Below are 65887 nucleotides of genomic sequence, written 5' to 3'. Positions count from 1 at the left end.
GCACAAAAGAGGTTTTACAGTGAAGGTCATGGGGAATGGTGGTGGCAGACAATGCTTGAATTTTACTCTCATTGAAATTGGCTCAAAGAGGGAATAACAGTTAGATATAAAAATCTCTTACTCTACAGGGAAGTAGGAGTGGAAGGAAACAAAAGAACAGAGTAGGGCTGATAGAAGGGAGGACTGATTTAAGGTAAGTGGTGGTCAGAAGTACAACACTTTTGAGGAGGGACTGGGTGAAAGGAGAGAGAGAAGGATAAACACGGAAAAAATAGGATGGAGGGAAATACACAATTAGCAATCATAACTGTGAAAAAAATTTTTTTTTGCTGCAAGTTTCTCTGATAAAAGCCTTATTTCTCAAATATATAGGGAACTGGGTCAAATTTATAAAAATATAAGTCATTCTTTAATTGACAAATAGTCGAAGGATATGAACAGGCAGTTTTCAGATGAAAAAAATCAAAATATACATAATTATATGAAAAAATGCTCTAAATCACTATTAATTACACAAATGTAAGTTAAAACAACTCTGAGGTACCACCTCACATTTATCAGGTTGGCTAATGTGACAGAAAAGAAAAATGACAAATGCCTGAGGGGATGTGAGAAATTGAGACACTGATGCACTGTTGGTGGAGTTGTGAACTGATCCAACCATTCTGGAGAGCAATTTGGAAGTATGCCCAAAGGGCTGTAAAACTGTGCATACCCTTTGACCTGGAAATACCACTACTATGTCTGTATCCCAAAGACATTTAAAAAAATAAAAGGAAAGGACCTATATGTACAAAAATATTTCTAGCAGCTATTTTTGTGATGGCAAAGAATTAGAAATTGAAGGGATGCTCATTAAAGACTGGATTGTGATGGAATACTATTGTGCTGTAAGAAATGACAAGTAAAATGTTCTCACAAAAACTTGGAAAGACTTACATGAAATCTTGCAAAGTGAAGTGAGCAGAACCAGAAGATTGTACACAGTAACAGCAACATTGTGTACAATGATCAGCTGTGCCATGACTTAGCTATTCTTAGCAATACAATGTTCCAAGGTAATTCCAAGGGACCCGTGATAAAAAATGTTATCTACCTCCAGTGAAAGAACTGATAGAGTTTGAATACAGATCAAAGCACACTTTTTAAAAAACTTAATTTTCCTGTTTGCTTGGCTGGTTTTTCTGTCTGTTTTCTTTCACAACATGACTAACATGGAGATATGTTTTATGTGACTGCACATGTATAACCTATGTCAAATTGCTTGCCTTCTCAATGATGAGGGAGGGAAGATAACTTAGAACTCAAAATTTTAAAAAAGTTTAACATTGTTTTTATGTGTAGGAAAATTAAAAAAAAAAACCTGGCCTTGTCCCGGCTTCCCAGTTTGTTTATACTACTCTCATGTGGTCTCCAATCCAGTTACAATGGCTTCCATGCTATTCCTCACACAAGACCCTCCATCTCCTGACTCCAGGCATTTCCCCTGGCTATCCTCCAGACCTAGGGAGGGGGGGAATCTCCCTCATCATCCCCATCTGCAGGTCATTGGCTTCCTGCAAGTCTCAGTTCCAATTCTACCTTCTACAGAAAAGCTTGCCTGAGAGGCCTTTCTCTTGTACCTCCTCTCTGGGAATATCTCCAATCTACTTTGTCCCTAGCTTGGTCATATGATTTTTTCCATGTTGTCTCCTCCATGAGACTGTGTGCTCCTTGAAAGCAGAGACTGGTTTTTTTTTGATTGTTTTTTGACATTTCTTTTTTTCTGGTGCCTGTAAACATTTAATAAATATGTTGACTGACTGATTGAACGAGACAGTAGGTCTAAATAGAATAATAGAATTTGATTAGTAAGAAATTCCTCATTGACCTAGCTCTCTTGACTGGAGACTGGTTAATACTGTTGGAATGATTCAGGATTGATGACTCTGTTTCCTTATTAAAGAACTCCCAGTTAAGCATTAAGACATGTACATTCCATGTTAGGAAAAGCTTCCTAACTAATTCTACAAGGTTTACGGTAGGCAAATGACTGCCTTCATTGGTTGCAGGTTCCCCTTTTCGGGGTCGTTGAGCAGAGGTGAAGGGTGTTAGGGAAGGGATTCTGCTCCAGCTTTGCCTCACAGGTCCCTTTCCAGTCTTGGATCCTGGTCTTCTAGTCTGCTCTTCCTTGTGGGACCTGCTTAGCCAGGCCAAGATCCAACAGTCCCCTCTGTCACCACTATCAGCAATAGTGACGGAACCAGAGGCACAGCTGATGGAAAGCAGAGCACCCCCATTTCTGTTTCATAAAGAAGCGTGCTCTGTACACCCAGCTCCCTCCTTCCATGACCAGTGGTGACTGGCACTATGGCTGGCAGCAGTTTCAGAGTAGCCAGTCAAACCCCAAAGCCGCAGCATGATCAAATGGTGACGACATCAGATCTGACCTCAGAAGGCCCGTGTTCAGACCTTGCCTCTCATGTGTTTTCCCAGTGGAACCTTGGGCAACATAGCACATTTCTCTTGGCCTCTATCTTCTTCATTGTAAAAGAAGGCTCTGGGCTAGAAGGAGGCATAGCATAGACACAAAGCCTTGTATTTGGGGTCAAACAACTGGGTGCAAATCTCAGCTCTACTACTTATTGTGTCTGTGACCTCTCAAGGTCTCAGTGCCTCATCTGGGAAAAGACGGGATTGAGCTAGTTATCCTCTGAGCTTCCTTCCAGCTCGAAGCTCATCATCTTTAGACCTTCAAGGTCTTTTCCAGCTCTAACTTTATGGCAACTGATCTGTGTGACCTTGGGCAAGTCATTTCACCTCCCTGGCCCTGTAAAAATAAGGGGTTTACACCAAATGGCCTGTAAAGTCTCTCCCAGTTCTCGATTTCTGATCCTGTGATAAAAAAAGAAGTGTGTCTTCATTCTTGGCCCTGCATCTAACTCCTACCTGCATGCACTCCGCCAATATCAGCATAGAAGAAACCAGAGACATGTAAACAGAAACAAGTTGAGAGACCATAAATAGCTCTGGGTGAGCAGCAGCTGAGTTTCCACACATCTCCAAACACCTGAGAGGCAGACCTGACTTGTAGAGTGCAGGATTAATTTTGTGTGGGGGCCGTGGGTTACCCCGAGATAGGAGCAGGAGAAAAGAGCTCCAAAACAGTGAGAGATGTAACCTACAACAGCAGCAACAATGTTAGCCAGCACTTCTGTGGCACTTCAAGGTTTGCAAAGCACTTTAAGTGTGTTATCCCATTTGATTCCTACAACAATCTTGTGAGGTGATGGATTATTGAATCATTTTCAGTCATGTCCAATTCTCTGTGACCCCGTTTGGGGTTTTCTTGGCAAAGATCCTGGAGTGGTTTGCCATTTCCTTCTCCAGATCATTTTACAGATAAGGAAACTGAGGCAAACAGGGTTATGTGACTTACCCAAGGTCACATATTTAGTATGTTCTTGAGGCTAGATTTGAGCCCAGGTTCTCCTGACTCCAGGCCTGATGCTCTATTTACTGTCCCACCTAACTGCCTTTGCAGTCTAAATTAGTAGACTATTATATTATGTACTTGAACAATTTCGCCCTCTTTCCTTGATATTTTCATCTTAAAACTGAGTGAAGGGTGCCTACATCCTCCTACAGGGACTGGAGATACCATGAAAGACCAACAGCCCTGTGCCTCAAGCCCAGGAGAGAAAGGAATAAAAAGGAACAGTCAAAGTAGGAGCGGGAGATGAGAGCAGGACAATGGGGTTAAGCAGCTCAGCTCTGCAGCAGAGGCAAAGCTCTAGATGCACCTTTATTTCCCCTTTAGTCTGCCGTGACAGCTAGGAATCCTCAGTTCTACTCTGCTCAATTAAAGAGTTGTTCCAAATCAGATTGGTTTTTTAATATAAAAAGAGAAATTTGGGCAGTAATTGTTTTTTATTCATTGTCTTCTCCAAATACGGCAGAAAGAAGATGGGATCCTAAGAATTTAGAGCTGCAAGGGCCATTAGAAATGATCTAATCCAGGGGGTTCTTTAACTTTTTTGGTTGTGGACCCCATTTGGCAATCTAGTGATGCTTACCATATTTTAATATTATAATTACATTATATTAGTAATACTTTAAATGCCTAAAACAGAACACAAATGACTACAAAAGAAACAAAAAGTTATTTTTTAAAAGATATAATTTTTTTTTTCCCTAGCAAGTTCACAGACCCCTGATATCTGTTCACACAGCCTTGGGGGTCTGTGGACCTCAAGTGAAGGATCTCTGCTCTAGTCTAGTTCTCTTATTTTATAGAGTTGTAAACTGAGGACTATAAAGTGGAAGTGACTTTTCCAGGGTCACACAGCTACTAAGCAGAAGAACAGGTATTCAAACTCAAGTGCTTTGATCCATTTAGAGCTCTTTACACACACACACACACACACACACACACACACACACACGCACACATATACACTCACGCCTGCACACATGTTGAGTGCAATATACTATAGTGCATTTTTAAAAGTTCTTCTATATGCAAGGAAGAAAAGGGAAATGTGGTATTTGAAATATTGACATCTATTATATTTCTGAAATTTTCTCTTCCATTAGGAAGACTCAATTTCCTCCCAAAACTCTTCCCTTTAAAGAATTAGTGTTTGGTGCAAGTATCTCTAACATCGAGCCCCTCTTCCCCCAACGCTCCTTCCTCCTGCCCCTTCTGCATTTCACATTTATATTTCTTTTGAACGGGTCTGTGAAATTCTAGAATCATGGAACAAAATGTTTCCTCAGAGGCCATTTGCTCCAACAGCATCATTTTCTAGAAATCCCAGGAATGGTAAGTGACTTCTCCAAGATCACACAGGTAAAAAGCATCAGCTTTGGAAACTGAACCCAGGTCCTCTGCCTCTAGATTGAGTTTCCATTCCACTGTACCATGCTGACCTGCAAGTGAGCACATACATGTGCTCCTGCATGCGCACACACACACACACACACACACACACACACACACACACACACACTCATACACACATACTCTCACACTCACACACACAATCTCATACACGTATAAACAAGTTAAAGATAACATCGCCAAGTCAGATTTGATGCATCTCAAGGCAAACCATGCCCTGGGGGAAAGGCTTTCTATTAACTGTTATTCTTTCTCAAATATCATTCTTCCCATATGGCCCCATTCTGTCACAGGTTTGCTTATGTCACACACCATTGTTTCTATCAAGATACAGAATTTCGAGTAGAAATAGAATATCTCTGTGCCTGCCCTCCTTCCTCTCCACCCTCTATCTTCCCATTGAATTGCAAAGAGCCAGAATAGAACAATAACACAGAGTGATCCCCAGAGAAGGTACCTCACTGCTTTCCCACTTCACAGTCCCCAGGGTATGGGCGGATGAGGCCTTGGGCTCAACACCGGACCCAGGACCTGTTTTTTAAGCCATTAAAACCCCTTTCTGAAAGTATTAAATTTTTAAAAACCATCCCCACAATCTCTGTTGCCAAATTTTCCCCAAATAACCTTATGGACTTCTAGGTAGAAAAATGTCTTCTTACAAGAACAGCTGAAGCCAGTTTTGCCCAGGGTAGGTGTCTGCCAGCCAATCTTGCTGAGGTTCAGATACCAAGATCCCCTCTGCTGGTGCAGTGGCAGCTTTCTGCTAGAGAAGAGGAGCTGGATGATACAGGGAATCAGGGCAAGCCCACACTCTATTTCTTCCCAAACATTGGGAGTGGCCAATTGAATGGTGCGTCTCACCCTGTTTTGCCCAGCTAGTTGGAATTCAGCCATGTTGTCTATTAGGCAATCACACATATGTGGGTCCTCCCTGGCTTGCTGGAAGCCTTTGAGGAATGGCTTAAAAAATGCCCTGTGGTGACAGCCACCAATTACTGAGTATTCCAAGAGGTTAATCAGCAGGCTCTGTGGATGGGGCCCTGTGGCATCTTGGAAGGAGTCAGCTGTGAGGTGAGCGACCTGGCAGGATCTTCTGCCCATCCCATAGAAGATGGTGCAGCCTCAGATGTTTCCCAAGCAGCCTTTACTGACTCATGGTTTCGACAGCCCTGAGGGCACTTCATTACCCACTTCACCCTTTTTGTACCCTAATAAGAAGAAAACCACAGACATGCCCAATCTCTCCCTGTACTCTTAGTGGTATCGCTGAAGAGACAGGGCAATTAGGGACCTCTTAGGATGCCAGGGAATCTTCTTGGTGAGGAGGAGAGCACGATCTACCAAATGGTCTATGGATCTCAGCATCTTGGGTTGCTTTGAAGAGGTCCTTCATTCCCCTCTTGGGGACCATCTCCAGTCATCCTGGTCTATCTCTTTCCACTGGACCCAGATGGACCTGGAGGAGAAAGTGAAGCTGGTGACTTTGCACCTCCCTCATTTGAATCCAATTCACTTGCAAGTCATGGCCTCACCTTCTGATGCCATTGCCCTCTTTGAGAACGAAGGACAAACAACATTCCTCTATTCTGTGATGAGTCCTCAGTTTTGCCAGATACAAGAAATAACCGTCGAGGAACAAGAGAGTAGCAATCCTTGGGGGCCACTTCCTAACCTCCCTTAGAATATTTGAAATAGAAGAAAAGGCTGAGTTTGGAGTCAGTAGACCGAAGTTTTAATCTCAGCTCTGAGACTTACTGCCTCGGTGAACATGGGCACATCAGGCCATCTCGCTTGATGCCTCAGTTTCCTCATTTGTGACGTGGGGATGGTGGCACAGTGAATAGAGGACTGGGCTTCAGATCAGGAAGACTCATCTTCCTGAGTTCAAATCTGGCCCCAGGCACTTACTAGCTATATGACCTAGGCAGGTCATTTAATCCAGTTTGCCTCAGTTTCTTCATCTGTAAAATAAGCCAGAGAGGAAATGGCAAACCAGTCCAGTATCTTTGCCAAGAAAGCCCCAAATGGGGTCATGGAAAGTTAGACACAACTGAAATGACTGAACAATGAAATGCTTGTACTACTTACTTCACAGGTTGGTTGCAGAGAAAGTGCTTTCCACAAGGCTGGTCTCAAACTATTGTTACTACAGAGCTTAATTTAATCTGGTGAGGCATGAGGGAGCAATGGGTAAAGGCAAACGGTGGGGTGAGCACAGAGTTGGGTCAGGGTGGGGAAGATCTGGATTTACAGCTGTTCTTTTACACATTCTGGCTGTGTGCCCCCGGTCAAGCCACTTGCCAAATCAGTTGCTCAGTCTTGTTGGTTCCAAGCCCACGACATCTCTAGTAAAAGTGCACTTCTCTCCCTATTTCTGAACCTTCTCCCTCACATCTTTCGCAAGTGGGTCAAGAGAGAGAAGAAATTACCTTCGCCATGCTCTTAAAACCTGGCCAGGTGGGAGCCATTTTCCAGTTACCTCCATCACTTGCCTCTTATCTCCTGCTAAGATGTCCCCTCTACATCTAATGCAGTCCAGTAGATACCTAATTCCTCCAGAATCAAGTTTAAAACCCTTCTTTTGGCATTTAGATTTTGTCTCAACCTCACCCCATCTGATTTTTTGAACCATATTTAACAACAATAATAATGACTAGCATTTATATAGAATGTTAAAGTATTCAAAGCACTTTACAAATACTATTTCATTTAATCCTCACAGAAACTCTGGACGTTAGGTGCTATTATTATTATTCCTATTTTACATATGAGGAATCTGAGGGCAGACAGAGTTCTCACTTCCTGAATTTCTAGACTCAGAGTCACAGATCTTGTGAGTGTCTGAGGCTGAGGCTGAATTTGAATTCAGGTCTTCCTGACTTCAGGTCAGCACCACCACTGAACTGCCTCCACATGCCCCTGATTTTCATCTCGCCTCCCAGGAGACTTCAGGGAGCTTTTCCTTGGGTAAAACTCAAGGCTTTCTCTTGGTGGAGCTGAGATCTCAACCTGCTAGCCTCTACAGTTCATTCACTCTGCCATATTTTGGAGTATTTTCCAGTATGTAGAGCATCTGTTTGCTTGGATAGAGGGAGGTACTTAGTATTTCCTATTTGTACTGGACTTTTGTGTAACCAGTGTGTGGTGGAAAGGAGCACAACTGGTCAGGGGGCCAGCCAGAGAAGTAGCTTTTGTTCTAAACCAATACAGTGTCCAAGCCCAACAACATTCGGGGGTGGGGGAGAGGGGAAAGATTGCTAGAATTCTAGCCTGGGATCTTTCTCAGAGACTGGAGGAAAGGGTACCCAGATGTAGGGACCTTCCCCTGCTTCTCTCAAGGCAGGGATTGCACTCTGTTGTGGAAAGCAGAGGGCAAGATTCCAGAGATCCTATCAATGCCTCTGAAAGTTGCATTTAGCTAAGCCCCTGGCATGGGGTTACCCCAAGTGAACAAGCTGCCGTGACCGATGCATGTTGGCACCTTCTCTGCAAATTATCATCTTAGTGAGTTGCCTAAAGCACTAAAACAGAGAAGTGACCTGCTCAGGGTCACAACGCTCTCTCTGAGAGTTGGAACCTGAACCCAGGTCTTTGTGACTCTGATGGTCATTCTCTAGCCATAAGCCATGCTGCTCCTTTGACATTTTTGCTGATCCATTGAATGATGTGCCCTTAATCAGGGAAGTGGGAGCAGCCCTGCAATGTGCGCTGCACACAGTGCATCAGTCAGTCAGTCAATAAACACTTCTTAAGCAATTACTACGTACCAATACTGCGCTAAGCACTGGGGACGTGGAGAAGGGAAGTAAATGGCAGTCCCTGCGCTCCCAGGCTTGTGAGGAGCAAAGGCGATGTTGCATGTAAAGTGTTAAATAAACGTTAGCTATAATAAGAGAGTCTCAAGCCACCTTCCCTCACTGGCCACCAAAATCCACATCGCATGATTTTGTATTGTACTAATCACAGCTGCATCGATATGCCTTTGAAAAGAAAGCAACATTTTTAATACGCGAGCCACGTGTATACTCCGTGTAAAGGAGTTTGATTACATATTACCAATTCAACATTCCATCTTACAGTCAGTCAGGAAACAAGCATTTATTAAGCACCTACTACATGCCAGGCATAGTTCTAAGCACTAGGGATATAAAAACAGTCAATAGGCCAGTCCCTGTGCTCAAGGATCTCCCAGTCTAACAGAGAACACAGCATGAAAACAACTGCACAAACAAGCCACATACAGGAGAACCTGGAAAATTCAACAAAGGGAAGGCACCAGAACTTGTGAGGGGAAGGGGAGGAAAGGAGAAAATATGGAACTCACACATTCTTTAAATGCCTGTTTTTACGTGTAATTAGGAAAACTAGAATAATTTTTAAAAGGGACTGGGAAAGGCTTTTTGCAAAGGTGGGATTTTACTGGGCTTCGAGGAAAGCCAGGGAAGTCAAGGGGCAGAGCTGAGCAGGGAGGGCACTCCAGGAATGGGTGATATGGCCAGTGACGATGCCCAGAGACAGGAAGACAGAAAGGAAGCCCTTGGTGGGTGACCTGGTATATGGTGATGGTGGGGGGAAGGGGAGAGGTTATGGTGTAGGAAGGCTGGAGAAGTGAGGGGGCCAAGCTATGCAGCACTCTGAAGGTGCTGGAGGTGGCAGGGAGCAGCAAGAGTTTATTGAGCCAGGGATGCGGGTGACATGATCAGATCTGTGCTTCAGGTGAGTCCCTTCGATAGAATCCTAATAAAGCTGTCCCTAGCCTCAACATTCTAACTTCCCTACGGGCCCACTGAACAGCAGGCATGTCCTGATTTAGCCACAAAATCTGGCTTTGACCACATCACAGGCCTTCAGACTCAACACAGCCAATTCCCCTAGCTAGCCACTGCCCCCAGATCCAATTCGCACAGGAGCGTTCTTGTACTCTACCACAGTCACACCACCCATTTAGTCCAAGACGGGACCACAATACCTAACTATCCATCTTGTCCAGACAGGACCACGACAGCTGCCAGTCAGAAAGCAGCACAGCCAGGATGTCTGACCACCGAACCATAGGAGGGATCCCTCCTCATCACCTAATCTCTCACAAATCTCTCCTGCCTTTTTAATATTCATAACTTCTGTCATGTAATTGCTTACCTTATAAAATTGCCCTATAAAAATCCATCTTGCTTTCTCTGACATTGCTGCTTCCTCTTGGAATCTAGCCCACCTCTGAGGGGCGTCAAGCCTAAATGCCTGGATTAGAGGTGGTCTGACTCTGAATTCTTTGAGATGGTGCCACCGTGACACACCATGAAGCTGCAACAACTTGGCTAGCTGAATAGATGAGGAGAGACTAGAAGCACCAGGACCCCACCCCCCACCCAAGCAGGCTGTGGCAATAGTCCAGACATGAGGTGATTCGCTAGGGTGGGGACCCCATGTTAGGAGAGAGAAGGGAGCAAAGTCTAGGCATATGGCAGAAGTGAAATTGGCAGGCCTTGGTAACAGATTGGAATGGGGTGGGGGTAGGGGCAAGAGAGTGAGACATCTAGGATGACTCCTAGGTTGTGTGCCTGAGGGCCTAGGAGGATGGTGTTGCCCTTTCCAGCAATAGGGATGGTTGGTGGAGGGAGGCTTTGGGGAAAAAACAACGAATTCAGCTGGGGACTCAAGATGTCGAATTCAGGGAGTCTACAGTACATCTGGTTCTACTTGCCCAATAGGCAGATGGAGATGCAAGACTGGAGGTCAGAGAGAGGTTAGAGCTGGGTAAGAACAGACTGCTGGAGTGGATGATCTGGCACATGAAGTGAAGAAGAGGAAACAGGACAAGGCAGGGAGCTTGTCCAGACACAGCTGCATTTCTCCAGGGTATCCCCAGGCCAATGAAACATGGAGGACCAGAGCGAATCTCACATCAAAAAAGGTCATCCCACAATTTCTACAATAACAAGCACATTGTAGAGACAAGCCACATTAAAGGCTATACAAACCATGACCAATCTAATGACCATCCCTGCTTCCAGAAGATTGACGATAAAGCTTACTCTCCATCTCCTGATGGATTTGGGGCTGAATGAAACAAGTACCGTTGTGTACAGCCAAGGACGACGTGGTTTTGCTTGACTTGGCATATTTGTAATAAGGAATCTATTTTTCTTCTCTGTCTTTTTCAGTGGAGTGTAGCGCAGGAGGGAGAGAAGATAGATTTCTACTAATTAAAAAAAAAACTTTAAAAATACTGAGCTTGGAGTGAGAAGCAGAGCAGGCGGAGAACGTTGCATACACTCCACTTTCAGATGAAGTCACTATTGTTAGTTTTGCTTAATTGTTTTGTTTTATCTTATTACAAGTAAGCTCTAATGGAGGAGAGAATCTGGAAATGTTTGTAACTTAAAATCAAGATATTAATTAAATACTAAAGTCATTCCCAATGTTTCCTGGCTGAAAGCTCACATTATTCTTGTATTATCTACTGCCTTTGTATTGGTGACAAAATGGTTTCCTAAAGTGACCTAGCGGTGGCCCAAGGTCAACTTGTTCACCTATATCAAACTCCACTTTATTTCAAACTATTCAGATCCAAAGAAGTCAGGATATCTAACAGTTCTGGGAAGATGAATAGCTTGTAGCAGCTTATTACAATTTCCCCAAGTCAAAGTCATTTTGAAAAGCTGCTGTCTTGAAACTCTTGGCAAATTAACCTTGGCCAGAAATTCATAGATTTGGCCGTTGTTTCCCCATAGGCGCCATGGATTTATTGTAGGCATAAAGGCTGAAGTGTAAATAGTATTTTTAAACCTTAATAAGATAATAGGAATAAGTTTGTTAGTTCAGCATAACTGACAATTTGGTGAGAACTATTATCCTAATAAAATAATGTCATATTAGCATCATTAATTCCATTGTGTTTGAAGATTCCATTTTGTAATTGCTTTGAGTAAGTCATTTTTTAAAATATAATTTGTTTCTCAAAAATGAGATAAACATGTTTGTGGTACAACATATTAAGCACCAATTACATATTCTAAAACAACTGATAAGCATACGTGGAGCCTCCTATGAGACAAATCACTGATGAAAAATAATATAAAAATTTTATCAGTAATATTGAAATAAATTACCAATCAAATTGTATGATAAACAACTTTAGTTAAATGTACAAAAACTCATCTGAGACCCCAGCCATCAGCCTGTTCTACATAGTGAACAGAGCTGCCTCCTGCATTTTCTCACTTTAGACATAAGCAGGTTGGTGCTGACTGGAAGGCAGCCAACTGGTTGATAGAGATTTTGGAGCTGTGGCCATCACCCTGGCTGGAAATGTACAGTCTCCAGCTGGGGGAAAGGGAATCAGTTGGAAAAAAGCTTATTGGAACCTGTAAAACATGGCTTGTTTTGGGAGGATACTGTTTGCACACCATGACTGATAAAGTTAGATTGCATGCATCGAGAAGTGTAAATTTAGTTAGTATTTCTTTAACACTAGGCAGCTTAGGTAACAGTGAATCAGCTTTACATGTCCACTATATTTACTGGGGTTGGGGTGGGAGGAAGAGATAGCTGGAAATCCAATCAACCATCCCCTCAATCAGCAAAGATTTATTAAGAGCCTACTCTGTGCGAGGCACCCACAAACAATGCAAATACAAAAAGGTGCTTACATTCTATTAGGGGAGGTAATATGTGCATAGAACCCTCAGATTCCAGGTCTGGAGATGGGACAGACCTCAAAGATCACCTATCATTTTACAGATGAGGAAAATGAGGCATAGAGAGTTTAAATGATTTATTCAAGGTCACACAGATAGTAAGAGTTAGAGGCAGGATTTGAACCCGTTTGTCTTCTGACTTCAGATCCATCATTCCTGCTGCCTCAACATACACAGCTGTAGAGTGGTGCTAGAGCTGTTTTCAAAGAAAGTAAGCATTCAGTGTGGCAAAGGTGAGGAAGGAGTGCTCTCTAGGCTTGGGGAGAAGAATCAATGCAAAGGCACAAAGGTTTTCCCACCTGCTCCATCTTCTTGCACTCACTTAGAACTGTCTCTCTCCTGATGACACTTCCTCCCTGGCCACTCTTTCCAGCACTGGCTGCATCATCATTCACGAATACCCATTACTTCCCATGGCCACTTCCAGACTCTCCCCCTACCCCCACCATTCAGTAAGCTCTCTTCCTTTGAGGTTCATCCAATCCTTATCCTTCCTTCCTTCCTTCCTTCCTTCCTTCCTTCCTTCCTTCCTTCCTTCCTTCCTTCCTTCCTTCCTTCCTTCCTTCCTTCCTTCCTTCCTTCTTTCCTTCCTTCCTTATTTTTTTCCTCAATGAGTTCAATGCCAGGTCCACAGTCTTTCACTCCTCCCCAACACCTCATAATAAGGGACCTGCCATACCTATTGAAACTTCCTTGAACACCCTAATTTCTCGATTCCTCAACTTACTCATATCCTGTGACCTGTTCCTCCACCCAACCCCACCTTGGCCATACACAGAGATGGTCACAACCTTGCTCTCACTATCACTCACAAAGGAGACACTTCCATGTTCATGAACATATCCCTTTACCTGATCCCAATCTATACTGTTTCCATTTCTCCCTCTGTCTTGTCAGCCTAAGGCATGTTCTTCAATCTCAATGTGATGTAAAATCCCTCCATCCCTCAAGTTTTGTAAACCAGCCCATCACTCTCACACTAGCTCCACTCTCCCCTTCCCCTTGGTGAAGCAGTCCAACCCTCCTGTGCCATCTTCTGTTGAATGCCTTTCCCTTTTTCTTCTATTACTGAGGTTGTTCTCCCAAACCAGAGTCCTGGATGACCAACACCATCCGCTATCTTCGCTCCTTCACACATACTGCTCAAGGAAGCTACAGAAAACCAGCAGACTATGCTGACTGGGTCCACCACAACTGTGTTATGTCATCTCAGCTAGCCCCTCAATGTGGCAAGGGCAAGCCTTTTCTGCCTTCCTAATTGACTCACTACCTCACTTGGTACAGTAAACATTTTCTTTCTTCCTCAAAGCTCCCATGACTCCCCAGCCTCACCCCCTCAGCTCAGAACCTGCCTCATGCATCACTGAAAAGACTGAGGCTATTCACCAAGAGCTCCCTCATCTCCCTTGCACATCGCCCGTCACTGAGATGCCTTCCCCCACTATCTGCTCCTTCACCTCTCTTTTGCATGAAGAAGTGGCCAAGGCAAGCCTCTGGGCTTAATCTCTGTATGCCTCAGTTTCCTCACCTGTAAAGTGGGGATAATAATAGCACCTACCTCCCAGGGTTGTTGTGAGGATCAAATGAGATGATATTTGTAAAAAGTGTTTAGTGCCTGGGACAAAGAAGGCACTTAATAAATACTTTTTCATCTCTTCTACCTGACAACTCCTCAGTCTCTTGCTAGATCTTCATCCAGGTCTCACCTGTTAATCATGGATGTCTCCCAAGGCTCTCTTTTGGGCCCTCTTCTCCTCTCCTTCTGTATTATTTAATTTGGTGATCTCTGGGCAGATAACATTCAGATTTTTTCATCCAGCCCCAGCCATTTTCCTGACCTCCACTCTCACATCTACTTTCATGGCATCTCTTACATATGCCCCATCCTCTCTACACATACTACCACCATCCAGTTTAAGGCCTCATCCCCTTAAGCTGCTGGTTGGTCTTCAAGCCACAGATCTCTCTCCACTCTGAATTATCTTCCAATCCACTTTCAAACTGATCTTCCTGAATGGGATGTCCCAGTGAAGACTTCTCAGTGTAATTAAGGTTTGGGATAAGACTCTTAAATCTGGTAATAAGTTCAGGAGGTAGGATAGAGTTAAGTATAGATTTCTGTAAGTTTTTTTTTCTAGTGCCATATACCAATAGTTAAAATTTGTCTAGTTGTTCAGCCTTAGCCTACCTTTTAATCTTATTCAGATGCGCCTTTGCTCCTTGCCCTAAAAGAATCTGGCTCTCGTTTGTCTACAGGACCCAGAAAACCCTTAAAAGGTTCCTTATCTACTCCCCTTATCTCCCTTTGAAAGGACCTTACTCAGATGCCTTCCAGTTCCCTCCGTTATCTATTCCCATTGTCTGTTCAATCTCTCAGACCTCCCAATACATTTGTAAACTATCTTTCTGTCATGGTGGCCTGGCTCCACACTACCATGTCTAGCTTGACTGCCCATTTTTAATTGCTTCTTTGACATTATCTCAAACAAACTAAGAAATATAGAGATGTATACTATTTCCTTTGTTCTATGGTAGAGTCTCTTGTTTGAGATTGTGACGGACAGCTGGTGGGAGGGGGAATTTACCCATTAGCACTATTTAACCTGGCTTTCTGCTTCTGTGTCTTTGTTTCCCCTCATCAGATCATACTGGTGGAAGGACACCCAAATCTTGAGATTTGAAATAATAAATTAACTTTCCGTTTCTCCTTGGATACCTCTTTGTTTTGTTTTTTAATTTGAGTGGCATCCCACACAGTTCTAAAGTGCAAGTTTGATCACATCACCCCTCTATTCAATCAACACCACTGCCTCCGGGATCTAAATAAAACCCTCTGTTTGGCTTGTAAAGCCTTTCATAATACAGCACCTTCCATAACACGGCACCTTCCTAGCTTTCTAGCTTTTGTACTCTTTATACCCCTTGCCTGCCCCACCATGTACTATGATGTCCAGTGACTTTGGCTGTGTTACTGTTCCCCCACTTGGACATTTGCCTTGCTTTCTCCCATACCTAGACCACGCTCCTTCCTCATCTCCACCTTCCAACATCCTTGGCTTCCTTCAAGTACCTGCTAAAGTCCTACTTTCTGAAAGAAGTCTTTCCTGATTCACCTTCCTAATAATGCCTTTGTCATGGGGGTAGATACCCAGACCCTGATTTTTCAGATTTCACCACTTGTGAGCCTCTAACAATTGATTTATTTGAAGGAAGCTCAAGGAAGACAGTGTATCAGCTTCATGACCCCAAATCCTCTGGTATCATCTCACTAAATAAGTAGCTAATTTAAAAAAAAAAACACTTTTTTTTTTAAATTTTAGGCAATTGGGGTTAAGTGACTTGCCCAGGGTTACACAGCTAGTGTCAATTGTTTGGTCTGAGACTGGATTTGAACTCAGGTCCTCCTGACTTCAAGGCCGGTGCTCTATCCACTGTGCCACCTAGCTGCCCCTAAAAAAAAAAAAGGACATTTTAAGGTTTGCTAAGCACTTCACATATATTATCTTGGGAGAAGTTACTATTATACTATTATATTAATGATTATTATTTTGTGACCCCTCCTTTTCCTCTTATTTCTTTTAAAATCCAACTCCTGAAAAGGTCGTAAGTCTGGAAGAGCATGGCTGAGTGGTGAGATTACTCCTAGCCCCCAAGGCATAAGCTCATTAACTAGGTTGGGCTATGGGTGGGACTCCACCCAAATGAGAAATCTAATTTCTGTTTAGAGTATAAACAGAATCCAATCTGGGGAGCCACTGCCTGGGGGAGGAAACTCCTGTTCTTGATCCTCTCCATTAGAGTTTAGAGTGACCCAGCTCATGGAAGAGAAAACTAGGCAAAGAGGTCTGGATGGAAAGAGCTTCCTCTGTCAAGATCAAGTCACTTCTCAGCCGAAGGAGCTGAAGACATTTAACCTACCTGCTCATTAAATGTCCACCAAACACGGGAGCTAAAGAAAGCAACCTAGAGTCTCCCTTAAGTTCCAACCTTGCTGATTGCAGCCCAACTCCAGATAAGCTGTCAGAACCCTACAGCATCCAACTGCTAATGAGGAGGAGATCTTGAAGCCCAGGTAGTAGAGCAGGCAAACACTAACACCTGGACCTCTGAGTGCCTCAGTGAGGGCAGGACAACCAGTGGAAACCAGCTCAGAAAACCACCAGGTGCCTTGGCACTCTACTGCAAAGGAATCTCCCAGTGCATTAGCAGAAAGGGAGCAACTGCAGGGCCCCAGGCAGATAAACACCCTGCAGCACCCATCTAAAAGGAGCTGAAGAAAGCTAAAGGAAAGGAAAAACAGGCAACCTAGAATTGCCTGAAAGGTCCAGCCTTGCTGATTCCAGCCCAACACCAGGTGAGCTGCCAGAACCCTACAACCTCCAATTGCCAACGTAAGAGGCCCCAGCACACAAAGCCAGTGACCAAGACCTAGGCTCCCAACACAAGAAGGTTGGGTCAGTGCCCTCTGTTCCCCAGCAGGAGAGCTCAGACTCTTTAAAGGCCAGGGAATAAAGAAACACCATGAGTAAAAAGAAACATACCATAGATTCATATTATGAGAAGAGTGAAGATCAAGACAGAAATTCTGAAGAGGACAACATTGTCAACAAACCCACATCTGCAACAAAAGGGAATATGAACTGGTCTGAAGCCCAAAAAGCCTTCTTAGAAGAGCTCAAGAAGGATTTTAATAGTCAAATGAGAGAGGTAGAAGAGTCCTTCAAAAATACAATTGGCCAATTGGAAAAAAAATACACTGAAGAAAACAAGTCCCTAAAAAACACAATTGGCCAATTGAAGAAAAGTACAAAAAAAACAAACTGAAAAACAAGTCCCTAAAAAACAATTGGCCAGTTGAAGAAGGAAGTACAAAAACTAACAGAAGAAAACAATCTGTTAAAAACTAGAATTGGACAAATGGAAACTAATGTCTCTATGAGAGAGCAAGAATCAGTCAAACAGAAACAAAAAAATGAAAAAATAGATGAAAATGTAAAATACCAGTAAAACAACCGACCTGGAAAATCGATCAGGAGAGACAATTTAAAAATTATTGGACTACCTGAAAATCATGATGAAAAAAAAGCCTGGACAGTATCTTTCAGGAAATCATAAAGGAAAACTGCCCGAAGTCCTAGAACCAGAAGGGAAAATAACCATAGAAAGAAATCCACCACCTGAAAGAGATCCCAAATTGACAATGCCAAGGAATATAATAGCAAAATTCCAAAATTACCAGATGAAAGAGAAGGTGCTGCAAGCAGCCAGAAAGAAACAATTTAAATATCATGGAACCACAGTCAGGATTACACAGGACCTTGCAGCTTCTACATTAAAAGACAGGGCATGGAACATGATATTCCAAAGGCAAAGGAGCTTGGAATGCAGCCAAGGATCAATTACCCAAAAAATGAGCATCATTTTTCAAGGGAGGTGGATATTCAACGAAATAGGAGACTTCCAAACTTTCCTGATAAAAAGACCAGAGCTCAACAAAAAATTTGATCTTCAAGTACAGGACTCAAGAAGGACTTAAAAAGGTAAATGGGACAGAAAGATACAATATGTTAATAAGGGGGGGCTGTTTAAACCCTACAAGGGAATACTTGCAACCCTTGAGAACTGTATTGTTATTACACCTGTTAAAGGAGTATACATAAAGAGGGTGGATATTAGTTGACTTTGATGTAATGATAAAAAAAAATCTAATCAAGTGGGTTAAATGGATCCAAATAAGTGGATCAATCTGATCTTAGAAAATGTACTGAGAAAGGAGGAGGCAGACAAGGGTAAATTACATTACAGGAAAAGACACAAAATCCTATTACAGCAGAGGGAAAGAAGGGGGGGAGCATTGTTTGAACCTTACTCTCATCAGATTTGGCTCAAGAAGGGCATAACATAATCAGTTAGGTATAGAAATCTAACTTGCCCTATAGGCAGTAGGAGGGAAAAGGGGAAAGAAAAGGGAGGGGGAAAGAAGGGAGGGAAGAAGCAGTAAGAGTAAAGGGGAAGAAAAGGGAAAGGGATAATAAAAGGGAGGAGGGACTGAAGGAGGCGGTGGTCAAAAGCAAAACACTAGTGAAGGGGGAAAGGAAAAAGGAGAAAGAAAAGCATAAATGGGGGAAAAGGATGGAGAAAAAGACACAGATAGTAATCATAACTGTGAATGTGAATGGGATGAACTCTCCCATAAAATGGAAAGGATTGCAGAATGGATTAAAAACCATAATCCTACAATATGTTGTTTACAGGAAACACATTTGAAAAAGAGTGACACATACAGGGTAAAGGTAAAAGGCTGGAGCAGAATATATTATGCTCAGCTGAAGTAAAAAAAGCAGGGGTAGCAATCCTGATCTCAGACAAAGCAAAAGCAAAAATAGATCTAATCAAAAGAGATAAGGAAGGAAACTACATCCTGCTAAAAGGCACCATAGACAATGAAGTAATATCATTACTAAACACATATGCACCAAATGGTATAGCATCCAAATTCTTACAGGAGAAGTTCAGGGAGTTACAGGAAGAAATAGACAGCAAAACCATCCTAGTGGGGCACCTGAACCTCCCCTTCTCTGCACTAGATAAGTAACCACAAAATAAACAAGAAAGAAGTTAAGGAGGTGAATAGAACATTAGAAAAGTTAGGTATGATAGACCTCTGGAGAAAACTGAATGGGGATAGAAAGGAATATACTTTTTTCTCGCAGTACATGGCACATACACAAAAACTGACCCTGTACTAGGGCATAAAATCCTCACAGTCCAATGCAGAAAGGCAGAAATATTAAATGCTTCCTTTTCAGATCACGGTGCAATAAAAATTATATGTAATAAAGGGCCATGGAAAGATAGACTAAAAAATAATTGGAAACTAAATAATCTAATCCTAAAAAATGATTGGGTCAACAACAAATCATAGAAACAATCAATAATTTCATTCAAGAGAATGACAATAATGAGACACCATACCAAAACTATGGGATGCAGCTAAAGCAGTTCTTAGGGGAAGTTTTATATCTCTAAATGCTTACATAAATAAAATAGAAAAAGAGGAGATTAATGAATTGGGCATACAACTAAAAAAACTAGAAAAAGAACAAATTAAAAATCCTCAACTAAACACCAAATTAGAAATATTGAAAACCAAAGGAAAAATTAATAAAATTGAAATTAAGAAAACTATTGAACTAATAAATAAAACTAAGAGCTGGTTTTATGAAAAAAACAATAAAATAGATAAGCCTTTGGTTAATTTAATTAAAAAAAAGAAAGAAGAAAACCAAATTACTAGTATCAAGAATGAAAAGGGTGAAGCTACCACCAAGGAAGAGGAAATTAAAACAATAATTAGGAATTATTTTGCCCAACTATATGCCAACAAATTTGACAATCTTAGTGAAATGGATACATATTTACAAAAATATAAATTGCCCAGATTAACAAGAGGAAGTAAAATACTTAAATAACCCCATCTCAGAAAAAGAAATTGAACAAGCCATTGATGAACTCCCTAGGAAAAAATCTCCAGGGCCAGATGGATTTACATGAATTCTATCAAACATTTAAAGAACAATTAATTCCAATACTATATAGACTATTTGGGAAAATAGGTGAAGAAGGAGTCTTACCAAATTCTTTTTATGATACAAATATGGTGTTGATACCTAAACCAGGAAGAGTCAAAATAGAGAAAGAAAATTATAGACCAATTTCTCTAATGAATATAGATGCAAAAATTTTAAACAAAATACTAGCAAATAGATTGCAGCAACTTATCACAAGAATAATACACTATGACCAGGTAGGATTTATACCAGGAATGCAGGGTTGGTTCAATATTAGGAAAACTATCAGCATCATTGAGCATATCAACACAAAACCAACAGAAACCACATGATCATCTCAATAGATGCAGAAAAAGCTTTTGATAAAATACAACACCCATTCCTATTAAAAACACTAGAAAGCATAGGTATAAATGGAGTCTTCCTTAAAATAATAAATAGCATTATCTAAAACCTTCAGCAAGCATTATATGTAATGGGGACAGGCTAGAAGCATTTCCAATAAGATCGGGGTGAAACAAGGATGTCCATTATCACCACTGTTATTCAATATTGTACTGGAAACCTTAGCTTTAGCAATAAGAGAAGAAAAAAAATTGAAGGCATTAGAATAGGCAAAGAAGAAACAAAGCTATCACTCTTTGCAGATGACATGATGATATACTTAGAGAATCCTAGAGAATCAAGTAAAAAACTACTTGAAATAATAAACAACTTTAGCAAAGTTGCAGGCTATAAAATAAACCCACATAAATCATCAGCATTTCTATATATTACCAACAAAGCCCAACAGCAAGAGATAGAAAGAGAAATCCCATTTAAACTTACTGTAGACATTATAAAATATTTAGGAGTCTACCTCCGAAACAAACCCAGGAACTCTATGAACACAATTACAAAACACTTTTCACACAAATAAAATCAGATCTAAATAATTGGAAAAACATCAGTTGCTCATGGGTAGGCCAGCTAATATAATAAAAATGACAATCCTACCTAAGCTAATTTACTTATTCAGTGCCATACCAATCAAACTACCAAAAAATTATTTTATAGAGTTAGAAAAAATAATAACAAGATTCATTTGGAAAAACAAAAGGTCCAGAATATCAAAGGAACTAATGAAAAGAAATGCAGGGGAAGGTGGCCTAGCAATTCCAGATCTTAAATTGTATTATAAAGCAGCAATCATCAAAACTGCTTGGTACTGGCTAAGAAATAGGGAGGTGGATCAGTGGAATAGGTTAAATATGCAAGACACAGTAGTCAATGACTATAGTAATCTATTATTTGATAAACCCAAAGACCCCAGCTTCTGGGATAAGAACCCACTCTTTGAAAAAAACTGCTGGGAAAACTGGAAAAGAGTATGGCAGAAACTAGGCATAGACCCAAATCTCACACCATATACCAAAATAAAGTCAAAATGGGTTCATGACTTAGATATAAAGGCTGATACCATAAGTAAACTGGGAGAACAAGGAATAGTTTACCTATCAGATCTATGGAGAACAGAAGAATTCATGACCAAACAGGAGATAGAGAACATTATGAAAAGCAAAATGGATAATTTTGATTACATTAAATTGAAAAGTTTTTGCACAAACAAAGCCAATGCAACTAAGATTAGAAGGAAGGTAGAAAATTGGGAAAGAATTTTTACAACCAGTCTCTCTGATAAAGGCCTCATTTCTAAAATATATAGAGAATTAAGACAAATTTATAAGAACAAGCCATTCCCCAATTGATAAATGGTCAAAGGATATGAACAGACAGTTCTCAGATGAAGAAATTAAAGCCATCTATAGTCATATGAAAAAATGCTCTAAATCATTATTGATTAGAGAAATGCAAATCAAAACAACTCTGAGGTACCACATCACACCTATCAGATTGGCCAACATGACAAAACAGGAAAATGATAAATGTTGGAGAAGATGTGGGAAAATTGGAACACTAATACATTGTTGGTGGAGTTGTGAAATGATCCAACCATTTTGGAGAACAATTTGGAACTATGCCCAAAGGGCTACAAAAATGTGCATACCCTTTGATCCAGCAATAGCACTTCTAGGGCTATATCCCAAAGAGATCAAACAAATGGGAAAAGGACCCACATGTACAAAAATATTCATAGCAGCTCTTTTTGTGGTGGCAAAGAATTGGAAATTGAGAGGATGCCCATCAATTGGGGAATGGCTGAGCAAGTTGTGGTATATGAATGTAATGGAATACTATTGTGCTATAAGAAATGATGAACAGGCTGACTTCAGAAAAACCTGGAAAGACTTATATGGTCTGATGCTGAGTGAAGTGAGCAGAACCAAGAGGACTTTGTACACAATAACAGCCACATTTGCAATGACTAATATTGTTAAACTGAACCCTTCTCAGCATTACAAGGATCTAAGACATCTCCAGAGGCCTCGGATGGAAAATGCTCCACATCCAAAGAAAGAACTATGGAAGTTGAATGCTATCACTTTTTTTACCTTCTGTTGAGTTTTGTTTCATCTTTCTGATGGTTCCTCCTATTGGTTTTAATTTTTACTTACAACTTCACTAATGTGAAAATATGTTTAATGGAATGTAAATGTAAAACCTATATCAGATTGTGCACTGTCTTGGGGAGGTGGTGGGGAGAAGGGAGAAAAATTTAACTCAAAAGCATATGGAAGTGATTATTGATAAATCAAAATTAATTAATAAAATAAAAAAAATTTTTAAAAAAGAAGGCTTAAGTGGAGAACCAATGGGAGCCAGAGGATCCATCACTGGAAAGAATATCAGAGACCTTCCCAAGTCCTTCATTTTATATAAGAGGAAACTGAGGCTCAGAGCAGGGAAGGGACTTTCATAATGTTTCCCCTAAGGTTCCTTGTAGCCTATCCAAGCAGGAACAGGCTTTAGGCTTTCATCTTTCTTCTTGGCCTGACTTTGGTGCTAAGAATTGGTACCATATAGTTCTCTAGTACCTCAAGGTTTATCATAATTCAGTCATTCATCCGTGCATCCATTCAGCAAGCACTCATTAAACACCTGCTCGGTCCTGTGCTACATTAGGTGCTGGGGATGAAAAGACAAAAATAGACTCTGACCTCAATGAGCTTACATTCAACTTGAGGGATACCACATCAGATCCCAGATTTAGAGCAGGAAGGGACTTTGGAGGCTACAGAGGTTGGAAAGGGAGAATGGCATCCAAAGGCCTACGCTGGAGTATCAGTAACTGCTCAAATGATCCTTACAACAGCATTGTAATTGAGGTATCAAAGGTCCTTCGCATTGTGCTGATGAGTAAGTTGAAGCCCAGAGAGGTGAAGGGACTCTTCCAAGGTCATACAACTAGTAACAGAGCTGATCTTTAGATCCTGCTCTTCTGAGTATTGTACTTCTGGCTAGAAACCAGCTACGTCTTAAGCATTGGGGGTTGCTGTTTGATCAGTAAAGAGAAGGGATGGATTCAAAAGTCCCTCCTATCTCCAAAACTCAAGACCAGGGTTAACAGTTCAGAATTTTAAAAGGCTACTTTCTCCTCTGGGTGTTATTTTTTTTTTTGACCTTTTAAATTATTTTCCCCCAGGAGTTCTTAGTGATGGCTACAAGAAGGATCCGTGATTTTGTCACCATTTAACACTCCCAGTGTGGGAAGTCCTTCCACCAAAGGAGATTCTATAACTCAATAGGTAAGGCCTAGGGCTTTGTCTGAGGCTTCAGAGGGAAAATAACTTTCCCAGGGTCACACTACCCACAAGTGTCAGAGGTAAGAGTTGAACTCAGGAGTTCCTGACTTCAAACCTAGCATTCTCTCCATTGTACCCCACCACCTCTATTTAAATAGTAAAATATCCCCACCCCTGCCCATCTCAAACAACTATAAGGCAGGTTTATGCTGTTTTAAGAGAGATGGGCAAAAGATAAGCTCATCCTGGCACCAGAACCTCAGAACAGCAAGGCAGAATGTGATTCTGCAAGCATGCAGGTACAAGCTGCACAAAAATTGGATAGACTGCCTCCAGAGCAGTGGGTTCCCTATATCTGAGGTCACCCAGCAAAGGTAGGATGGCCCATTGCCTGTCAGAGACACTATAGAGTGTATTTCTGCTTAAGCATACTTGGTACCAGCTGACCTTGGACTGAGTTGTCTTCCATCCCTGAGAGGCTGTGGTTGAGTGAGACCAGGGTACAGAATCTAGGATGAGTGACAGTCAGCTAGTCAGACAATAAACATTTGTTAAGTGCCTACTATGTGCACAAAAAGAAGACATAGCCCTGCTCATCCAGTCCTTGGTCCATGTTATGCTAAGTAGCAGAAATACAAAGAAAGGCACATGATATTCTCTGTCCTCAAGGAGCTCAAAGTCAAATGAGGCAGACAACATACACATAACTTCATACAAACAAACAAATAATTTAAAGATACTCAGTTGAATGAAGGCACTAGAATGAAGAGGGATTGGGAAAGGCTTCCTATACTAGGTAGAATTTGAGCTTGGACTTGAATGAAGCCAGGGATGCCAGGAGGTGGAGATGAGGAGGGAGGGCATCCCAGGATGGGGGTAGAGCCAGTACAAATGATTGGAGTTAGGAGATGGAATGCCCTATTCAGGGAGCAATGAAGAGACCAGTGTCACTGGATCATTTCATGTTTGAGCTATATATTAAAAGATTTTTTTCCCCCCACACAACGCAAATATGTTGATAAATGCTGGTCTAACTAGATCCCTTCTCCCAAAAGAAGGAGGAGGAATTAGAATGTAGAGTCATAATTACTGATGAACACATGAGTCCACAGGTCCACCTTCTTTGTCTTACCAATGATTGTGGGTATTCCAAGGAGCCCAGAATCTGCTCATCCTAGGTTGGTGCATTTGTTCAAGGTTCCAGCTTTCCTTTGTCTACCCCTGTATAAAACCCCATAGACCCTAACATTCTTGGGCCCTCTGCCATTGATCTATGATCTGGGTAGAGAAAACCACCTGGGCCTCAGTGAAACATGACTTTGCTTCCTGGAACTAGAGCAATATTGGGACCCAGAATTTCATCATATGCCTCCTTGTATGCATGCCCAAGGAAGCATTCCACCTGTGGATCTGTACACTACTGATTGACCTTAGAGTTAGTTTAGAGACACAGGTGGCCATGCTGCTGTTCTTACTTGAAATCCCACACTTGACTGGCATAATGATACATATAGGACCAAATATAGGACCAGAGCCTTGCAGTCACAGCTGACCTAGACCAGCCTGGAGCATGTAAAGAGCATTCAATTCAGTGGGCTCCATCCGGATGCTCCCATTCCCTAGAAGGACCTGGAGACACTGGTTTCCAGGGTCACACTCAGTAACAAAACAAAACAAAACCCAAATTGCCTACTATGGCCCTGAGTCCAAAGGACTGGATCAGTCAGATGTCATAAACCAGCAGTGGAGGGAAGAGTGAGTATGAGCCGTGCATAAAGAAAGAGAAATTCAGTTTCATTTTTGATAAAGAAGAGAGAAACATTCTAGACACTCTCTGATATGATTGAGAACGTGGACTTCTGGTTGATTTAGCAAGGTCAATAACTGTAAAACTCAGAAGAGTAAATAGAGAAACATTGCATTCCTCTTTACCAAAAAAGACAAAATGAGGTTCTTTGCTTTCACCACTGTAAACAGAGCTGTTTAATCACACACACAATTCCTGAACACGATGTTTGGAGTTAGAGTTTACATTGTTCTGAGTTACATTTTGTGGCCCCCGAGGTTTCTTGAAAGCTTCAAATTCTATCATTCTGGGAGTCTTGAGTTTAAACTAGATTCAGATTTGAGAGTCCAGCTGTGTGGTACAGCGTACCAAAGGGAGCGTAAATGAATGGGAAAGTCTGCTGTTTGATCTGATCATGAGGCCACAGCTCTGATTGGTGCTCACTTGGGAGCTAGGTAGTATAGTAGATAACACCCTGGACTTGGTGTCAGGAAGACCAGAGTTTGAATCTCACCTCTGACACTTACTGGCTGGGTGATCCTGGGCAGATCACTTACCTCTGGTTTGCCTTATTGTGCTTATCTGTAAAATGAGGACAACAAAAGCAATTGCATCACACTTGTTGTGAAAACTGAATGAGATGACAAAGTGCTATATAAACATTGTTGTTGTTGTTGTTAGCTTGACCAAATTATGGCCTGAAATAATGGACCTTTGGAGACATCAGGAAGGCACTGGAAGGCTCACCTTGCAAACCCAAACCCCAATTTGCCGAGTGGTAGCAAAGGCTTGGACACAGTCATCTCTCTTACTTTCTATACTCCTACTCTTTCCCTTACTTTCTTCTGCTCCAATTTCACTCTCTGCCCTCCTTTTCCCCACTTCATAGATGTCACATTTATTTGCTTAACCCAACTTTAGAACCATTCTTTTATTTATGCACAGTGTGTGTACATGTATTTTTTTTTTTTGGTGAGGCGATTGGGGTTAAGTGACTTGCCCAGAATCACACAGCTAGTGAGTGTTATGTGTCTGAGGCTGGATTTGAACTCAGGTCCTCTGACTCCAGAGCTGGTGTTCTATCCACTCCATCACCTAGCTGCCTCCAATTTTTCCAAAAGCTTAATCCTTTCTTTTATTGGCTGCCTCTCCTCCTGCCCAGTCTGCTCCCCTCCCCTTCTCCTTGGTTCTATTTGACTTTTCAAGTTAAAGTTCATTTCACCTTAATCCCATAAGCCTAGTATCAACGACCTGACTAGGGAAAGAAAAGGAGCAGGATCCCTTGTCTTTCTCACTGGTCACAAGATTTCACCAGGCTTCCCTTCTAGAATATCCTCTCTGTGGCTCAACAGTTTGGTAAGTACAGGTGAGTTATCTCTGGGCTGGAACCATTTGCTATCAAATGCTGGCACAAGAGCAGTGGGACAAGTGTCCTTAACTTCATGCCATGGAGTGCTTCCATCAAAGATCTCCTCTGATGGCTTGGGGCATGGAGGTGATCCTGGCATCTTTGCAGCTCTCCTCAGGAAGCACAGGCTCTGTTAAGTCCTACTGATCTAGGAAGGTTTGGGCAACAGGTTGGGTGAGTGTGGGCCCAGGACCAGCCTGGAGGAGGGTGGAGAGGTTCATGACCGAGGACACTGGAAGATGAGGAATTTTTTTCAACCACAGGAAATAATAAAGATCATTTACTGAATAAGACACAGAAGAGCCACAGTTTGCATCAGTGGAGGCAGTGCTCTTAAAACGTTGATGAAATTAGTAGTGTGAGGTGAATAAGCTGAAATAAACCAAATGTTTTGCTCCCAGGTGACTTACATGTATACACATGACCTCTAAAGGAGGTATTCTTGACTTGGAATCTGTGGGCATGTGCTGCTATTTAATATTGATAACTGAATTTCAAAATAATTTATTTCCTTTGCAATCCTGTAATTTGATTTTATACACTAATAATTAGAAAATTTTAAATTAGAGCAACCTTGAGTCTCCACCTCACCGACTGGCCAAGATGACAAAAGAGAGAAACAACAATATTGGAAGGGATGTGGAAAAATAGTCTCAACAATACATGGTTGATGGAGCTATAAATTGGTCCAGCCATTCTGGAAAGAATTTGGAACCATGTCCCCAGAGTTACTAAACGGTGAATACTTTTTGACCTAGCTATACCATTAGTAGCTTTATAGCTCAAAGAGATAAAATAAAAAAGAAAGGAATGATATACATAAATATTTTGAGGAACTCTTTGTAGCAGTCAAAAATTGGAAACTAAGGGCTTGTCCTCCAACTGAGGAATGAAATAAATTATAGTATAGGAATATGGCGAAATCTTCCTGTGCCTTAAGATGGGATGAAATGGACACTTTTAGAAGAAACAGAGAAGATGTCTCTGAACTGATTAGAGAGAAGTGGGCAGAAATAGGAGAATGGTTTATACAGTAACAGTAATATAATTAATGTTGAAAGATTTGAGAAATCTTATCAATGCAGTGATGAACTATGAGTCCAGGAGACTGAAGGTGAAACATAACATTCCCTTCCTGCTAGAGAAGTGATAAACTTAAAATACAGAGAAATACATCCATTTTTGGTCATGGACAATGTAAGAATTTCTTTGCTGCACTATAGATGGTTGTGATCAGGATTACATTTGAGGGGTGAGGAAACAATGGGAAGGACAGACTATAAATATATGTAAAAATTGATGTTCATTTTTTTAAAAGCAAGCAAAAGTGATATGTGCTAGACATTGATGGCCTGAAACATTGGCAATACTTAATAAATGTTTCCTGAAATGAACTGAGGCATTAAATAGCTCTTCCATATTTCCTTCCCTGTCCTAAAAAAACAAAACAAAACAAAAAAACTACCATCTGGAAGTGGGGAAAAAAAACCTGAAGCCTTCCATGGATTCATTTTGCAAGGACTAAGGGAATAGGACACAGAGTGGGTAAATTGTGATAGAAAAGGAAGGAAAACTGGAAAGATGGAGAGGTTTTAGCCTGTAGTATTACCAGAAAGGGTGCATAAGGGCAAGAACTCTGAGCAGCTAGGGACCAACATGAGGTGATTGTGTGTGCTTGGGAGTGAGGAAGGGAGAGTGGCATCCCAAAGAGGCATCAAGAACAAAACATATGGCTTTAAAAAATATGACATTGGAAGTTGAGTGGATGCCTATCAATTGGGGAATGACTGAATAAATTGTGGCATATTAATGTAATGGACTATTATTGTCCTGTAAGGAATGATGATCAGGCTGATTTCAGAAAAACCTGAAAAGACTTACATGAACTGATGCTGAGTGAAGTGAACAGAACCAGGAAAACATGGTGCACCATAGCAACAACATTATGTGATGCTCAACTATGATAGACTCAGCTCTTCTCAGCAATGCAATGATCTAAGACAATTCCAAGGCACTTGAGATCAAAAATGCTGACCACACCTAGAGAAAGAACTATGGAGTCTGAATGAAGATTGAAGCATTCTATTTTCACTTTTTTTCCCTTCCTTGTGGTTTTTCCCTTTTGTGTTGAGTCTTCTTTCACAGCATGACTAAGGAAATATGTTTCACATGATTGTACATGTATAACCTATATCAGATTTTTGTCTGTCTTGGGGAGGCAGGAGAGAGAAACATTTGGAGCTCAAAATCTTACAAAAGATGAATGTTGAAAACTATCTTTACGTGTAATTAGAAAAAATACTATTAAGTTAAAAAAAAAAAGAAAATAATCTATCCTACCTCTCACTTCTGCCTAGATGCCATGAACATTGTCAAGTAACTGACCCTCTCAGGGATTCAGGGTCTTCATCTATAATCCGTCATCAAACATTTGTTAGGCATCTATCAAACTAGCCATGGAGCATACAAAAAGAGAAAAAAAACCTACTCCCTGTCTTCCAGAAGCTTACATTCTAATGGAAGACATGATATACATTTATAGAGACATACACAAAACACATACAAACAGATCCCAAGTAATTTGACAGCATAGGGCAGAAAGTACTAGCAGCTAGTGGAGAGGGAGAAAACCAGGAGGGTTCATGAAGATGGCGACTCTTGAGCCAAATCTTAATAAAAATCAGAGATTCTTGTGAAGTGGAGGTGAGGAGGGAAGACACTGAAGGGATGGAGAACAGTCAGTGCAAAGGTACAGGAGATAAGGGATGGAGATTCATGTGTGGATGCTTTAGCTTTTAAGGTCTTCCTCTGGAAGTCTAAGATTCATCAGTAGGAATGTTAACATGGCTAGACTTGTGAAGGAGAATGATAATATCATATGAAAGCATAATGTTAGGGACACAAAATTTTAGATAACTGAAATTAAGCAATGTAGTAGGCCTAGCTAAAGTGTACTGAGCCTCAATATTTATGAGCTACCAGTTGGTAATTTTTAAAAATGGCCTACATGCAAATTTGAGCATACACGCTAAGATATCAGATGACATTAATATTCTCTGTACATGATAAGATAGAAGTTAACTCATTCTTTCTCATAAAACTGTTCTTGTTTGAATCTTGTAATTTTCAATGTTGTGTCTTCATCCTAGAAGTCCTTGAAGCTGTGGGATCCAGACTGTTCTGATTAAACCTTCCCAAATATAGCGTTGATTTGTTTTCCCTTTCCTTTTGATAAACATTCTGTTCCCAAGTTGTAACTTAATGTAGAACTTGACAGTGTGGGGTAATTTCCATGAGGGTTTCCATAAGACTATTTCAGACCCCGATTTCTTGTGTCTAATAGCCATGTTGGTGAATGGAAAAGGATCTCTGTTGAACAGCTGTTCTCCTAATGCAAATTTAAATTTTTTAAATTGATCTTCTAATAAAATATTGTTACCAAGAAGTCTGATCACTCCACATAACTCTGAGTGGTCCCCTTAATTTGCTTTGACAGTGTGTCATCTTGAACTCCCATCAGTTTCTGGTAGAGATTAGTACTGGCCCAACAGCCTTTTCTCCACTGACCCTCATGGACCCAGTTATTTCAGGTAAGAGAACTTCATTTAAATAATCAGTGAAAAATTGTATCTGCAGGATTGCATTCAGACCTTTTCCAGACCCATGTTGTACATATGCTGTACCTTCTGGGTACAATATTTAAACAAAGGGGAGGGTTAATTTTAATTGAATAGGATACCCAGTTAAGCACTCATAGTCCAACAAGAAGTTTTCACTATGGTAGTACGTTGAGATTAATCTGGTTTTAACATAGATGGAGTCAACAAATATTCCCCTCAATGACTTGAATTTTCCTCAACTGGTAGGAATGGGATGGAATAAGCATTTTTTAAGTGCCTATTATGTGCCAGGAGCATATAGGTGGTACAGTGGATAGAGCACTGGGCTTGGAATAAGGAAGGCACATCTTTGTGAGTTCAAATCCAGTCTCAAACTCTTACTAGCTCTGTGACCCTGGTCAAGTCACTTAATCCTTAAACCTTAAATAAGAAAAAAAGAAATTGGTATATGGTGTGAGATGTTGATTTATATTTACCTTCTGCCAAACAGCTTTCCAGTTTTCCCAGAAATTTTTGTCAAATGGTGAGTTCTTGTCTCAAAAGCTTGGATCTTTACATTTATTAAACACTAGGTTGCTATGATTGTTTTCTACTAAGTATTATGTACCTAATCTACTGCATTGGTTCACCATTCTGTTTCTTAGCCAGTAACATTGTTCTGATGATCACTGCTTTGTCATAGAGTTTGAGATATAGCACTGCTAGACCACCATCATTCATAATTTTTCATTGATTCCCTTGATATTTTTGATCTTCTGTTCTTCCAGATGAAATTTATTTTATTTTCTGGCTCTGTAAACTAATTTTTTTTTTTTGTAATTTGATGGATATGGATGGCACTAAATAGGTAATTTAAACAGAATTAATTTATGTAAAATTGTCATCTTTGTTATATTGGCTTGGCCTACCCATGAACAATTAATATTTCTCCAACTGTTTAGATCTGCCTTTATTTGTGTGAATAGTGTTTTGTAATTGTGTTCATTTGTTCCTGGGTTTGTTATGGCAGGTAAATTTCCAAGTAATTTATATCCACAAGCCATTTGGAAAAATAGGCAAAGAAAAGCAGTTTACCAAACCCTTTTTATGACACAAACATCCTGCTGATATATAAGTTAGGAAGAGCAAAATCAGAAAGGAAAAAAAAAACTAGAGACCAATTTCCCTAGCAAATATTGATGCAAAATTTTTAAACAAAATACTAGCAAGGAGATTACAGAAGTCATTTTAAAACTGAAGTTATTTTAAATCTAATTTCTCTTTCTATCTCTTCCTGTTAGATTTTGTTGGTAATACATAGAAACGTTGATGATTTATGTGGGTTTATTTTGTATCCTGCCACTTTGCTGAAGTTGTTAATTTTTTGACTAGTTTTTCACTTGATTTGCTAGGATCTCTAAGTATTCCATGGTATTAACTTCCAAGAGAGATAGTTTTGTTTCCTCATCGCCTATTCTAATTCCTTCAGTTTCTTTTCCTTGTTTTATTGGTATAGCTCGCATTTTTAGTGCAATATTAAGTAATAGTGATGGTAATGGGCATCCTTCACTGTTGATATTATTGGAAAAGCTTTTAGCTTATCTCCATTACCAATAATGTATATATAGAATAATTGGTGTGTGTGTGTGTGTATGCACACGCGTGCACGCGTGTCTAGTGGTAGCCATCTAGCATGGAGAGGGAAGAAAAAAAGAAAAAAATTACACGATAATTTTGTTGTATATTTGAAAGAAATAGCAAGTTAGTGGATAGTAGATTTGCAGTTTCATGTATAATCACCCTTTTTAATTGTACTATGTTATAAAAATGTTTGTTTTATTCCATAAATTAAAAATAAAATAAAATGAAAAGCAAATGATGCTTTCTGATGGTTTTTAGATACATATCACTTATCATTTTAAGGAAAGCTCTATTTATTCCTTTATTTTCTAGTGTTTTTAATAGGAACAAATGTTTATTTTGTTGAAAGCTTTTTCTGCATCTATTGAGATAATCAAATGATTTTTTTGTTTTTCTTATTGATATGCTCAATTATGCTGATAGCTTCCATAATATTGAACCAAACCCACATTCCTGATCTGTGCCCTGCCCTTTCCCGAGGAAAGGACCAGGCTCTCCTGCAGCTACAAATGCTAGTCCTCTTGGCCCTGGAACTGTGATTAGGCCTTTGCTCCCCTGCAGCTGTAAGAGTTAGTTCTCTTTTCTGCCTCGAAACTGAGACCAGGAACCCTACTCTCTTGTGAGAGATCACAAGTGTTCTTTTCGGCACTACAACTGTGACCCTGAACTGCCTATAAGCAGGGCAACGGCGTCTTGCCCCCCAGTGTCAGTAAAGGGTCTCCGGTAATCTCTTTCTGACCAGTTGCCTGACCGCCTTACTGTTTCTGGCCTGTGAGCTTTCCAAAGCTGCTGCTACCACTGTTGCCACCTCCAAGGCCTGCTGTTGGTATTGCTGCCACATACTACACTCCAGGACAGCCCCACCTCAATGTCACAGACCTCTCGTCCCAACCTCCTAAGTTGTGTTGGGCTGGAAAAATGTCTCACCCTCACCTTCTGTTGGCCCTTCCACTCCAGAATTCAATTTGAGGCATTATTTTAAAGTTGCTTGGAGAATATTGGGAGAGTTCAGGTGAGTTGCTTCCTGTTCTCCAGCATCTTGTCTCTACCCCCAATGTATAAATATTTATAATGAAGTTTGTACGTGGTATAAGCTTTCAATGTTACCATGGACTCCTCTATCAAAAGTGAGCTCCTTGTGTGCAACAACTATGTTTTCCTTTTTTATTTTTGGGGGGTTTTGTTTTTTCCCCCAAATCCTCATGGCTTGGCAGAGTTCCTGGGCATTGTTGATTACTTGGTTGCTTGGTTAATTGGCAGGGTGGGAGAGTAAATTAAGAAGTATCATCGCCATTTGTTAAATAAATAAAGCTGACTTAAGTAATTTGTCTAGGGCCACCCAGCTGGTAAATAGGAGGTAACTAGAAGCCAACTCTTGAGGTACCTAGCCCAGTGTTCTACTACATATTTTTCTACTGTGTCATACAGCTGCCCTGGCAACGAAAGGTATAGACTCAATTGCCTAGAAAGTATCTTCTTTGTCTAACACTCTATAGATCACTGTAGCTATGGCTGGCCCTATGCTGAGTGGAATCGAGATTCTAGGCCTCTTTTTTTTGTCGCTTTTATAGAGAATGATGTTACTTCAAAGGGCCCAAGTTGGCATTGCTCTCCTGAAGGACTATGGGAAATTATCCTCCCCATGGGAAACTTTACTTTCTCTGGACAAAACAATTGCCTAATTTTCTGTAACGATATCCTGTTAGTGTGTTATTTGTTCCCAGACATGTTCCAACATATCAGTCACTGCGCCTACTTAATCAACTATGAATGACCCTCATGTTTCTCACTGTCTTTTTAAATGAATGTGAAAGGTTATTAAAAGCTCCCAAGGAAGAACTAGCTTATCACACCCCTTAGAGCCTCTGCAGTCTGCTTCTTCCCCTGCAACTGTGGGAATAAATATATAAGAAATGCCAAGTACCTACTTGATTCCTGAACATCTGTGGGGATTTTTTATAAAGCATTTCATTCAGATATTTCAGGACTAAAACTCGGGAGCTGAAGTACTTTATAAATGTTACCTATTGTTTCTATTAGGAAATATTTCAAATTAATTCAGCTAGTTAGTGTTGTGAATAGAATGCTGGACCTGAAGTCAGGAAGAGCTAAGTTCAAATCTAGTCACAGACACTATCTATGTGACCCTAGGAAAGTCACTTAACCTCTGTTTGCCTTACTTTCCTCTACTGCAAAATTGGGATAATAATAGCACCTACCTTACAGGGTTGTTATGAGAATCAAAAGCTCTTAGCATAGTGCCTGGAGCGCCGTAGGCATTATGTAAATGCTTATTCTCTTCCTTCCCCTTCCCCTACTTTTGTTAATCTCTAATCAGACTGTTTCTCTTTCAGGCAGACATGAAACTTGGTGCCTTCTAGCAGCTGCCTGTTGGATGCTTGTTTTTGGAACTGCTAATGGTGGCATTAAGCATAAACCCCTGCAGAATCCAGAAGCTAACATGAACATTGTAAGTCATGCTGATGAAAATGTGAAGGGAAATACCATGTGGGATGGGGTATAGTTAAGAGCCACACTGGGGTGTAGTGACAAGAGGAACAGAGTTGGCATCAGAGGGCCTAGGTGCCTCTGAAACCCTGGCTATACTCAGTCAAACACCGTTTCCTACGCCTCACTGCCCACTCCTTTACCTCCACATGCCTCAGTCGGAGCCTCCCAATATCCTACTCTGTATTTCCCCACTATTTCCACTGTGCCATCTGCAATGCCTTCTCCATTTGTAACAAGCTAGCTTTCATCTTTAATTTCTCCTTCCCCACTCTCCCTTGGTTCCTTCCTGATGACACGGCCCCTCTCTCTGGCTGCGCTTTCCAGCCCTGGCTACATTTTCATTCATGCCCCTCAACTCAGAGGTCAAGGTGGAAGAGTTAGAATACACCTTGTTCCCAACAGCTCCCTCCACCAGTGTTAATTAGTCAACTCACCTCCAGTTGTGGCTCATACAATCATATTTAAGACCCAATCAAAATCCTGGTAACTGTTGTCTACTGACCTCCCAGATACTCCCCATCCTTCCCAATGAGTTCAGTGCCAGGCTCATAGCATTTCTCTTCCCCTCAACTCCTGCCTCACTCAGACTTCAACATACATATTGACATTCCTTCAAATACCCTGACCTCCAAGTTCCTCAATTTACTCATTTCCCATGACTTACTCCTCCGCCCTCTCACAGATGCACACAGAGATCAAATCAGTCATGTCAAAAAAAAAGAAAGAAAGAAAAGGAGAGAGGGAGGGAGGGAGGGAAGGAAAAGGAAAGAGAAGAGAAGAGAAAAAGAATAGAAAAGCAAAGAAAATATGGTTTGATCCGCCCTCAGAGTCCATTAATGATCTGGATGTGAAGCTCATATTTCAGCATGAGTCCTTTGGAGTTGTGGCTGGTCATTGTATTGATTAAAGTTCCTAAGTACTTCAGAGTTTATTGTCTTTACAATATTTTTGTTATTATATTAATTGTTCTCCTAGTTTTGCTCACTTCACTTTGTATCTCTCTTATTAATCTTCAATTGCTTCCTGTCTACTGGCTGGTTCCCTACTACCTAGAAACACACCCATGTCTTCTCGACTTCAAAAAATCCTATGATTCCTTCATCCTGCATCTCTCCTGTTCACCTCTAGCCTCCTTGAGAAAACTATCTACAATTGGTACCTCTATTTCCTTCCCATGACTCCATTGTAAAACCCTCTATAGTCTGGCTTCTAACCTCATCATCTAACTGAAATTTCTCTCTCCAAAGCTTCTATATTTTTCCTTTCTTTCATGGCTAAACTCCTTGAGAAGGCATTCTACAATGATGACTTGCACTTCCTTTCCTTTCACTCTCTTCTCAGCTCTCTACAGACTGGCTTCTGACCTCATTATGCGATGATCTCCTAATTGCCAAATCTACATAGCCTCAATGCCTATTCTTCTTGGCTTCCATCTCCCTGTGACACCATTGGTCACACTTTTCTCCAGAATCTCTTATCTCTAGGTTTTGGGCTTGTTCTTTTCTAATTGTGACCCTACCTGTCTGACCACTCCTTCTCTGTCTCCTTGGCTGGATCTTCATCTGAGCAATGCTTGCTGACCTCGGGTGACCCTAAGTCTCTGTTCTGGGCCCTCTTTTCTTGATTCTCTATATTATTTTACATGGTGATGCCATCAACTCCCACAGATTCGATTATTATCTCTATGCAGATGATTCTGAAATGTATTTATCCAGCCTTAACCTCTTTCTTATCCTCCATTCTTACATCTCCAATTGTCTATTAATCATCTGAAATTGGACATCTTAAACTCAATACGTACAAACTTCTCCCAAACCCTTCCATCTTCAAAACTTCCCAATTACCACTGAGGCCACCAGCAGTCTCCCAGTTCCCCAAGCTCAATCTAGGTGTCATCCTCCCCTTCTCATTCCCTTTTCCCACCCTCCTCACAATATCCAATCTATTGCCAAGACCTTTGGCACCATCTCTCGAATATGCCCCCTCTCCCCTCTGACACGGCCACCATTCTGGTGCAGGGTCTCATCACCTCATGCCTGGAGTATTGCAGGAGCTGCCAGTGTTTTTGTCTGATTCAAATCTCTGCCTCCTCCAGTCTAGCCTCCACTCAGCTATCAAAGTGATCTTCCTAAAGATTTAGCTTGACCTCAATAAACTTCCATAGTTCCCAAGCAACCTCAAGATCCAATATAAAATCCTCTATTCAGCTTCCAAAACCCTTCATAGCTTGGCCACTTCTTGCCTGCCCAGTCTTCTCATCCCTCAGTCCCTCCTCCCCGTCCAAGTACTATCCAGTGACATTGGCCTCTGTTTCTCCTCACACAAGACACTGCACCTTCTGTGTCAGGGTGGGCTGTCCTCCAAGTCTGTGAGAATCTTCCCCCTTGTCTTTGAATCCACAGTTTCCTTCAAGTCTCATCTCACATCCCACCTTCTGCAAATAGCTTTACCCAATTCCCCCTCCACCTTCCCCATTTACATTGTATTTATTTTATCTGTATGTAGTTGTTTGCATGTTATCTCTCCCATTAAAATATGGGCTCTTTGAGACCTGCTTTTTGCCTCTCTTTGTATCCTTGGCACTTAGAGCAGTGCTTGGCACACAGTAGGAACTTAATAAATGCTGTTTGACTTTATTTGACTTGATTGGCCTCTGCTGCTTATTCTCCAGGGATCCTGAGCTAAACATTTAACCCCACTGGGGCCTCAGTTTCCTCCTCTGTAAAAATCCGGGGCTCTGCAAGTTTTCTTCCAAGTTTAGAGTGACAATCATATAAATTCTCTAAAGCTCCCTATTTACAACTCAGGCATCCAATGCCACCATGACTGTGGGCAGCCAGAACCTCTGCAGAGGTGGGAATGTGAATTCTTCCTAGGCATGTGAGTTCACTCCAACTCTGCTACTCACTACCTCTGTGACCTGGGGCTAGTCGCCTCATTTCTGAGCCTCAGTGCTCTAATGGGTAAAGTGGGAACATTTCCCCTTCTTGTTCATAGTGTTGCTATAAAAAAAAGTGTTTTGGAAGCCATGAAAAGTCCCCTGGAATGCTGTCCCTAATATCTCTTACTGTTCCTCCCTCAGACTTTACATGACATACCTTGTCCAATAATGCTTTCTCCTTCTCTCCAGAGGCTGGTCCAGGGTCTTCCTTTCTTTCCCCTGCTTCTTCCTCTGTATGCCCTAGCAACGTTTGGGGTTCCTTGCTTTACAAAGAACCAGCCAATGGCACCAAGATGAAGACTTTTTCTTCCTTTCATACAGAGCCAGATTATTTCCTACTGGGGCTACCCAGTGAAGCATATGATGTTGTAACTGAAGATGGCTTCATTCTTGGGGTTTACAGGATTCCTTATGGGAAAGGAGAAAACTCTGAGAGAACAGGTAAGAGGCATCATGTTATGAAAAGTTTAACACAATGAGACCTAAAACTCAGGTGAGTGGATATCTAGAATTCACCTGGGTAGGAGACAGCCTGGATGTGGTGGAAAGGAAGAGCTCTGGGCTTGGGCTGGAGAAGGTGTTCAAATCCCATCTCAGACATTTACTAGCTGTGTAACCATCTCAATATAGGTTTAGGAAGGTTCAGAATATAGATAATTCAGTACAAGGAAACAGCACACACACACACACACACACACACACACACACAACAGTGGAGCAAGTCATCTTTATTGAGGAGACATTTATAATATGAAGGGCAATCAGGAAGAATGGTAGAAATAGGGCAGGTTCACTTGACCCTGGGTGGAATTGGGTGCACAAAACCAGCAAAGCCTGCTGATGGGATTTTACAAGATTCTTAGCTGTGTCAAGGAGGCCCAGGCTTTGGGGAGAAAGAGTAAGGAGTCTGGACCTGGGGACTAGTGCTAATTCATAATAGTTGGGGTTGGTGGTAGGCGAAGGCTCTTGGAAAATTCATGGCTATCTGATATGATTCAAGCTACCCACAGGCAGAAAAAGGGTCATTTGGTCCTTACTGCTGGTATTACTCTTGAAGTAACTCAAGGCAGGACTTCTTCACTGAGTGAGGTGAAAGAGGTTACTGGAGTCATTACAGCGACCTGGGCAAATCATTGTATTTAGAGACAGCACAGCACAGCAGATAAGGCAGGGGATTTGGAGTCATAAAGATCTAGGTTCAGATCCTGCTTTAGATACTTACTAGGTGTGTGATTCATCATCTAGAAGATGTGGGGTGGGACCATATGGCCACTAAAATCCCTCCCAGTACTAAATCTGTGAAATGAGTAAAAGAATATTGAGACATTTAGACTTCCTTAGGAAGCAGATATCAGAGGGGACTTGGAAATGCTTTTGAACTTGGTTATGAGATATCTCTCCTTCATTTTGCAGCTCGGAGGCCCATTTTCTATTTGCAGCATGGGATGTTTGTGTCTGCTAGTAGCTGGGTGGCAAATCCACCCTACACCAGCCTAGCCTTCACTCTGGCAGATTCAGGTTATGACGTGTGGATGGGGAACAGCCGTGGGAATATCTGGTTGCGGAAGCATGTGCACTATTCTCCAGAATCGCCAGAATTCTGAGCTTTCAGGTAGAAAAGGGATGATGTTTGAAAATAAGATTCCACTGGATTTTCTAGATATATGGAAAGCCATTAATTTTTTTTTCCTGCTCTAAGGGGGAAAATTATTATAATGAGTGGGTGTGGATCATTAAGAGAGACTTTCTGGAAAAGAGTTTAAAAGACGGATAGGAATTCAGCAGGAAGAGAAGGGGAGGATGGAGATGACAGAAACTTAGCATCAGAAACAACACTGGGCATCTCCTGCTTGGGTACCTTGGCCTGTTTTACCCCACAGACAGACCATGCATCACAAGCATGTGTGTCCTAGAGATGAGCAAAGGAATAGACACATCTGATGGACCTGCCCCCTTTCTTCTCTTCCCGCATGAACTGAGGCCCTATCCTGCTTAGGGCTCCCCTCACCAGGTGACAGAACCACTGTTATTGGTCTAGGACCTGAATGCTAAGCACGGAGACTGCATCTGCTGGTAATCTTTAGTGAAAGAATACCCCAAATTGGGACCACCATTTCTCTGACACGTCAGTGATAAATGGGGAAATCTTAACTCTGAAAGTTCCACGACTGAGTCTGAATTATGACCTGCATTCCTGTTCCTCAGGAGCCTTAGCTCTTATTTGCTTCCATTAATCTCACCCAGCATTCATTAGTTCCCAATTGGGCAGACCTATGCTAGGCACCGGAGAAAACCAGACAGATAACCAAGCTGAATAAACAGACCCTGCCCTCATGGAGTTTGCAGTTCAGCTCAGGAAGGCTCATTGGGATTCTTGAGGTCTGTGAAGTGGTTCACAAACATGGACATTCAGAAAATTAAAGCGGCTCCTTCACTGATAGCTGTCTTTAGTATCTCATCATGGTGTGGAGGTCACCTTGGACTCTTAGAGGCTCTGGGAGAATGTCCATAAAGCTCTATGGGCCCCACCAATCACAAGGACCCCAGGTCTGTTTGTTGTCTGAAGACCAGTACAACCAGTTCAACAAGGCTTATTCTCAGAAAGTGGCCATGAGACGATGATTTTTTTTATTCTTAATTTTTTGGGACACAAAAATCATTCAGTTAAGGCCTGGGGTGAAGAAGGTACAAGGTGAGGGTCTGCCTCATTTCAGCAAAGGTCCTGCTGGACCCATGAGCCTTTGAGATACTAAAAGTGTGTCTATCTACAAGTGCCTATTTCTTTAAAAATAGAGACTACGGTCAGTGTACAGTTTCTTTTCTCTTTCCCTTTTGCAGTTTTGATGAAATGGCCAAATATGACCTCGTTGCCACTTTGAATTTCATTGTGGAAAAAACCAATCAGGAGAAACTGTATTATGTGGGCCACTCCCAGGGCACCACCATAGGTATGTGCGGATCAATGGGCAGCGATCAAGTCAAGAAGGATGAATTAAGCACCTACTATGTGCCAGGCACTGTACTAAGGGCTGGGGAAGTAGATTCCAAAGATGTGGGTAAAAGACAGTGAGGAAGGGGCAACTAGGTGCTGCAGTGGATAGAACCAGGAGGAGCTGAGCTCAAATCTGACCTCAGACACTGGACACTTAATAGCTGTATGATCCTGGGCAAGTCACCAAAAAGCAATAAAATAAAATAAAATACAAAGACAGTGAGGAGATCAGGATGATGCCACAGTTATAAACTTAGGAGACTGGAAGGATGGTGGTGCCTTCAATGGAAATGGGCAGTTTGGGGAAAGAGTTTGGGTGGAAAGGTAATGAGATCGATTTTGGACACGTTGAGTTGAAGATGCTACAAGATGGCAAATTAAAAAAGGTATGTTGGGCAGCTGGGAATCGGGGAATGAAGCTCAGGGTGGGGTCACTTGATACAAGGTGCAGAGACCTAGAAATCATTTTTCTAGACACGATAATTAAATCTGGTGACGCTATGCAGAGAGAGGATTGAGAGAGACTAGAAGGAGGCCCAGGACAGAGCCTTGCAGAACACCCACAATTCTAGAGGGAGATAGGGTTGGTGATCTGGAAAGAACACGGAGGAGGTGTAGTCAGACAGGTGGCAGGAGAACCAGGAGACAGCATCTGGGAGCAAAGTGTAGCCAGCAGTGTGAAGTGCATCAGAGTCAAGAAGGATGAGGCTGCAGGTAAGACCCAGATTTACCCAAAAGAGGACATTAGCACTGTGGAAAGAACGGTTTGGGTTGGTGACAAGCCAGACTGCAAAGGCAGAAGAGGCACTGAGGTCAGACCACTCTTTTCTAGGAGTTTGCCTGAGAAGGGAAGGAGACATAAGGGAAGGTAGTTTCAGGGATGGTAAAATCTACTGGTTTTTTTTCCAGGATTGGGGAATTCTGGGCATGGTTCTTGGCCTCAGTTCTAAAGAGTAAATGTGAGGATCCGTGGCTGAACTGGGTTCTGCCCTTGGCCTGGAAGGAGAGGAGCCAAGTATGGAATTCAGTTCTGGGAGCCAGACTCATTGTAAGGACATAAATAAGCTGAAAGGGTCCTGAGAAGGAAGTCAGACCAGGCCACGTGAGGAGTAGAGGGAACTGAGGGGGTTCAGCCTGGAGAAAAGAGGACTGGGGAGAGGAAGGAGGAGTCATGGCAGCTGCTTTCATGTATTTGAAGGATTGTCATGTGGAAGGCAAGATTAGACTTGTCTTATTTGGCTCATGGACAGCTAAGTGGCCCCACAGTAGATAAAGCGCCAGGCCTGGAGTCAGGAAGACTCACCTTCCTGAGTTCAAATCTGGCCTTGTACACTTACTAGCCGTGTGACCCTGGGCAAGTCATTTAACCCTGTTTACCTCAGTTTCCTCACCTGTAAAATGAGCTGGAGAAGGAAATGGCAAACCACTCCAGTGTCTTTGTGAAGAAAACCCCAAATGGGGTCATGAAGAGTCAGATACCACTGGAAAAAAAGACTGAGCAACAACAACAATGTGGCACAAAGAGGAATGATGCAAGGAAGCACATTTTATCTTGGTATAATTATAAATTTCTAAACAATGAGAGCTATCCCAGAGGGAAGAGAGTCTCCAACCCCCAGGCTGGATAACCATTTGGTAGCAAGGTGATGCAACATATAGAATACTGGAGGGCAGCTAGGTGGCGCAGTGGATAGAGCACCAGCCCTGAAGTCAGGAGGACCTGAGTTCAAATCCAGCCTCAGACCAAATACTTGACACTTACTAGCTGTGTGATCCTGGGCAAGTCACTTAACCCCAATTGCCTAAAAGCAAAAAACAAACAAACAAACAAACATAAAACCCCAGAAAACATGGAATACTGGACCTGGAGTTAGGAAGGCCTGAGTTCAAATCCTGCCCCAGGAACTTACTAGCTGTGTGACCTTGGACAGGTCATTTTATCTCTGCCTCAATTTCTTCATCTGTAAAAGAGGATCTACCATTTAGCATCTGCTACAAAAAGTTGTTATAGGGATCAATTGAAATAGTGTATACATAAAGAGCTTTGCCATAGTCAAGTCACATTATTCATCAAGTATGCTATAGGTAGGATTCTTATACAAATACAGGTCCAGCTCTGAGGTGACCTGGGTGCATGTTAAGCCAACCATGCCTTACCATGAAGACTCCCTACTAATTTGCCTGGTGACAGGGGCTCTGAGAATGTTTCAATGTAACCGGTGGTACTATAGGCAAACCCTTCAACCTAAACTATATTCACTTCATTTCCCCAATATGATTTAAATCTTGGTTCTAAAAGATATGGCTAATTAAAAACTGATATTGTGACCTTAACCAGAAAGAAGGGATTCCTCAATGTCCCTCTCAGAGCCACATTTTACCTTTATATCCACATAGCCGGAGGGGGACTGCACCACCTACCAGGGTCCAATAGCTGTCCCAAATCAGGCTAGGCAAAGGTGCACAATTCCAGGTGACTGGCCACAGCTGATTAACTCTTGGAATCTTGTGAAAAGTTTGAGTCACCCCACAAGCCACTAGACAGACACTTCTCTTCCATCTTTCTCCCTGTGGAGATAACCTAAGAATAAAATGGTTGATCTTAGCATTCCCTTCTACTCATTCACATCAGTTGCTATGGCTCTGCCATTTGGTAGCTGTGACCCTTTTTTGGGGTCTCAGTTTCCTTATGTGAGCTCCAAGGTTACCTCCAGCTCCAAATCCTGTGGTGCAGTGGATAGAGCACCAGGCCTAGAGCCAGGAAGACTCCTCTTCCTGTGTTCAAGTCTGGCCTCAGACACTTACTATCTATGTGACCTTGAGCAAGTCACTTAATCTTGTTTGCCTCAGTTTCCTCACTTATAAAATGAGCTGGAGAAGGAAATGGTAAACCACTCCAGGATCTTTGCCAAGAAAAGCCAAAATGGAGTCCCAAAGAGTCAGACATGACTGAACAACAACCCCTACTCTAGGATTTTTATCCCTCTTACCCTTGGTTTCATCCTCTGTGGGGTACAAGATGATTGGAAAAGAACTACCATTAATGAAATCACTTACTCTCATCCAGCTTTCACAGCATCCTCCACCAATCCAAAGCTGGCTCAAAGAATCAAGGTTTTTTTTGCCTTGGCTCCAGTGGTCTCAGTACAACACTGTAGGGGCCCCCTAAAGACCCTGATGTCCATCCCTCCATCCTTATTAAAGGTAAGTGAATCCTGAAGATTGTCAAGAATAAACCCATAATAACCTTAATTGACATCATGCAGGGCACAGGGGAAGGGTCTCAGGATGATCTCATAATCCATCAATGGCAGATTTCACATTCCATAGTACCAGCAGGTTCTTACAAAGGTTCTTTGTTAGAACTTTCCTCATCAGCATTACAGGAATATTCATTTGAAACTGGATTTAAAATCTTAGAACTCAATTAGTCCAACCAATCTCTCTCTCTCTCTCTCTCTCTCTCTCTCTCTCTCTCTCTCTCCTCCCTTCTCTCTCTCTCCCCCCCTCTCTCCCTTTCCCTCTCTTCCTCTTTCTGGTTCCCTTCTGTCTCTCTCATAAATACACACTCACACACAGAGATGTATGTGTATATGTGCATATGTTTTTATCAGCTTCATTTCTGAACCTATCTCTCCCCCAGCTATTCTCCTTCCTGTGGTCCCTTACCTCCACAAGGAAGGGAAGGAGGAGGCATTTTTTTTTTCATCTCTTCTCCAAGTCTGAGCTTGGTTATTATAAGGATACAATGCTAAGTTTCCTGACATTCTTTCCACATACACTGTTGCAGTCATTATATATATTGTTTTCCTGGTTCTGCTTGCTTTACTCTGTATCAGTCCATGATGATCTCCCCATGCTTCTCTGAATATTCCACATTCATCATTTCTTATGGCTTAGTCATATGCTATCACATTGTTATACCCCAGTTTGTTCAGCTGTTATAAGCATTTTGTTCTAACCTCATTTTCCAAATGAAGAAACTGAGGCCTAAAGAGAGAGTCTGGGCCCACAGAGCTTGTAAGGAGCACTGTTCAGATTGCAGCCCAGATCCTCTGGTTGCATTCCAGTGATTTCCAGGGCACTAGGCTTACCTCTTATGAGCGAAGTCAGAACTCTTTCCATTTTTACAAATGAAAATAGTACTGAGATGTAATTTATCTAAGGTTAGAATTCTAGAAATACTTTCATTTCAATGCCTTGCTCCTTTTTTGTGTTTTTTAATTAATCTTTTTTCAATTAAGCATTTGTTGTTTTAATCTCCCACCCACCTCCTACGATGGAAAAAAAAAACCCCAACTACGTATATCTAATATGTGCCATATGGCTTTTGGTCCTGGAAGCTTCCTGCCAGAAATCCAGTAGGGCATGGTGAGGCAGCTGAGGGCATGTGCCCAGATACTTGGCAGAAGCAGCAATACCTTCACTTCTTCTTTCATTCCCCACCCACCCTGGACACTCTCAGGAAAGAGACTCATCCCTACTGCAGTCCCAAGGAAGGTCTGAAGCCAAATGGCTGCTGAGGCAAGCAGCGATCTTTTTGGCTCAGTGCCCCAGTCCCAGAATGTCCCAGCTTCCATTCTAGCACATCTTTATGGCTTGCAAAGTACTTTCCTCACCACCATCACCCTAGAAGGCAGCTGCTACAAGCGCGTTTATTCCCATCTTAGAAATGAAGACATGAAGGCTGGCACAGGCAAAGGCACTTGAGCAAGATGACCCAGCTGATAAGGGAGTCACTGACCTGATTCCAAGCCCGGTGTTTCTCTGACAGCAAAGCTGGTGACCTTTCCACAACACCCTTGGGCTTCAGGAATGTGGGCTGTGGTAACTCACCAGCCTTCTGTGGGTCTCATTGTTTTCAGCTACTGTAGTAACAGCTGGCATTTTGGTGATATGTGACCTGGCACCCCAAGCTCTGGGCTTACACAAACCTAGGTCAGTTCTGGAGGTGGCCTCCTTGAATCATTTCCCATGACTTACTTTACCCTCCCCCACTCAGAATTTCCTCAGTGAACTCCAGAATGTAGACTATGTCTTGACTTTCATCAATGTGAATAAACAGCATCCCAGTTCCTGTGTAAATATCCAAGACATCAGTGCTTATTGAGTACAGCAGTCCTTTCATTTCTTCTTCCTTTCACCTCCAAACAGAATGAAAAAAAAAATCACAAAGATTGACAATAAAAAAGATTAACTAAAATTAAGTCAAAATTAAATTAAGTAAAATATCAACATGGAGCCACCTTCCACTTGGGTGAATACTACTCTGACCAGAAACCAAGGCAGTCACCTAGACCCTTAGCTCCCTTGTGGTTTGTACTCTGCTTGCAAGGAAAATTAACTTTGTGATGCTACAGACAAAGCTGAGATAGTCTGGAGCATTGCACATTCATCCCCCAAACCCATATAAGGGGTCTCTGACCTCGTAGCACTACCCTTAGGGTTTGGAGCTCTCCTAGAAGGAAACAAACTTGCAATGTTCTAACCTTCCACTTAAATCCTTTCTTCCTCCCAGGAACTCTTAGAGGCCTCCAGTCTTATGGTACTATGTTATTTGAGTTACCCTCAGCAGGGAAACACATTTGGGATGGCTAGAAAGACAACTAACCTCTCTTTGGAGAGCTCCGATGAGTATAGTGATTTTGTATCAATTTGTAACTTTTTCCTTCTATTTTTCCTTTTTGTAACTTCCCTGCATTTCTCCTAGTTTCCCCTCTGAGGCCAAGCAGAGCCAGTGTAATTCTTCCTTCAAGCACTAGGAGGCACTTTGCATGTCCCATCCAGAACTTCTCCAGGTTAAATATTGCCATTCCTTTCAACCAAGGACTGATGTATGGTAGGATTGTGATGTCCTTCAATCTAACTGCCCAGTCTTTGACAACTTCAACTTATCAATTTCCTCCGGAAAAATGGAGCCCCAAACTGAATAACACATTCTATATGTTTTCTGACTAGACCATAAGTTGAGCTGTCCAAAAGATAAATGGGGCTGACCAAGGAGTTCCTAGGTTCCCCTACACCGGGAATCTCCAATGCAAAGCTTGATGTGTTAGGGATGATTCTTGCTCAGATACATGTTGGGCTTTGGGAGCCCTTAAGATTCCTTCTGACTCTGGGATTCTTTGATCTTTTGTCTCAGGTTCTTGCTCATCTCTCTTGGCTTCTCATTCACTTACCCTGAGACCTGGTATGTGACATGGCTTGAGCTTGCTTAACTCAACAGGACCTATTCACTCTTCTAACCCCCTGATGTCTGCCTAGTGTTCTGGAACAACCCTAGGTAGGCAGAATAGTCCTGACACTTCCCCTGGAATAATTGAGTTATATGATAATTCCTCCTCATCCTGACCTACTCTCAAAGGTCCATGGCTACCGTATGTCTGGATTCTAGCTGATTGGACCACATTTATTTCAAGGTGAAATGAGGGAGTCGTGATTGATCTCTGGGTCAAAGCATGGCTCTAGTCCTAGGTAGTTCCTCTGCAATAAGAATGGAGTGGGGTGAGATGGAGTGGAATGAGGTGACATCCTCATTCACTCTCTATTGGGAATGGTATCTAAAGGACCCTGGTCTAATTCTTTCCTCTTCAACCAAGTGCATTCATGGTTTGTGGTCATCAGTCATCAGTCATCAGAGCATATGACTGGCATAATAACATGGACAGCCTCAGCTTCCAAGTATATAAAATAAGAGGGTTGGAGGGGATGGTCTCTAAGGTCACTTCCAGGGTAGGACAGGCCTCGACTTTTCTGGGCTTCAGTTCCTTCATGCTCATATAGCTTGTTCTTTTGGCCATATTCTGGACTTTGATTTTTATTCTTGAGGTATTACCTTCAGGGTCACCTGCAGCTCAGTTCTCGAGGTACCAGAAGTACTGGGACTAATTTGTATTTCACAGCACTCAGCTCCAGATAACACTGCTATGTACTATGTGTGACCTGGACAAAGTACTATTCTTTCTGAGTCTCAATTTCCTCCTGAGTCAAATGAAGAGAGTGGACTAAATGATCAGGAAGGTGCATCCTAGCTTTAGAACTGTGATCACATGATTCTATAAGTTCCTCCTAGGTCTATTACTTACTACGTGTGAGATGTTGGACAAGTCCCTTATCCTCCCAGTTCCTCAGTTTCCTTATGTGTAAAAAAAGGAGTTTGGTCTCAAAGTCCCTTCCAGCTCAATATCTATGGTCCTGGGCTGCTCGATTACCTTCCAAAGTGACTACCAGGAGAGGGGGCCCTGTGAAGTAGATGCCAAGAAGGAAAGGGTGAAGAGAGTGGTGGCCTTAACACATCTTACTTAACCATTTTGTATCTTTCCCATCTCAGCAGTGGGCAGTTCAGGACATCTCCACTTCGGGATGCTACAATCCAACGTTTGTGGTTTTGTTGTGTTTCATCTTACTTTTCCAGGTTATCTTCGGTAGAAAGGAGCTGTTCCCAAAGTCTGCCCTCAGTCAGTTCCTTAGGAACCAAATGTGCAACTGGAAAGGGTTCAATATTCTCTGTACAGACTTCCTCTTCCATGTATATGGATACAATCGGGAAAACATTAACATGGTAGGTGTCTACTTCTTCACCCTGGAAATAGAGAGGAACTCCCCTGCTCTCCTTCCCACTTTCCTTAATATGGTTGTTATTTTTATTTTATTTATAGAACCCTACTAAGTTGCAGTGTGGTATAATGGATGTTCAGAGTCAGGAGATCCTGAGTTCAAATGTCACCTCTGGTATTTGCAAGTTATGTGACCCTGAGAAAATCATTTAATCATTTAGGTGCTTCCAGACACCATTTAGGACTTACTAGTGTATATCTGCATTGGTGGAGAGAGTTCCATACTGGACGTACTCCATACTGACAAAATGAGAGATCTTTCCCAGAAGTACTGTTAAGAGTTACTGGGAAATATGCAGGGGATCAAAATAACACAGAGAGAAGAAAACATACAAGACTCTCAAATTCAGAACAATGACACATGGCCATGGGGTTTTAGAGAGTGTCCCCAGTGTGAGAAGTCCAGGACTGGAGCTCAGCAAAGAGACGGCTGAATTGTATAAACATGTATGGATTTGAGAGTCAACTGAGCTTAGGGAGCTAAGGAGTTCAACCAGAAGAGCACTGAGGAAGAGGCCCAGGACAGAGTCCTGGGGGACACCCATGCCCAAGGAACAAAAACATGCATGAACCTGGAAACAGGACTGAGAACCAGGAATGAGCAGGGACAAAGTGGAGAGAGTCTATAGAAGAGTGGTCACCAGAGTCAAGCACTGGGGAGAGATCAAAGAGGATAAGGACCATGAAAACCCATTAGATTTAGCAATAAGAGGTCTCTGATCAATTTGGAGAGAGTTGGTTCAGTTGAGTGCTAGAATCAGAAACCAGATCACAAGGGGTTGAGATGTGAGATGGAGATGAGAGAGAAGACTCCAAGAAAGTAGAGAGCTTCTTCTAGAACCTGGTCTGTGACCAGGGAGGGAATAAAAGGATGAAGAGGGCAATTAAAATGTTGCTGTTTTTTAAGAATGGGGAGACAGGTATGATTTTAAGCAGCAGAGAACCCAGAGGGTAAAAAGAGATGAAAGAGCACTAAAAATAACCCAGGCTCAGACTAGGTGGCTTCTGAGGTCCCTTCTGACTCTCCAATTCTGTGATTCAGTAAAGGAAACAAGCTCCCTGAGGACATTAGAGGAGATGGTGTCCTTTTCCAAAAGTCGGTGGAAGGAGAAGAGAGATGGGGGATGACATTGAGGAGGTCTGAGGTGTAGTTTTAGGGAGAACAGAGAGATCACAACACACTGCTGAATTTCTCTTTTTCTTGGGGGCTGGTCAATGTTAAAGTATGAGGCAGGGATCTCAGATGATAGGGAGAGGAGGGTGATGTAGGTGGTGTGAAGAAGGAAGATAAGATTTAGAGCAGATTGTGTGGGAAGTACAAAAGAGACAATTGGGAAAGAACAAAAAAGATTGGCATGAATCAGAGAGGATGCCATTGGAATTAGACAACACGACAGGGCAGGGGATCCTGCCAGAACAGATGTGTGACTTCCTCTAGCAGATTTCTTGAGCACATACAGCCCCTCTTAATCTCTCAAGTTGGGTTCCTTAAGTTTTGGGGACTCAGCTTCCCCATCTGTAAAATGAGGCATTGGTATCATGATATGGGTGGAAAGAAAGCTGGATTTGGAATTAGAAGCCCTGGGTTGAATCCCAGATGTGGCATTTAATACCTATGTGATATTGAATGATTCAGTTCCCCTCTTTCTTCATCTATAAGATGAAGGGGTTGTATTTGATCTAAGGACGCTTCCAGCTCTAAATCTGTGATTGCACAATCATTACTTACTTTTGTGAAAGAAACAGACTCCAAATTCCCTCCTTGCTTCCTCTCAGTACTAAAACCATTCCCGAATCTGGAGTATACCAATAGGCATCTATTAGGCCTCTCCACACCTGGCAGGGTTCAGTTCATATATCAGGCAAAGGTGGAGAGGGATTACATTCCAGATCTTGGGGATAGCCTGTGCAAAAGCCTGCAGATAGGAGATGGGAAGGTTGTGTGTGGATTCCAGAGGAGGAATCAATATCTCAGAGGGGCTGGCCAACTTTCAGGTTACTAACCAAGCCCACCAAAAGCTGTTTCACATGTGAATGGCATCACAATTCCTTTTCCCACAGTGACTTGACAGAATTTCGATTCCTACTTTTGTCTACATCCTATCCCTGACTTAGTCCAGCCTCACAGAAAGTGAGGTAAAGATTTAAAAACTTTGTGACTTTGGGCAAGACCTTTTCCCTTTTGTGCCTCAGCATCCTTCTCTGTCAAATGAGGGAGCGGGTGAGATGATGTGGTGAAAGTGACTCCAAGCTTAAGTGCTAGGATTGGAGCCAGGAGAAAACAGAAGAACGAAAATACTATCTATCCACAGTAGGAATACTTGCCCCAAAGGATCTCCATCCCTTAAAGTTTACTTCTTTCCCAAATTGCCCCTTTTTGTAATTAGAGGACTGAGAGACAGACTTCTTTCTTTCCCAGAGCTGCCTCGATGTCTATCTGTCCCAGAACATGGCTGGAACCTCAGTCCAGAACATAGTCCACTGGAATCAGGCAAGAATCCAAAAATCTTTGTTGGCACCAAGGTCAGGTACTTGGTCCAGAAGTACTCTTTGTGAAAGAGAGGACATCATTACTGGGGGAGGATCATTACCTGCGTGTTTGGCAGCATATTAAACCAAAGCCATGTCACCGGCTGCAGTCTGTCTCAGCAGCCTGGGGCATCTGGTACCCTCTCTATGGATGTAGAGTAGGTTAGTGTCTCACTTTAGTATTTTTTCTTTTCTATTGGATTCTGTAGCTTGTGGAGATAGAGTGGAAGGAGCCCCAACTTTAATTCAGGGGACATTTGGTGCTCACTGCTGGGGTAGCTGGCAACACATCACGTGACTCTCCTGGGACTCAGTTTCCTCATGTACAAAATGAGAGGGTTGGGTTAGATGACCTCTGAGGATCCAGACTTAGGATCTAGGTCTATATTTCTTTTTTTATTATTTTAAACTGGAAAAGTAAAACTTAAATACACAAGAAAGAAAAAAGAAACGTTATAAACCTAAAACCAAAATAAGAAAAGAGAAAATAAGCATGTCATGTGTACAGCAGAATGTAAGAGAAGATTCAAAATACACAGCGATAAATTTCCATTTCAAGAAAGCCTACATAATAAATACTACATATTGTGTTCAGAGCTGTCCAACTTTTCTTTGCTTCCTTGTGAGTTTTATTTTCTTCTCTTCTCTGTGCACGTTTTACTTTGTGTTTTTTTCCCCTTCCTTCCCCCAAAGAAGGCTACAATTAAGCATGGATATACATACATGCACATATATACACATACATAAATACATATATGTATATATAATACATACATACACACAAAGATATGTATACACATACATATACACACTTACATGCATATAGATATCATACTCATATATAGACATATACATTCATATGCAGCTATGTAAGACCATACTATACTGATGTGCCCTCTGTTTCTCTGAGAGTGGATTACCTCTTCCTTCCTAAGTCTGAGCCTTTCCATATTTTCCCAAGTCCACCAACTCATCATTTCCTACACCATAGCAATATTCCGACTTTATACTGTCTAGTTTTTTTAAATAGTCCAAAAGAACATTGATGAATATGGCTGACACCTAGTATAGTTTCCCTGTTTTTCTCTTTTGATTAAATCTATTTTAGCCTTAACTTTCTCTGAGATCATGATTACTATTCCCTGCTCTTTTTTCCCTAATAAATTATACCTGATCTTTATTTTATGTATTATGTGTATCCCTTATTTCCCATCCCTCCTGACTCCTCTTTTTTACTTCTATCCGCTACCTTGCCCTCCTATTCCTTAACCTACCTCCCCTCCAAGGAGCCTTCCCTTGTCCTCCCCTCCCATTAATCTAAACACCTTTCTATAGCCCTCATTATCCTATTCCCTCACCCTCCCCTCTAAAAATTCCTCCCTTATCCTCTCCCCACTTCCTGTCCCTTTAGTCTTTTTATTTTTTTTCTGAATTTAGAAGAATTGTATACCCTTTTAGTTATATACGTATTGTTCCCTCTTAAACCTATTCCCAAAGAAAAACTAGGGTTCCAGAATTTTCAGTCCCCCTCCCCCATCTAATTCCTCTGCGTCAGTTCTTCGACCTCTCACATCTCATTTGTATAAGATAATTACTTTTTTTTTTTACCTTTTCCTAAACGGTTTTACTTTTAAAAATCACATCATACTCAGGTCAACAGCGATCTGTCTTATGAATTACCCAATTACTAATAAGAATCTTAGACATACATTTTACACTCCCTCATATAAAAGGTAAACAGTCTGTCCCTATCGAACGTCTTGTAATTAGTCTTAGATATGTAGCTTATATTTCTCTTGCCTCTTTTATGTCAAATTTTCTATTAAGTTCAGGTGTTGTTTTATGGTTTTTGGTGTTTTTTTTAACAGAATCCTGAAAGTCTGACAGTGCATTAAATGTCTATATTTTTTTCATTCAGGACTATGCTTAACTTTACTGGGTATGGCATTTTTGGTTGGAACCCTTGGTCTTTTGCTCTTCCATATATAGTATTCCAAACGTGTGGCCTTTCAGACTGCTAGGTCTTATGTGATTCTAATTGTGGCACTGCCATACTTAAATTGGTTTTTTCTTGTTCTTTGTAATATTTTCTCTTTGAGCTGGAGGTTTTGGAATCTAACAATGATATTCCTGTAGGTTTTCCTCGTAGGATCTCTTTCAGGTGGTGATGGTTGTATTTTTTTTTCTATTTCTACTTTCCCTTCTTGTTCTAGAAACTTTAGGGAAATTTTCTTTAATTATTTCATGTATTATTGTATCAAGATTCCTGTTTTGATTATAGCTTTCCGGTAGTCTGATTATTCTTAAGTTTTCTCTTCTCGATCTGTTTTCCAGATCAGTTGTTTTTCTTATGAGATGTTTCACATTCTCTTTTATTTGTTCATTCTCTATATTTTGTTTTATTATTTCTTGGTTTTTCATAAGTAATTTCACTGATTTCCTCCTGCCCAGGTCTGATTTTCAAAGAGTTCTTTTCTTCCTTAAGATTTTGGATCTCCTTTTATGATTGGTCAACTTTTCTTTCTGTAATCTTGTTTTTCTTGGATTGTTTTTTTTTATTTTTCCTCAATCTCTCTCATTTGATTTTTAAAGTCTTTTTTAAAATTCTTCTATGAATTCTTTTTGGGCAAGTGACCATTTGACATTACTCTTTGGGATAGGAAAGGCTTTCTTTGCTCCTGTATCCTCCTCTCAAGATGAACCCTGGTCTTCTCTATTCCCATAATAACTTTCTGTGGTTGGATTACTTCTCCTTTGCCTGAGCATTTTTAAAAAATTTGTAGCAGCTCATTTTTACTAATCACCTCTAGTCCTGGGGTATGGGGGATGGTGCCTCTGGCCTCAAATCCTCCTTCGGTTCTCCGCTCTGTTCTGGAACTGAAACCAAGGACCCCAACCTCCTGTAAGTGCCCACAGTCAGCAGCATCCCTGCCCCACTGCTTCTGTACTCACTGGGCATGTGCTGGTTCCTTCTTGCCCAGGGCTGCGTCTCTGCAGCACAGCTGGGTCTGCCGTTCCTCGTCAGTAGAAATTCCCTCCATCTTCCCCAGCTCAGATGCCCAACTCCCCTCACTGTCGGGAAGGTAAAAGCTCCTGAGGCAAGGCTGCCTCCCAACCTAGCTAACCTCAGAGCTCACCACTTGTTATTTAAGTGAAACTAGCCTGGAGGTGTTTACTCTTCACAGGGACCAAACCTCATCCTGGGATTTTTCTTTGGGTCTTCTCTGGTTGTCTCAGGAGGCCCACAATTCTGTCCCAAATCTTGTTTATTTTTAACTGCTCTGTGTTCATTGTGAGGCATTATTTTGTCTCATTTGTGGGGGAAATCTGGAGAGCTTCGAATTTCCTGATTTACTCCACGATCTTCCCAGAATTCTCTCCTGGTCTATATTTCTTAATAGTGTTGACAGAAAGAATTCCACTATCTATGAATAAATTGATTCCTTTTCTTTTAATTTTAGATTCTTCATTCTGCAAAGTTCCAAGCTTATGACTGGGGAAATCCAGCTGCAAATACGGCACATTTTAACCAGGTAAGTACATTTAAATGTAGTTACAATTTGTGAAAGAGCCAATCCCAGTGAAGGCCGTTGATAACCAAACCACATGCAATCCTGACACTAATACCCTTTCTTTGATCCATTTCAGGCAGATCTTAACGCCTCACTGCCCGGAAGTGGAATCCAGTAATTCCAATATTCTTCAGCTGTTTACCACATCATAGCAATTAAGGCTGAAAGACACCTTAGAGACATCTAATCCCAAACTTTCATTTGTATACACAGGAAAACTGAGGTCCAGAGGGGAACAATGAGTTACCCAAGGCCACACAGGCAGTAAATTTGATCATAAAATCATAGATTTAGAGTTGGAAGAGACTTAGGAGCTCAGAAAATCCCAGCCCCCATTTGACAGATGAGGAAACTGAGGCCTAGAGAGAGAAAATGACTTGTTCATAGTCACATGGATAGTAAGTGATGAGCTGATATTCAAACCCAGGTCTTTATTTTTTGTAATTAATTTATTTACTTTTAGTTTTCAACATTCACTTCCATAAGATTCTGAGTTTTAAACTTTCTTCCTCTCCCTCTCCTTCCTCCTCCCCAACACTGTGTGCAATCTGATATAGGCTGCAGTTATACATAAGTCCAGGTCTTTAGATTCCATTATTTCCCTTATGGCATGGTACCTTTTGATGACAATGACACAGTCATAGCCTACATTTATAGAGTACTTTAAGGTTTGCTAAATACTCTATATTTCGTTTGATCCTCACAGCTCCCTTGCCAGATAGGTGCTATAGTCATTCTTCATTTACAGATGAGAAAACTGAGGCAGGCTAAGTAAGTGCTTGAGGCAAGATTTGAACATAGGTCCTTCTGCCTCCTTGTGCCACCTGATGGGTCACCTGGACCAAAGGTCTTACCAGCCCCATCAGACTTCCTCTAGTCTTCAGGTATTTTCACCACCAATTAATAGAGGTTATAGTCAACCCTCAAGGAAAGACAGGCCCCCCAGAGAATGGAAAAACTAGACTTCAAGTCAGAAGACCCAAGTTCATGTCCCAGGTCTTGTACTTTATCCATTCAGCCAGCCAGCCATTCATTCCTCCATTTCTGGACCTGATGGGCTCTCACGGAGAAGAGGCCATTTATCAGACACTTATTATATTATCTCATTTCATCCTCACAACAACCCTGTCAGGTTGGTGCTACTACCTTCCTCATTTTACAGTTTAGGAAAATGAAGCAGGTGGGGTTAGGTGACTTGCCCTGGGGCACAGGGCTGGTGAGTGTCTGAGGGTAGATTTGAACTTAGATCTCCAGGACTAGAGCTCTCTCTACTGTGCTGCCAACCTGTCTCTAGCATCTCATCCACAAAATAAGGACAACAGTATTTTCACTGCTTATCTTTCAGGGTGGTTTTTAAGACTGCCCTTTGTATACCTTTAAGTGCCGTATATTGCATTGCTTTATGGTTCTCTAAGGGGGTAATTTTTTTTTCCTTTTAATTGCACTCAGGTGACTCCTCCCTTGTATAACTTGGAAGCCATCAAGATACCAACAGCCATTTGGAGCGGGCAACAAGACCGGTTTGCTCCCCGCAGAGAAGTGCTCCCCAATGTGCTCCCCAAACTCCCCAACCTCATATACCACAAGAAGATCCCATACTACAACCACATAGATTTTCTGCTGGGCCTGGATACACCTCAGGAATTCTTCCATGAAATTCTCTACTTGATAAAGATGTACATGAAACATTACAGACCTGGTCGCTTCCTTGTGTCTGCTTGGGAGGCTGGGAGGCGGGAGAGACATGAGTGCTCCTCCTGGGAGGGGACGTTCCCATTTCTCCCCCCTCACCCCTGTTGGGGCAGTGGCAAGGGGAACAAACATTTGTTAACACCCACCATGCACCAGGGGCTGTGTTAGGCATTTTCACTCATATTACCTCATTCCAGTAGGAAGAGAGAGATGTCGATCTAATTCCAGTGTAGTTATTTGGGGCCCTGGGGAAGGAGGCAGCAGCTAGCGTCTGCTGTCGGCAATGGCTAGAAGCTAGCCTGGCTGCAGTGAATGCTAAAGCCTGGAAGGAGAGGCAGTGACTGCGGTGAATGAGAGTTTAGGGTATCCTTGTTGGTGGAACACAAGGGGAGGGGGCTGAATGGAGGGCTTGGATCTCAGAACAGGGCACCTCCAGAGCAGGCTGAGAGCACATGGGTCCAGAGGGAGCCCTGCCGAGTTTGTCCCTCAGGGGTCATTATGGTGTGTTGCATGGATAGTATTATACATACACACACACACAGATGGAGAGAGACAGAGAGGCAGGAAGGAGGGCAAAGAGAGGGAGACAAAGAAAGAGGGAGGAGAAAGAGAGGAGAAGAGAGGAAGAAAGCAAGACCAAGACAGAGTGGGACAGAGAAAGTATAAACCAGTAGAAAACAAGCAATGCAATGAGTTGTAAGATCAGCTTCCGTCTAGGACAGAACCTCCAACTCCAAGCCCAGTGGTACTAGTGGCCTCTGGACAGCCTACTACTTTGAGTGAGGGACTGCTGATTTGTCTTCCAAACTAAAAATCTGGAGCCATCAGTGACTCCTCCCTTTCTCCATCACCCCATCAATCCTGTCCGTATGAATTGTTTCTTCAAAACATCTCTTAAAAAATATTCAAGGTTACCTCATATAAAAAAATCCATAGAATCAAACAAGGTCATATGGCTTTCCCAGCTATGACTGGGGCAGCATTCCAAACTGAAAAAAGGGCAGGCTGGTGATGGTCAGTCATTCAGCTGTGCCTAACTCTACATGACCCCACGGACATTGTCCATGGAGTTTTATTGGGAAAGATGCTGGAGTAGCTTGCCATTACCTTATCTAGTGTGTCTTCATTTTACAGATAAGGAACTGAAGCAAATAGGAGCTAAATGACTCGCCCAGGGTCACAAAGCTAGTAACTGTCTAAGGCTGGATTTGAACTCAGATCTTCCTGACTCCAGGTCCAATGCTTTATCCACTATACCACCTAGCTTCACCCCTCCCTTCACACCCACCCAAAGATACAGGAGTGACAGCTCATTTGACAAATGAGGAAATGGAGGCAAACAGGGTTAAGTGGCTTACCCAGGGTTATACAGATAGTAAGTGTCTGAGGCCAGATTTGAACCCAGGAAGAGCAGTCTTTCTGGTACCAGGCCCAGCTCAGTACATTCCAGGGGAGGAGACAATGGTAAAAGATATAATGGGGTCTTTCTATCTCAAGATTTTTGCGTGAAAAAAAAGCAATTCAAGTATGACAAGAAGGGAAACTTGATGGGGACGGGGAGGCACAGCAGATCACTGCCTCAAATATCTTTGATTAGAGCCTAATGTTCAAAACATATAGGAAACTAACCAAAAATATTTCCACTGGGGCTGGTCTTGGTCTTTTTTTTCCCCAGGTGCTTGTGCTGTCAAATACTTTGCGTTTATCTTCTACATTTTTAGAAGTATTTTCCTGTATCCGTTTTGTCAGCCAGTTTCATTTTTGTCTTTGTGCACCCAGTACCTGGTACCTTTCAGCACATAGCAAACACTTAATAACTACTTATTGATGATGATAATGGGGATAATTATCATAATAGTTAAGTTAAAGGTTTACAACTTGTTTGCCTAATGTAGAGAGCTTTGAGGTTAGGCTCCTTAAAACTAGGCTGTGAACAGGGCAGAAAACATCTAGAATGTTCTATCCAGTTTGGGGCTCAGTCTTTCCACAGGAAATCAATAAGATGGAGTTGACAGAGACTGGGCAGTTAGATCAGAGGACATGAAACTCCTGCCATACATCAGTCCTTGGTTGAAAGAAATGGAAATATTTAACCTGGAGAAGTCCGGGATGGGACATGCAAAGTGCCTCCTAGTGCTTGAAGGAAGAATTACACTGGCTCTGCTTGGCCTCAGAGGGGAAGCAAGGAGAAATGCAGAGATGTTACAAAGAGGAAAAATAGAAGGAAAAAATTACAAATATATACAAAATCACTGTGCTCATCAAAGCTTTCCAAGGGGAGGTGGGTTGGCTTTCTAGCCATCCCAAATGTGTTTCCCTGCTGAGGATAACTCAAATAACATAGTACCATAAGACTGGAGGCCTCTAAGAGTTCCTGGGAAGAAGAAAGGATTTAGATGGAAGGTTAGAACATTGCCTCACTAGAAACCACAAGGTCTTCCTGACTCTGAGTTCAAATATGGCATCACATGCTTGCTTGCTGTGTGACCCTGGCCAAGTCACTTAATCCTGTTTGTCTCAGTTTCCTCGCCTGCAAAATGAGCTGGAAAAGGAAATGGCAAACCACTCCATTTTCTTTGCCAAGAAAACCTCAAATGGGGTCACAAAGAGTTAGACATGACTCATCAACAGAACAGAAGAAATGTACATTCATAATCCATGCAACTGTCCTTTTGCATTAGACTATAGAGGCCTTGGGTCTCTTCTGACCTTTGAGGACAGTTCCATGAGCTGCTATGACCAAAACTTTGATGATCTGGCAACCAGCTCCCCGCCTCCCCCAGTGATCCCCTCTGACCTTAGTTCAGCTGGTTCTCAGGCTACAGACATCAGGTTTGCCATTAGGCTCACCCTGGAGAGGTCTTTTAAAAGCCAGGGTCCCCTCTACATCATGTGAGGCAAGGAGGACTTTAAGAGATGATTAGAATTAACAGTGTAACTGACTCGAAAAGTGGCAGCCAAAACTACAAAACGCAGAGAGAAGCTGGGGTTTCATGTATTTGACTGATTGTCTCTCATTCATAATTACTGTTCTGTCTTGGCTGCGCTCTTCGCGTGGTATAATTCTCGAGTGATCAGAAAGTATCTCTGCCACTAACGATACAAACCTGACATAAATCTCCATTGTCAGTCAGTGATCATTACAGGACCTCTCAGGTCTGAGTAACTGCTTAAATTTGGGTCATTCTAGTTTGTGGCAATGGCCAGTAGATTCAGAAGCTAAATGGTTCCTGGTCAAGTCTACTCCTGACATGGGAACTCTGGTCTGGTCAAACTCTCAAAAGAAATATGTAACAATGGCCAACATATAGCATCCTTGACCCCAGGAGGATCCTTTGAAATTGATTAACTGTTGAAGCTTTATAATTAAACCAGCTTTCCCTGATGTCACTAATGACTACACTTCTGATGCTAAACTCATCTTCCCAATGAACACAGATGCCCACTAACACTTTTTAAACTTTCAGGAAGAGGTAAGTTATTACAATAGGTGAGTGCTTCAGAACCATCTGTTCTCAATTGTTCTCTCCACCTTGGAAAGACAGACACTTATTTAAATCAGGAAACTAATTGAGAATAAGCAAAATTTAATTTGGGGGAATATTTTCTCTAACTGCTCTATTTTCTTTTGTGAATGTTTTAACAGAAAATAACGGTTTAGGTATATTATAAGCAAGATCGCCTGAAAGGATTGGAATAGACTATGCATTTATAAGGTTTTGAGAACCCCAAATTAAAAGTTTTACAATTAATTGGTGTTATATTAGGTAAAATTGGTATTATATTGCAATTAATTGGTATTATATAAGAAAAAAAAGTTCCAATTTGCAACACACATTCCGTGGAGTGAAGAAAACTAGCTTGGTAGATAGATTGGAATATAATTGGGAAATAAAAAAGAGGGTCTGAGAAAGTAGTGAAGGTAAGTCAAGGGTTGAATCAGAATGTGAAAAGAAAAGTGAAGCTTTGAAGTTTGATGGGCTGTGATCAAAAGGGGTTGGGTTGGGGCATGTTGAGAGGAGAAAGTAAGTTAAGGAAGATGAAATAAAAGGAGAATGGGAGGAAAGATGGAGATTGTGTGGATGTGAAACTCACAGGGCAATTGAAGTACATGGGGATTTCTCCAAGAGCAAGAATATAGAACTGATGATTTTTTTTTATTGCCAAAATGGATAGGTGAATAAAATTGTTTTTATATAAAATAATTCAGAATGTCCTTTAATTAGCAATGTTTTGTTTCACATTTCATGTTCTAAGTCCATAACTCTGCTTTATGTGATTATTATGCTTTTAATTTCTTTGTATTGTGATTTTAGAAGAAATGAAGTTAATTAGAAAAATTATACATAGACAGAGATACAGTTTAGAAAATGAACTTTTGATCTGAATGCTGTGAAATTATGAATTTAAAATGTATGTTATTAAAGACTGTTGTAATGGTTAAAAATTATCAACTATTTAATTGGATATATTTTGCTTTAAAATGAATAACAACAATTACTTAGTGTTTGGAGAAAGTACAAAAAGCCTTGTAAATTCTCATTATCTGTAAAGTGCTTTGGGAACTTGTTGGACCTTCAGTTCCCTGGATTGTCGTGGCCTTGGCAAGATTATAAAATCTTACCAATCCTGTGAAAGCCTTTGCTGAAAGAATGCTGTGAAATTCTAAAATAGTAACATGGTTACTGAGAAACTGAGATCCTTTGTTACAGACACTCAAGCCAAAGTGGGAGGCCTTATAAGTTTGCTTATGTTACAGAAGTGTTATAGAAGTATTTGTACACACACACACACACACACACACACACACACACACACACACACAATGATTTGTCTGACTACTGATTGTGAAAATTATGAAACTGCACCCAGAATAGCATGTATTGAAGGTACATCTTTGGCAAGCTTAGTATTAAAAGACCCAGTTTTAAAGATTCGGGTTTTTTTTTTGCCTTAATGGTTAATATGCAATACCTTAAGATATGGATTTCTGGGACTCTGGAGGCTTATGGTGGCCAAAGTTTTTCTGGGTTTTGAATGAATTATCATGTATTCACTGTATGTGTGAAACTCCAGAATCTGATTTTTTTTCTTTTTTTTTCTTTTTGCTTTTTGGTGAGGTGATTGGGATTAAGTGACTTGCCCAGGGTCACACAGCTAGTAAGTGTTAAGTATCTGAGGCTGGATTTGAACTCAGGTCCTCCTGACTCTAAGGCCAGAGCTCTATTCACTGCGCCACCTAGCTGCCCCTGTTTTCTTAACTTTTAATGATTTATTTTTCTACCATGTGTTTAAACGAGAAAAGTCAAATGATGACAGAAGGCTTTTGGAAAGGCTTTGTATGTACTTAATACATTTTGAAAAATGAATGTTTTTATTTATTGTTATTTATCATTAATGTTACTGCAGCTACATGAACAAACAAGAGTATCCTGCCCTACATCAGTAGCAGTAGAACTTTCTATGGGAGGTGTAACAAACCTGTGATTTGTATCGCTCTGAGTTTGAATTCAGATATAACTGCTTGAACTTTTGTTATACCAGTAATCTACCATTCAAGAGCAATGCCATCAGCTGCTTAAAGGTAGGACAGTCTGAGAAATGCCGCTGGCGAGTTAGATGATTGGGAAGGTTGAGAAAAGGCCTTACAAAGGAAGGTGACAGGAAGTTGGCAGGAACCTTTTGACTCAATTTGCCTACTGCACTATTTCCTTTCTGAACAGGAATATTTCCCACCTGGATGATTCTGAATCCGGCTATGGTACCCTGTGAATAATATGGAACTCTGTTGCATGATTGGCTATTCCAAAGGTCTGCATGACTTTTACCTGAAATCAAACAGAACCAAGGGGGTTTTCCCCTTACATACCTACTGTAGGTCACTCTGTGACTTTTGCCTTAGTCCTGAAGGAACAGTCCTAATTTTGTTGCAACTGTGCCCTTCCTCCTTTCATAGCAAGTTTCTATAACTATGGCAGAAGAACTATAATTTTTTTTTTATAATAGATTTTATTGTTACCATCTTCAAGCACCTCCGAACACTGTAATGGGATACAAGTATAAGGGACTCTAGGGGCAGCTAGGTGGCACAGTGGATAGAGTCCTGGGCCTGGAGTCAGGAAGACTCATCTTCCTAACTTCAAATCTGGCCTCAGACACTTACTATCTGTGTGACCCAGGGCAACTCACCCTCTTTGCCTCAGTTTCCTCATCGGTAAAATGAGCCAGAGAAGGAAATGGCAAATTACTCCAGCATCTTTGCCAAGAAAATCCCACATGGGGTCACCAAGAGTCAGACATGACTGAAAACAACCGAATAGCAACAAACATAAAAGAACTCTATTGCGTTGACTGTATTGATCTGAATTTGTGATCAGTAATTGTCAACTTGATAACCTGGGTGAGTAAGGAAAATCGCTTCTTAGACTCATGATCCCCTTTCTCATTGGGTTAATTGTTACATTTCCATGTATGAGATTAGGTTCATTCATTATCACATCATCCTGGATTGTATAAGGATAATATAGCTCCTCATAGGGAGGAAAAGGTAAAAATGTGCTGAGAAAAATATGTAAATTTTTAAAAAATTTTAACAGAGTGGTAAACTTCCTCTAGGAAAAGCAACAAGGTTATATTGTTTCTACTTGAACCAAGATATATGTATTTTCAGGAAATGGGGTACAGAAATCTATCCTGCCCTACAGGAAAATAGAAGGGGAAGGGGATAAGAGAAGGGGAGAGAGATAGAAGAGAAGACAGACTAGGGAAAGGGATATTCAGAATGCATGCCATCTTGGGGGGGGGAGGGGGAGATGGGGTGAAAATTTGGAACTCAAAAACTTGTGGAAGTGAATGTTGAAAACTAAAAATAAACAAATTTATATTAAAGACAAAAAAAGAGATATATGTATTTTCCATTGGGTAAAAGCATATACTTAGAGGACTCATGATAGCTGTCATTGTATCAGTAGCCTGAAATCCTCTGCTATTGTGTCAAGGGAGAACAATAGAAAAGACCAAGTCAAGATGATGGTCCTCCATGATATATTTAAATTTTTGTCCTAGAGGTAATGGGGAACCACTGAATTTATTTCAGGTCCAATGGAATATTCACACATGTTCCTATATACAGATGCCTAAATACATAGGCTTTGGATGTGTTTTAGTAATTGAGTATAAGATCTCAAGTTGGATTAAGGCTTTCACACAGAATTGTTTTAATTAGTTGTCAAGAAACTTAAATCATGAATTTTTTTTTAAATGAAGAGATAAAGAGAAAAATCCTACCCATCTCCTTCACAAAATAACTACTATACCCAGAGGTACATACATCATATATTCATGCACTGGGAGAAGAGAAGGGAAATACTTGCAGCATGACTAGAAATAGAACCCCTTGTCAAACCATAATAGGTAAGGAAGAATTCAATGAAAATTTTTAAGTATTAATTTGATGTTCTAGAAAAACAAAGGATGGCTCAGTGAAATACTGTCATTCTCTACAAACAATATATTTTTATGCTTTTACAAGTGAAAACTAAGAATCTAATAGTTTACCTATGCAAGGAGATACTATGGACAGTAAATACAAAATTCAGTATTTCCTGCTCCTCACTCAGTAGAAATTGCTACTTGCCCTAAGCAAATGGCCAAAGATCACTTCTTAACCTTCCCCTAGTACATGTGACTCCATGCCAGACAAAATAGTTGGATTTAGGTTCATCAAAAACAAGAAGTCTTTAGAAAAAGGTTTGTCTTGATTTGTTAATGCTCATACCTTCAATAGGCCAGTTGTTCAAAGAATTTTGTTATGTGTTAGATAGTTAAATAGATGTTAACATTTACTTTAAATAATAAATTTGTAGTTTGTTTTTGGAACTCTTATCAAATGGGAAGCTGTTTGATTTTTCTCTCTCCCTCTCTGAAAATAGCAAGAAACAGAAGGATCTATTTTATAAAGTCAAGTTCTCATGAATCCTTGTTTAATTTCTTCCTCTAGCCTGTAAATATTATTCATAGATGAGTTATAGGTAGCTTAATTAGTGTTCTTCCTATAGCTTTGATGTTTATGAGGTTAACTCCATAATGTTTGAACAGGCTTCACTAGTTGAACTAATTACCAACGTGATTAGGTTTTTTAAGGCCCTATTAAATCATAGGACATCTTTTCACTAGCAGGTCAAATAGCATTCCAATGTCTTGGAACCTGGAAAATGAATCTTCTTGAAGAAATGCCTCTGTAAATCTGCCCTAGAAACAAGGTCCATTTTAGGCAGCCTAGTTAAAGACACTGAGATGTTGATTTGGGGATACATGTCTGCCAACTTGAATAGCCCAAACTGTGAAATTTGTAAACAGTGGTTAAGGACGGATGGCTTTGACTTGGAATTTCCAAGGGTCTACATTTTCCAGAAGCAGATAACTTTATAAAGTAGATGGCTAACCCCAAGATGATGGAAAAAGAAATCTGCTGTTTATACGGACATTAACTGAATATTACACAGATGTGTTTGGTCATACCCTTAATATTATTGAGCACCTGAATTGCATTGGGGAGTCTAGAGAAGAGTAAACACGAAAGTATATCTGACTGGGATGTTTGGGACTGATTACCAGAGTCAGGCTAGATTTAGGAAGTTTTGAAAAACTCTGTGTCTTATAATACTAACAATTACTATTTATTAAATTTGCTTTATTGTGGTTTTCAATGTTTCCTGATACTTGTATATGCTTGTGGAAATGCCTGCCAGAAAACTTATATAAAGGTATCCTGGGAAAAAAACAATATGGTATACAAGGATGTGATTGGAGATGCAACTATATGATCTTTGACCAAAATGGGGACTATGGCATAAGAATTCCTGACTCATGCCTTTTACTGACACTGTGATGTGATTGGATGGGAAGAAATGTGTGGAAAGAAGATGGGATGGAGGGGCAACTAGGTGGCACAGTGGGTAGAGCTCTTGCCTTGGAGTCAAGAGGACCTGAGTTCAAATCTGACCTCAGACACTTGACACTTACTAGCTGTATGACCCTGGGCAAGTCACTTAATCCCAATCGCCTCACCAAAAAAAAGAAAAAAAAAAGATGTGACGGAAAAGAAATTCTGACTCTGAGTTCTTGCCATCATTATGAAAAGAAGACATTGCCTCCATTACACCAACTGCTCTATCCAGATTGGAAAAAAAAATAGCTCCTATTGTGACTTATCTTCCCCTCCTGCTTTCTGTAAAATTCCATTGTACCTGTCTTACCTATATATTCACATTCTATATAAGGATGCTGTGAGCTCTCTGATGAGTTCAACCAGCTGAAATGCATTGCGAGTATAAATAAAATCTGCAGATGTGAACTATGGCACCTGTCTAGTGTCTTAAAGTTCTACCCAGGCGCTGCTTCAGTGATGGGCAGCAGTACCTAATCGATGGATCTTTCACATCATTTTTAATCATACTGTTTTCCTCATTGGTGGTGCATTGAATACATTCTTAATTCTGTCTTTAATCCTTCCTTATTACCCAAATCTTGATTCTTTTTACTTTGGCTTCTCACGTATTGTTTTGGAAGTTTTGGAGTTATCACAATTAGTCAACACTCTTCTCTTTACAGCTTCTAACTGGGAGAGATATCATTAATTTCAACCTGATAGGTCTAATTACTTCTAGACAGGTAAAGGAAAATTCTTCCACTCAGTTCATGGCTCTCTTCTTTTACATTGAAAAAAATTAATTGAACAAGTCTTCCAGACTTTACAACTTCTGCTC

The 65887-nt window shown here is 41.3% G+C and overlaps 1 protein-coding gene across 1 annotated transcript; it reads left to right on the top strand.

Moving 5' to 3' along the window:
• Positions 1–10540: 10540 nt before the first annotated feature.
• LOC110198981 (lipase member K-like) lies at positions 10541–56288 on the top strand. The gene is given in 11 exon segments (XM_078151588.1): positions 10541–10614; positions 33010–33089; positions 34622–34737; positions 38041–38068; positions 38071–38160; positions 39133–39331; positions 40558–40667; positions 43779–43915; positions 48126–48272; positions 54318–54389; positions 55878–56288. Coding segments are annotated over 11 exon segments (1464 nt in total).
• The last annotated feature ends 9599 nt before the right edge of the window (positions 56289–65887 follow it).

This window comes from Phascolarctos cinereus, unplaced genomic scaffold, assembly GCF_003287225.1.
Source record: "Phascolarctos cinereus isolate Bilbo 61053 unplaced genomic scaffold, phaCin_HiC Scaffold_3;HRSCAF=262, whole genome shotgun sequence".
NCBI classification, from domain to species: Eukaryota; Metazoa; Chordata; class Mammalia; order Diprotodontia; family Phascolarctidae; genus Phascolarctos; species Phascolarctos cinereus.
The sequence above is the reverse complement of the archived record's forward strand: the minus strand, read 5'-3'. Positions and strand labels throughout refer to the sequence as shown.